This window comes from Raphanus sativus, chromosome 4 (assembly GCF_000801105.2).
Source record: "Raphanus sativus cultivar WK10039 chromosome 4, ASM80110v3, whole genome shotgun sequence".
Classification (NCBI taxonomy): domain Eukaryota; kingdom Viridiplantae; phylum Streptophyta; class Magnoliopsida; order Brassicales; family Brassicaceae; genus Raphanus; species Raphanus sativus.
The window spans coordinates 13986810-14057456 of record NC_079514.1 but is presented as its reverse complement, the minus strand read 5'-3'; the positions used below and the strand labels follow the sequence as shown (position 1 = coordinate 14057456).

Here is a 70647-nt window from a genome sequence, read left to right as displayed (position 1 = left end):
TTGGCATAAAACTATATAGTTCATATAAATTTGAATTATATATAATTTATTATATGATAAAATTATATATATATACTTTATTATGTGTAATAAATAATATCTTATGGTTGACATAAAACTATGTAGTTTCTATAAATCTGAAGTCTATAAAATATACACTTCATAATATGATAAAATTGTATAAAATCATATTTTAGTACAAAATTGTTTGTTAATAATGTTATAAAAGTAGAAATAAAAGTATATAATAATAGTCTAGTAATTTGACTAATTTATAGTATTTGATTAATATATTGGGTTGTCTATGAAAGTGAGTTAAATTTAGTGGAATTTTATTTATTTAACTTTAAATCAAAAAATTTGTCTTTCACATGTATGTCAACAAATTTAAAGAGTGTTAATGATTAATGTCATGTTACCATTTTTTTTAAAAAGAGTGTTTGAATCCCGCTGGCCACAGGGGGTAAAAATTTAAAATCTGGGTTCCTCCAGCATTCGGTGACCGAGGCATACTCCGACCGATAATGTAGACTGATACAGACACTCGCCGCTAGTCTGAATCCACCTCGGTGGATGCCAGGATACACCGAATTATTCAAAAAAAATGTCATGTTACCATTATGAAATAGTGAGTTAAACAAATGAAAATGTTTTCATTTAAATGTGTTCTTAAATAATAATATGTATGTTCTTTCATTTATGGAGGTCATAGGTCATGGCTAAGGCTAAGACATGGTTTCTTCCCTTGTTTTCTGGAAATTGTGAGTGGGACTAACGTGTTGGTTTATTCTTGTTTCATGGGGATCGTAGGTTGATAATAAGGTATCGTAGCGCCATTCTTCATGTATAAAAGAACATATTATTCAAATCGATGTATCACTTTGTCCATCGCATAAATATTCGTAAAAAGAATGTGCAGTAATGTTCTGTAGGACTCACAATTTCTACGATATGCAAGTCTTCGAAACATTTTCAACTCAAACTTGTTACATACGCTGGCTATATAATATAACCAACATAACTAAATCTATACTATTAAAGTACAAGCATGTTTTGGATTTTTACTCTTTTTACCCTTACCAAAGAATCTTTCTTTTGTATTCATTAAGGGTATTCTGGACATTCTGCGTCAGTTTCTTCTTAATTATTTTTTGGTTTGTCATTAATCATCGGTTTCCTAATTTAATTTCGGCCTGCGATTATTTCTTTGTTTGATACTGCATCGATTATTTCCATGTTTGATACTATTATTAACCACCGGTTTTCTAATTCTAAAATTATTAATTTTGACAACAATCATTAACATTTAGAACGATTTTGAAAAATATAAATATATTTTAAACAAATTTCCAACTTATGATCACCGAATTTGTCTTATCATTAGAAAAAATCACAATATTAAAAATACCGGGTTACAAACCGGTAATTCGTTCAACCGCAGGTCCGAGTCGGGTTTCAAAACACCGATCAAAACTATAAAACTGTTATATTGATTTATATTTAAAAATATCTAATTCAAAATTAAAAACCTAAAAATACATGTACAATATAGTTTTAACCGAACATAAACCCGGATATAAAACACATATATGAGACGGGTTATATAAATGCATATACAAGACGGATTATATAAATGTGATTATATAAAATTTTCACCAAACATAAACCCGCGCTTTGAAAGCGCGGGTCAAAATCTAGTCAAACTTTATAGCACAAGTACGATTATCATGTTCAAAGCCTTTGTAGTAGTTGTTTTCTCCAAACCCTCCTAAATCGCACAAAACAATTTTATTATTAGACTCGTCAAATCATCTCCGAATTTCTTCAAATAGTATGATTACGAAGAAGTTAAGATATATTCAGTAGCGGATCTAGAAAATATAATGAATGGGGGCAAAAACAGTGAAAGAGGAACTAAGAATTATTTGATCATTGGTTCAGTGGGTGCAAATAATAGTTTTTCACCAACTAAACTATAACAAACATATAAATTTTGGTGCATTTCTTGTATTTTTTTACTGGGGGCAGTTGCACTCTTCCTATTCTATGTAGGTTCGCCAATGGATATATTCTCTCCAAAATACTTGAAGTTTTAGAGTAGTGCACATTTAATCATAGACTTGTCTTTTTATCTAAAAGGTACGATTAAAATATAAATTTTAAACTATTTAACCAATTACAAAAGAGACTATTAAATATCATTGGTTACACAGTTTTTGATAAAGATAAAAATTACATTTAAATATGAAAACATCTTCTATTTTAAAACATCAAAAACTTCATTAAGCATCATCTATTTAGAAACGAAGAGAGTATATGTTTATGGAATTAATACTATTACAATTGTAAACACAACTATACTCAACTTGTTTTTAGGTGGGATATTAAAAAAAACTATATACACTATAAGTTAACTTCTAAAACATATCTTACATGTTATTTTCTTATATTTAAAGAAAATGAATTGACAATACTTAGTATATTCCATTTTGAACACCTTAATCATACATAACAACAACTATGGTTGGACAAAACATCTGAATTTGAAAAATCGAACTGAATCCGATTCAAAAAAGTTATACTAAATCTAAACAAAAACTTGTAAGCTATTTGAATGAATCCAAAATTTTTGTATCTAAAAAACGAACCTGGCTCGAACCTTAACCTGGCTCTAACCAGAATATTTCAGATACCCAAAAATATTTTAATTCGAAATACTTCAATATATTAATTATGTTAAAATTTAATATTCAAAATACTTAAAAGTACTTGAAATAATCTAAAATACATGAAAATAGCTAAAAGTAAATATATGAAAATATCCATAAGTACTCAAAACAATAGAAATACCTATTGGTTTTCCTTCCAAATATATAAAGCAAATCAATTGTTATGCTAGATTTACATGTTTAGCATACATTATTCAAATTTATATTATTTTGAAATTTAAAGATTTTAAGATATATTGAGATTTTTTATTTTTTTACTTAGTTAAATGAATATCCAAACTTGAACCAAACCTGCAAATAATCAAAGATTTAAATTTTTAAATATTTGAATGGAGCTTAAATATTTAGTCTCTAAAATCTGAAATCCTAATAGACCGAAACCGAATCCGAATGTCTACCCTTAAAAAAAATTATTAATACTGCCAGTCATTAACTTTCTAAAAATACTCCTCCCATATCTAACACAAAATATTTTTGAAAATTATGACTAAAATAAAATTTACAAAATACTTCAGAAATATATTCCATATCCATAATTTGTTCAACTCAAAATTGCTTCATCAAATATCAACAAAATAATTTATCTTTTCACAATCTTTACCAGACCTTAAAATATCAAACATTAATATTTCACTGAAGTTAGTTTTATCATATTAAACTTATTCATAAAATAAAAAATATTTAAAATTTTCACAAAATAATTAAAATATACCCTTTATATTCTTATGAGTTTAAATTTCAATAAAAATTTCATACTTTTTATTTTAAATATAAATATAAATACGTTTTCATCATTATTTACTTTTAACTAACTACATAATTTGTAACTTTTACTAAAATCATATCTTAAATTAATATCAATTAAAATTTGATTTAATTAATAATAAAATGGAAATATTATATATATATATATACAATAAGTTATATGAATATATAAGAGTATCTCTATCATTATACTAGATAATAAATATAACTGAATCACTTAAAATATAATAACTACTTTATATATGGCTATACAAATTTACCTTTAAATGATTATCATTATTATAAATATGTTAATTTTATTATGAAAAGAACAAAATTAACTCTTCAAAATCATTATAAATGTTTAAGAACTATTTATAGAAGTTTATAAACTCAACTCCACCTCCTAAATACTAAACCCTAAACATATCATTAAACTCTAAACTCAAATTTAAAATATTTTTATTGAGTGTATTTTTTACAAATTTGTATTCAACTTACTATATTTCAAATAAATTCTTATTATAATATTAAATAATTATGCATAAAATTCAATGTTTTAAAGAAAAAGATCAATTTAATATAATTGATATATTTTTACTTGATAAAAATATTAAAATTATCTAGTAAAAATATATATACTGGGTCAGATACAGTTGATGTTTATAATCTTAGTGTTTTTGCGATTTTACTCATCAAACATACAAAAAATCTAGCAACACAGAAAATGTTGAACAAATCCACATTTTAATCTTTATTATATAATCTTAAAACAGATGTTAACCAACAAAATAGGGTTCAAAAATATAATATCTCTCGGCATCGTCAGGGATAGGGTACAAACAAATGAATCAAAAAAATTAGTTGTTAACATATGATTATTTTGGACTCAACTCGGTGGAGAACATGATATCCTTGTATAATTCAAAAAATAATATATTATCTCATTTCAATTTAATCAAAATAAAACTAAAATCAATATAAGATGGTTAAATACACAGACTACTGTTCGCATTTTGACTTTCATGTGTACTTATATTTATATACAATTTTAATCTAACTTTATAATATTAGGAACAAAACTAATATTTTATTCAGAATTGACAATATTGGGCTTAAAGATGTAAAGTATTATCTGGCCCATTGATACAAACAAGTAGCTTAGCCCATTGATACCAGCTCTTATAGGTTGACTACTCGTAAGATCAGGCTAAGGCTATTAGCTTACGAGATATATATAGAGATTGTACACTACTGACGCTGGTCTATGGACCATTTACTTTGAAGATTGAAGTTCAAATTTCTTTTCCTTTTTTGTTTAAAGTTCAAATTTCTTGGTAACATCAAGTCTGAATCCACTATTTTATCAAAACTTTAATGATATAATATTTGTAGAACCCAAGTTATATAAACAGAGTAATATTTTTATTTTTATTCATTATTTATTTTTCACTTTATTTTACAATAAAATACGAAGTGGGGTTAAAAATAATATACCGCATTGCGTAAGAAGTTAAAACATGTCAATGATGTCACATAATATTTTTACCTAAAAAGAAGAAGTTAAAACATGTAGGTCCATTTGAGTTACGCCCATATACTTATTTGATTAATATGTATACACCTACTATTTGCGTTCAAAATAGAAAATGTATACACCTACTATTTATAGAGCTCGTTGACTTAGTTGACCTGGAAGTTTCCTTTTCTTTTGTGGTGACGCCACTGCGTTCGTCATTGTTTATTGATAGAATATAAATAGATAAAAATTTATGTCGCTGCAATTATTTATGATTTTGACATTTTTGTATAATGGGAGCACGAGTTTTCGCTGAGCTCCTTTACAACAGAAATTCGGTAAATAAATATTTAAAGGAAGAGTAATTATATGCATTGCAAGTTGCTAAGAATTATTAAATAAAAACAATAACAAAAAGATTGCTAAGCATTTTCCTCTTGGCAGAAGATTTCAGAAGTATCGTGTCGGTTAGGGATAGGCGTTCTCGTATTCAAAATAAGTTTAGATCTATTCAGATTTTATGATTAATAATTTTAACTTCAATCAGATATTTATAAATTTCAGTTCAGGTTCAGTTCAGTTTCAGTTCAGTTTGGATAATCCATTTAAATTATTTTAAAAATGTATATATACTTTAAATTTCTTAAAAATAAAATAAAAATAATATAGAATAATGTAAACCAAAAGACTTAAATTTATGTATTGTTTTGGCTTGAATATTGAATGGAGAATAAAGATATATTTTAAATATTTTTGGTGTTTTAAGTATTATTTAGCTATTTCAAATATATTTACTTTTGAATATCTCTAGACAATTTCAAAATAACTTATACATTTTGAATATTTTGGATATTAAATCTTAAAAATAGTTAATACATTTAAGTATATAAATCTGATTCGAATATATACGGATACACTAAATATTTTGATTCGGATTGGGTTTAGTTCAGGTTTTTAGCTACCAAATTGTTAAACTCCTTCAATTATTTTAACGATTTTAATTCGGATTTGATATTACTTTTTAGATCAGATTTGGTTAGTTTTGGATTAGGATTTTTTTTCGTAGGCGTAATGCGGCATCGTGATTTACTTTTTAATGTCAAATACTAGTGAAATAATTTTTTATATTAGTATGTACTAACAAACATTATTTTATTTTTGCCAGCATCGATAGATCCGCCACTGGAAGTAGTTATGATTTTAAAAATGGTGATCAGCAACAAAAGAGTTATATCGACAATGAATGGTGATGTTATTGATCATCAATGAACTAAAATGAATAAAAAGCATTGCAGAAAAATGTTTACATGTCCATGAATTAAAATTCACATTTGGTTTCTGTGTTTCATGATTTGGGTTACATGTTAATTGGGGAAATCTCAGACTTGGGTGTTTTTGTTTTCACAAACAATGCCTTGCGTTATGTTTCTACGTTCGATAGCAACATAATTAAACCGTAAAAAAGGAATAACAGAAACAGTACAACTTGCACTTAAAGATGTAATATGACTTAGAAACATTTTATGTGCCTTAACAGAAAGAATTGTAATATATGATGTTAATTTGGTTTTGTCGTATACTCTAGTTGTTTTGAGTTCGAAATTAATAATTCCATGTTCATAAACTCTTATTATTTGATTTATAGAAAATTTTAGTATATAATTAAAGCAGGACCGATAAAGTTTGTGGAAATTTTTGGCCAAAAATTGTATAGTGTATATTTTATGTTAAAGTTTGGCAAAAATGTATAATGTATAGTTAAAAAAAAAATTAACCTACATTTAAGTTGGGTCTAAAGTTATGCTTCTGTTTTAATAGTATTGATTTTTTTTCTATTTATATTGAAATAAATAGTAATCTTTTATATTTTACTAAAGCGAAAATAGCATAAAAAATCTTAAACATAACATCTATTAACACTTTAAACCAAGAGTCACTGGTCGTGTTATATGGCGTTCTAGGATCTCTAAGAAACTTGAGTTTGAATCTGTTGTCACTTAGATTATAATGACTTGTGGCCATGCGGATATGGAATCATGTTTTCGGCCTATTAGAAAACCTAGAGAGATAGTCAATATGTGGGCTGAACCTTCTTTTGGGGACTAATCTGGATCTCGGTCTGAGATATCCCATAGATAGCTCATGTTAAACAAAAAAAAAGACTGTTAACACTTTAAACACTTAACTTTTTTGACTATCATTTTAAACCTTTAAAATGACATTTGTATCACAAAAACCCTTCAACCTGGCTTACTTATTCATAAAAAACTGACATGATGTACATGTAAATGTGAAGATACATCGATTTTCTGGAAAAAAATATTTATTTAATTAAATTAAATATAAAGAAAAATTAAATAAAAAATCAGAAAACTAAATAAAAATTCATAAAATTAAATAAAATTCAGAAAATAAGACATAAACTTAGAAAATTAATTTAAATTTCAAAGTAAACTAGAGTTAATTAAATACATAAAATTAAATAAAATTCATAAATAAATAAGATTAAATCAAAATACATAAAATTAAATAAAATTAATAAAATTAAACAGAAAATAAAGAAAAATCACTTTTTGAAAATAGATAAATTTAGTACAGTTTTCTTTTAAATTAAAAGATTATTTTTCTAAAGAAAACAAACATACCATCGTTAAATATAACCATTTCTAACATACCACTGATGACGATGGTGATTTTTCTCATAACTATTAACAATGACATTTTTAACATATCTTTAACGACAGTTTCCACATCATTGTTTAATTTTCTGAATTTTTATTCAATTTTCTGTATTTTAATTTAATCATCTTTATGTTTTAAATTTTTATTTAATTTTATGTATTTTAGTTAACTCTAATTTAGTTTTGAAATTTTAATTAATTTTCTGAATTGTTCAATTTCTGATTTTTTTATTAAATTTTCTGAATTACTTTAGTTTTCTGGTTTTTATTTAATTGTCTGACTTTTATTTATTTTTTAATTAAATAATTGTCTATTCGAATAAAAATTGACACATCATCTGATTTACCTTTATGACAAATCATTTTTTTACTTTATGAATAAGTAAAACATGTTGAAGGTTTTGTGTGATACAAATATCACTTTAATGGTTTAAAATGCTAAAGTATCAGTATGGTGTTGTTTTCAAGGTTTTTAATGTGATTTTCTTTTTATTACATATTTGGATTATTATTTTTTTAAACTACGCAAAATTCATCTATATTTTAAAATTTCTCTATTTAAAATAAAAAATAATAAAATACATCGGAGATAGTCTAAATAAATCTGCTTGATTGCACAAACTTACTAAAACATATCGTAAAAACTAATGAGTTTTAGTCTGACAATAATGTGCATTTAGCTTCTCAACCAATGGCAAGAAGCAGAGATATGTAAATTTATGTCTGGGTGGTTGGTCCCATTGTCTCGACCAATAACAAAAGCAACTTGGAGTGAAAGAAACACGAGGAATATAACGAGCTCTTGGACTTAATTAGTTATCAAATAGCTGAATATCTTATTCTCTAAACACTTTTTTTATGTGACTTGATTTTTTTTATTTTGTATGTTATCTGGTCCACAAGTAGCCCATACTTTTCTGAATTGATAATCCGTGACTTGATAATTTTAAATATGAAAATTTTAAGTTAATAATTACCTAATTAGCTGATGCCGAATTCGACAACATAGCTTGGTTATGCACTTTAAGGTTTATCGCGTATCAATGAATTGAACGATAACGTGTTCTTAGAGCATCTCCAACCCCACTTTATTTTTTACTCTAAAATAGAGTTTAGAGTAAAAAATACTCTAATAGTACTCTATTTCTCACTCTATAATAGAGTGAAAAATAAGTTTACTCCAAATATAGAGTAAGTTGTTTTTTCTTTGTTCATCACTCTATTTTCTACTCTATTTTAGAGTACCATTGAAGCAAACTCCTTCTCTATTATAGAGTCACTCTATTTTAAAGTAAAAAATAGAGTGAACCCTTGGAGATGCTCTTATATCTTAACTAGCTCCTGCTATACTTCTCTATATTTTTCTAACAAGCAGCTAGTACGAATATTCCAACCGGCCGTTTACATTACTCTCACAAAAATACACGAAAATCTATTTGCTCGCGACGGATTTGACTGTAACTCTAAATATTTTCTCCGTTTTATGTTAAATGTTGTTAAGAAAAAATTTCGTTGCTAAATAAATAATGTTTTAGTATTTTATTCCAGAATTTATTAATTTTGTTATTCAGTTTATTTTTATATTTGGTTAAAATATGAATAAGTGTATTAATAATAATATTTTTATTTAGAAATATGCAAAATTAAATGATATTTTAATCTGCATATATAAATTTAAAGTGATGCTTACAGCGAATAATAATTGTTAAGCAGGCGTACAAATTTTTTATTATATCGACTTAATCCTCACGTGTGAACACTGAACAACTTGAAGATACAAGTTGGCTAATCAAAACCGTATAAATGGGAAGCAAATGCGTGAGATTGACGTGGCATAATTTTCCATTTCTCCACGTCTATCCCTTTCCCTCCTTTTCTTATAAAAATAAATACGAAATTAACTGGCTCGTGAACAACGAATAAACGATAAGATTTTTTTTTTTTGCCATCTTTATAATATTATTAGAGGCTTTAAAACCCAAGAAAGTATAAAATACAAACATAAAGCCCAAACCAGGCTAAGCAAACTAGAACCAATGGGCCCAAAGCCCATCCATCAACCCCGGGGCACCCCTCTTTTCCATGCGTACAGAAGACGCTAGACCGCCCACGTGTTGGAATCTCCCCTACCACCGAGACACGCGTCTCACGTTCATCCCATCTCGCCCACCGCACGAGTTTGACATCGGAGAAACCGAGAACAACCATTTGCTTTGTCGGAAACCTCCGGAGTCAAAACCGCCGTACCCTGCATCGACACCGGAACTCTTAGAACACGGAGAGCGTCGTCAGGCCTATCCTGAGATCTCATCCAGAGCCACCGGAGTCACTAACTTCCGCACCTTGGCTTGCTTCACCGGGATCTCATCCCGAAGTAAGCCCTTCCACGAACAGAGTCACCCACCTAAACATAAGAACTAAGCAGAAAACGCTGTCGCCTACGAAGAACTAGACGCCGCGTATCAAAAGCCGACCGTTCACCATAAACGAACAGGTGCCACGCCGGAGTCAAAAGCCAGCCGCCCACCGTGAGAATAGTGCGACGCCGGAAGCCGAGAAGAAAACATATAAACGATATAACCAAACAGAAAAGAAGCGAAAAGAAGAAAATCCGGGCCGGCGGTGGCTGTGGGAGCCCACGCCGCCGGCCGGAAAACACTATTCCTGGTAGTTGTCTAGAGAGAAGTCAGAGCAAGGGTTCTAGAGAGAGAGACAGGTTGTGAAAGCAGAACTCAATCGAATAAACGATAAGATATCTCCCATAAAAGATAAAATTTAAAATTATTTCTTTAGCTGCTTGAAATTTAAAAGAGAAGTCATAACTTCACTTGATGTGTGATATTTTTTAAATGGATATTTTCTGGAAATCATGTGTCATTTTTATTGGGAAAATAGGCTTTTAATTCCCCAATTATTTGTAATCAACACTTTTAATACCTAATTATAAATTGCGCAAAATTAATTCTCAAGTTAATGTTGACTTTGCAAAATCATACTTTAAAAAGTCAAATCGTCAACTCTTAACGGGAACGTTAGTTTTAATACAAAAGGGGATTAGGTTTTGTCTTTATACCCAAAAATCTCAAAATCGATTTCTGAGGTGACTAAAAACCCATCTAATTCTGATATCAAGATGGTGAAACCGAAGACGTGGAGAAAGATAAAAGAGCATTGCCATTCAAAGGACACCTAGAAATAGTCAAACGAATAACAACCAGCGTTACGCTTCTTTATCGAGTTCAAACCAAGAACTTAGACAAATCATATCGTGTGTTTGTACAACAATTTGTTTATGCTAATCTTAGTTTGTGCAGACCTCAAATCGAGTTATGTCTAGAAAATATACAAATATATAAAACAATTTTGCAGCTAAAAGCTATGGAGGTCGAGCTTGTTAGGAGAAATGTAAACAGAGATGTCGTACAGTGAAGGTCAATCGTGATCTACTGCAGGAGATTTGACTCAAGGCAAACTCAAATTGGCTGTAGATAGTGTTAAGAGAACATTGCATCTATGTTATGTCAGTTTTGGCAATTATAATGTCTTACATATAATCATGGACGTAAAATTTTGAATGAATATTTATGCATCTGCGGTTACATCTTCTCCTCTTGGACAAGCACTTAAATTGATCCACATTGATCCACCCATTGACTGGCTTGGTCTCGTTGGCATCTTGCTTTTAAATGTGTCTTTCACTTATTTTACTCTCTCTGCCCTTGCAGAAAAATCATCAAGGCTTTCGTAATGCTTGTCGTTGCTTCCTCTTTTTGCTGGAATTCATCTTTTCTCACCGTAATTTACCTCATTTCCTCTAAAATTACCTGAAAATCAAAGTGCCAGATTTCTGGGTTTAAATGATAAAACCAGATCTTTTGTATTAAAACCAACGTTTCTGTCAACAGTTAACGGTTTGACTTTTCTAAGTTCGATTCTGCACAGTCAACTCTAACTTGGGGATTAATTTTGAGCAACCTATAATTGGGTATTAAAAGTGTTGATTGCAAATAGTTGGGGAATTAAAAACTCATTTTTCCCATTTTTATCTTAATAACATTTCTCAATCATTAATGAATCAATTAATAAATATCAGTTGAACATCATAACAACTCTATCCTATAAATCAGTTTGTTTTGTGAAAACATATTGACATCGTAATTATCACCTAATATATATATATAAATATATATATATATATAGAAATTAAATGATACAAATATCACATTAAATCAAACCGATTATGATCATCATTTCTAAAAGATAGTTAGATTGACTAATACTCCTCTGTTTTTAAAAGATATTCTTTTAGTGTTTTCACACATATTAAGAAAACACATTAAATCACTATAATAAATTTATTGTTTTCTGTAATTTTCAATTTTCAACAATTTTTTACCAATAATAATCCAATAAAACCAATTAATTTTCTTAAAGTTTGTAATTTTTTCATAGAAAACATAAAACAAACATCTTTTAAAAACAATTTTTTTTCCAGAACAATCTTCATTTAGGAACGGAAGGAGTATAATATATTGGTAGATTGGTTTAACATTAATAAAATATATAATACATATGCAAAAATTAACTTATCTTAAAATTTTATATCAATTAATAATTTATAATAAAGAAGATCTAAGGTTTTGAATTACCGGTCAGGATTATAATAAATTAAATACAAAATAGTTTTAAACTAGATCTCGACCCGCACAACCGTGCGGGTGTTTGTTTTGATTTATTTTTATATAAACATTTTGTTTTCAATTTTATACTGGTATATATTATTATATATGAGGTGTGTTTATCAATTTTTAAAATATAATAATTTTACGTTATATTTGTTTTTCATTAAATAGATTGTTTATATCTTTTACATGTATGTGTATCTTCTTCTATATATATTTTGGATTATTATTTTATTATTGAAATCGTAAATATATATAAAGGTTGGTAAAATACTTTTTTTTATTTTCATCTTCAAAGATATTTGTAACATTTCACAAAATTAGAAAGTTTTTAAAAAATAAATTTTTAGTTTCATAGATTTATATTATCGAGAAAATAATTAAACATTTAGTTTTTGTTTAATTTTTAAAATAAACTATATAGTTGTAAATTTGTTTTCGTTGGTTAAAGGTAGTATATAGATAATGTTGATTTTTCTATTTTTTTTTTAAGAAGTTAACATCGAGAAATATGTAAATAATTAACATATGGAGGTATAATATTATAACATTAAATTATTAATATACTTGATAGCATATTTAAATTGAATATATATCAATTTCGAAAATATAGGAAACTATTTGAGAAGATCAAGGTAACAATATATATGTGAGTTTTATTTGTGTATTTAATAATGTATTTTATTTAATATCAAGATTATTAGTGAATGAAAATGTAATGTGACCAACTCTAGTAGATAGTCCATTTTTTTAAAAAATCACACATAAATGAGAAGTCATGACTTCTCTTTTAATATATAAGATATGTTTTTTTGTGCATTAAAATTTTGTTTTATAATCAAATACAAATTCAATAGGACAAATATATAATAAAAGCAATATATATATGATGATTTGAAATAATTAATTACTTTACAGCATGAAAATATAAATTATTGTATTTGAAAAAATTATATACACATTTAAATATATAGGTAACTTTAAAATATATACTAATTATATAAAAAATGTGTGTGTGTGTATATATATATATACTTGAAAGTAAATACCCGCACAGTTGTGCGGGTCCAGATCTAGTATATTATTAAAATTAAAGTATCTTTGGGAACCGTCTGAAAACATAAATAACAGTGTAAAACGAAATATAATGTTAATTGGAAAATGAATAGCAATATATTAAAAAAATAGTAAATTTATGTTATTAAAAAAATTAGAAGTTCATTATATTATGATAAACTATATATCTGGGTCATCTATAAAATATATAAAAATGATCAAATCTAATTACCTAAAAACCTAGGTTGTACAGAAGCTTCATCGGATATCCGCTTCCCGCTTTGGAACCGAATCGGAATCGGAACCTCGTGGAAACTTACGGAAACTCGCTTCCAAAGCGTTTCCAAATATTCTCTTTAAAATCACGTTGAAAGCTTACGATTCTTTTTTGGAATCACGTTTCCGTTTTTTTAACCCATTGTCATAGTTCATAAAAATATGAAATCATAGTTTTTAGTTTATCTAAAATCTAAATTTTGATAGTAATTAATTAAAGAGAATAGAAATATATAAATATTAAAACTAATACTATAAATTATCTTTATGCATTGAAGTTTTTATTAAAGATATAACACATATTCAAATATATTATGTCAATAAATTTATCAAGTTTTAAAAATAATAAATATAATAATTTATTTTAAACTTAATTTATGCGGATTTTTATAGTTTTAATATGAAATAATTTCAAAATTATTATAGATTAATAAATTCTTTGTTTTAAACTTAAATCATATGATATTTAGTCCTAAATTATTTAAAATTCTTATATTTGAATACATATATATATATATATATATATATATATATATATATATATTAAAATCATATATATATGTATATATGGATATACGCTTCCAACACGTACACGCTTCCGATTTTTTTTTAAATTTCGCTTTTACGTTTCCATACGCTTCGTGCAAATCAAAATCGGGCAAATTTTTCCTTTTCCACGTACCCGCTTCCGCTTCCGACATTTGTCTAAAATAATCATAAAAAAATAAACTTTATATGCATATTTCAAATCAAAATAATAATTTAAAAATAATCTATATCAAAAATTGATTCAAAATAGAAAAACTATATATATATATATATATATATCAAAAATTGATTTTTACTAAAATATTTTTCAATAACCATTATAAAAAATATTTTCAGAATACATAAGAAAAATACAATACAAAGTCCAATATCAAACATTAACTTAAATTATGGTTTTATATTTCTCGTTAAAATTTAAAATATAATATATACAATTATTTATATGATGGTATATATAAAATATTATTAATTATATGATTACTTATATGATGGTACGTATAAAAACGGGTTAATTGTATGATGGCACATAGTATATGATATATAATAGTGACATAAAAAATAAATAGTAACGTATCTTTGAAAAAATATTCGCATAGACGGCAAATCAAAATCTAGTTATTATTATACACCTAACCCTGTCACACATTTTATAAGTTGTATTTTCTTGACAAAAATAAAAACAAGTGTGCTTTTTTATACTGTACTCAGTGTAAACCATTTCCTGTATAGTATCAATTATGTCATTGGTATCAAATTCATAACATTCGGAACCATTTTCATTATGCTATATTTTGGAGCTTTTATATCATATAGGAACCTAATAAGACATATATATGGAAATATGTTGTAAACTTAAAGAATTATAGTATAACATGCATGTTTTCGTTTAGGTACATTGCAGTTCTAGCTCTTTCTTTAGTTGCTGGAGATATACCTTTAAAATATAAAAATAGTAATGTTCAAAACATAAACCAAATTCTCTTTTTAAATTAAAATAAATTATATTTAAAGTTATTAGTTATGTGTATGGCCCAGAAAAACTACCAGTTCTATTTAAAACTCAGAAATAAACATTGCCATAATCTGTCGAGCAAAATTTAAAATCTAGTATATTAAAAATATTTTAAATATTAGATTAGAGAACTTTTTAGTGATTAAGGGAATCTCTAATCCCACTCCGTTTTCCCTTCAAAATTGACTAAAATGAAGTATGTAATAAAAATATTACAATTATATTCTATTTTTACTTCATAATAAAATTTACTTCATAAATAGAATAGTCTATTTTTGTTTGTTCATTACTTCATCATTGAGTGAAAATGGAGTAGAAATGTTGTATTTTTATTTCACATTCCATTTTACTCTATTTTGGAGATAAAAATGGAGTTTTACATTGAAAATTCTCTAGCATGTTATAATGAAATTTCTAGTTAAATTAAAATCTCTACCTTTAGAAAATACCAATAATTTTGATAGCATTCTTAACAACGTACCTAAGTCATCTAAAATAGCTTAAAACTCATTAAGATATAAATAAAAATTTAAATAGTATTTTAATACATAAAAATTATCAGTTGAAAAAACAAATTATTACGTTTGATGAAAAATACATAAATTTTATCTATCTATAAATAAATTTAGATAAAATACATAACAATTCTTTCAAATTTACAAAAAGGGAAAGACAACTAATTATAAATGAGAAATACTACCCGCTTGAAAAGTCAGAGTTCTGACTGGTTTAAATGTAGAGATTGCATGGGCGGTTGAAGGAGTTTGCGGATACATATAATTTTGATCTTAATCGTTGTTAAAAGATATGTGTAATTGGTTTAACTGCTAGAAATTAATATGTTTAATATTTATTACTTGTTGACTATTTTATGCAACAAAAAATTAATAATAAATTAATAATATTAACACATTATATAACAATAAAATATTTAAATAAAATAAAATATCTATTTTATGGAGATTAGTATTATATTCTTTCAAATGATTTGTACATATAGTATTCAAAAACAGTTATAGCAAATATTTTTGGTTTGACGTTCTTATAATGTAAATTGAAGTATAATACATATGTAGTTATAATATCTTAACTAGATTTTGATCCACGTTTGGGAAGCGCGGGTTTGTTTTCAAAATTAAATAATTTATTTTTAATTAAATATTTTTATAAGTTTGTGTATAGGTTTGACACATTTATCTGAAATCGCGACATGAATCGTACGAAAATTTAAAAAAAAAAGACGAAAAGTAAAATAGAACTGAACATTATAATTCATAAATAACTGAAAATATCATATATCTCTCACACAAAAAAAATTTACACCGAACCGAAAATCAAATGAGTACCTAAATTTAAAATTATTTGAATGATTAAATATTTTAATCTGAACACCGATTTAAACTGAAAACCCCAAATTATCATATAAAAGTTATAAAATGAGGTAAAGCTATTGTTATTGAAAATATTATTGGCAAATTTATATATATGTATATTAACTATCAAGCTATACAAATACAAAACCAAGTATATAATTTTTTCTTATATGTCATTAGTTAAGAATCTATACTAATAAAAACATATCATTGTTTCTAAAAAAATATATTATATATCCAAAATAAAATTAAGTTTGAGACATATGATTCATTATTAAAATATATTATAAAGACACATAAAACCAAGGCATATTAAAAAACAGAAGTCTGATCAATGGCAAGATGGAGTTGGAGCTAGGTTCGCGGGTCAACCCGCCTCGCCAACCCGTGGGTCATTTATTTTTTTGACTCAAAATTTTTGACCCGAATGATCCGCTAAAAAAGATTTAAAAACCCGCACCCATCCCGTCTAGATTTGTGGATAACCTATGGGACCCGCATGTTATATAAATTTTAATAAAATAATTATTTAAATTTTATTTTTGTAATAAAATAATTAAAACTATATATTTATAATTAAAAATAGATATTTATAATAACATTATATAGTTTTCCAATATTTTATATATTTTTACGAAATTTTTATTTATTTTTTTGGAAAAAATTACAGATTAGCGGGTACTCGCAATTCAAATTTGTTCGACCGATACCCGCACCGCTTAAAATCGACTCAATCCGCACCCGGATACGCATGTTCAATTTTTCAAACCGACTGATCCGCATCCACCCCGCAGCGGGTCAAACGCGGTGAGACCTGTTGGTAAATACTCAAATTCCCAGCTCTAGATAGAGTGTAATGTTTCATAGTTTGTAGGTCAGTAAAATGATATAATTTTTGTATATTGGGATATATCAGCCACGTTATAATCTTTTGATTAATGGGACATGTTTAGACGTCGTTGGTGGCCATTAGGATTGATATAAGTTTTGATATAATGTTTTAATAATTTGTAAATATACGGTGTAATGTAATTGTTTTATAGTTAGAGTAAAAACCGGGTATAATATATACTAGATTTTGACCCGCGCTTCGAAAGCGCGGGTATTATTTTTCACTTTTATGAAATATATTATTTGTTTGTAATTATTAAATTTATTTATTTTAATAAAATTTTTTTTATAATAAATTCGACACATAGAGTGTCTCTGGTAAACTATGTATTTCTCTAGTTTTATTTTATTCGCTCTTCAATCGATATATTTATTTGACTTGTTGTTAAAATAAATGATTATAGACTTTGATCTCTGCACCTCCTCGGACGTATATTTTAAAAAATATGATGATATTTGTTTTTCATGTAATTATTAGGGTTTGGAAAAATGAATCCGAGGAACAGAACTGATACCAATCCGTAAATATAGTACCAAACCTGAACATAAATTGATTAAATATTCAAATTATTCAAAATTTTGTTAGTTAGGGAACCGAATTGGATCCGAACCGAAGTATTCGTGTACCTGAAATTATCTAAAAATAGATTTATATACTTATATATTAATTATTTTTATATTTAACGTATATAAAACATAAAGAATGATACTTTTAAATTGGTTTAAAATACTTGAAAATGTATATAGATAGTCATAAACAAATATCTGAAATAGTTAAAGTATACTCAAATCACCAAAAATACTTAAAATAATTATTGATTTCGTATCCAAAATTTTAAATCAAACCAATTGATATGTTAAACTTAGGTATTCTGACATATGTTATTTAAATTTATAGGTAATATATTACTTTATTTATAGATTTTGAAAAATTTAAAATATATAGTGATTTAAAACTTTAAAAATAATTTAAATAGGTTATCCAAACTCAAACCCGCAAAGATCCGAATCAAACTCAAACAAAAATTTAGAAACATCCTAATAGGACTGAAATCTTTGACCTCGAAAACCCGAAACACAAACCGATCAGAACCAAACCCGTATGGATGTCTGAAAACTCATCCTTAGTCATTATTATATATCGTATAATTTCATCATATAATTAATCGTATTTTATATGTACCATCATATAAGTAATCATATAATTAATAGTATTTAATACATATCATCATATAAATAATTACATATATTATATTTTAAAAACTTAATATGAAATATAAAAACCATAATTTGAGTTGGTATTTTAAATTGGGCTTTGTATTATATTTTTTATATATATATTGACAACATTCTTTTATAGTGGACTTAATAACTTAAGCCCATTATTTTTTCTATTTAATATTACTATCTTTGTTTCCAAACAAAATTTTTTTTTAAAAAAGATTACAATCCATGTTTCCAAACACACCAAATTTTTTTAATACTCTTATCCAAGTAACTAAACAAAATGATTTTGTACTTGAGTTTTAATAAGATAGATGGTATAATGTAGTTAACGTAATGTTACAAAATATATGGTAAGACTAAAAAATGGTTGTGTTTCAAAAAAAAAAAAAAAGACTAAAAAATGGTAAGTCTAATGAAAAGGTGCAATAACCTTATGTAAACTTATGTAAATAGATTTTTTAAGACTCTTTCTCTTTAAATAGTATAGATAAGTTATTATTTAAAAATTTAAAGTATAAAAATTATTTGATTTTTTTAACTGTGATGGGTTGAGTAAATAAAACACAAATTTAAATTTGAAGTAGTATTAATTCATTGGACTAACTAGTGTATATTATATATAACTATAAGTAAACATATGTCGGTGATAAAAGTTGTGAGGATCCCATATGAATGTGTAGTAGAATTAAAACTGAGCGACTCAGATACATTTTTAATTTTATTACGAACAATAAATTTCAGTGTAACCGTATTTGGTAACAATAAATTTCAGTGTAATACTCACATCAAACACCCGTATATCAATTCGAGAGTGTGGGCCCTGCACGTTCTGTTTTATTCTGTAGAAGCACATAATCAATATAGAATATTGGTTCATTAGAATTATATGCAAAACTAACCATTAACTAAATTACTATTATACCATTAATAAGGGTGCAGTAACTTTTCATAAGTAGATTTTTTTCAGAATAATTCTCTTTTAATAGTATAGATTCAAACAATATTTATCCAGCCGTGATCTTCTGCAACCGTAGTTTTACGTAATCTTAAACACCAACTGAAACAAGATTTTAATTTATAATGGAATTAAGCGATATGAATCTATTTACAATGTTTCTTGTAATTGTTTGTTATGCTAACAACTGTATGGGCAAAACCAACTAAACCTTGGATCAAATCGCTGGTTAAATAAGCACCTTAAATTTTATAAGTTGACAATTGCGAACAACTCATTTCATATGAACTAATCATCTCATTATTCATACATGACTAGTGGCCAGTATCATAAAATATATGAACTATTAACATCTATGTACTTTTGTATATATATCTTACGGACACAAATCAGGTTATAGCTTAAAAAAATCAGAAACCCTTAATGTCATTGTATTCATGTTTAACGACAAACTAGATTTTGACCCGCGCTTCGAAAGCGCGGGTATTATTTTTTACTTTTATGAAATATATTATTTGTTTGTAATTATTGAACATATTTATTTTAGTAAAATTTTCTTTATAATAAATTTGACACACATAGTGTCTCTGGTAAACTATGTGTTTCTCTGACTTTGTTTTATTCCCTCTCCAATCAACATATCGAAGCGCGGATATTATTTTTTACTTTTATGAAATATATTATTTGTTTGTAATTATTGAATGTATTTATCTTAGTAAAAATTTCTTTATAATAAATTTGACATATAGAGTGTCTCTGGTAAACTATGTATTTATCTGGCTTTATTTTATTCCTTCTCCAATCAACATATTTATTTGGCTTGTTGTTAAAATAAATGATTTTAGAACGCAACTGTTTACTTTGATATTTTGTTTAAACAATGTGACATATTTTTGTATTAATTGTGTTCAATTAAATATTTACATTGTAATTTAAATTTGTATACAAATCAACATATTTGTGTAGTTTGTTATTAAAAAAATGATTTGAATCCAAATGTAAGTACTCTTATAGTGATTTTTCAGTTCATATAATTTTTTAAAATATATTTATTTCAACTGAACCAATTAATATTTTGTTAAATTGGCCCGTGAAATATATTTTTATACATCGATATTCAAAAGATCTGGTAACTAACGATACTCAAAAGATCTGGACCGAATCAGGTTATATGGTTATTTTTGTTACAAATATCCGAACCCGTTTTAGATACATTGGTTATTTAGATATTTTTAGGTTCCTATACATCAGAACCGAATTCATCCAGATCTAGAATGATCCAACTCAAAATCCACACATAAGTTTATAATATTCAAGCGGGACTTGGTTATCAAAAAAAAAAGGATACCCGAAAAGAACAACATGTACCTAAATAGACAGATAATGTTCATGTCTAAATGATTATATAAATTAATAAAAAACTGTTTTATGTGTTTTGCTAAATTAAGTGAAATAGAAAGAGTTTTTTTTATCAAGTAAAATAATTATATGGAGTGGAAAATTAAGTGACAATAAATGTAGGACATTTTAAGTATTTTGATTTAAGTTATTATTTTATTCACAAAACATATTTTTGAACTATGTTTTTGGGTACGTAATTTTCCACCGATTGTAACTAAAATAAAAATATTTTAGTAAAATAAAATAAACCAAATGTTTAATCATATGTAAAACCTAATTATTTAGCATTTTTGATTTTATAATTGGCACAAAGTTAATATTGATTAACTAATAAATAAAAATATGCACTATATATTATTATTATGGTAATATAATTAATGATGTAATTTATTATTAAGGTAATATAATTAATTAAATTGTTAAACTAAGTGAAATATGGAAACACAATTAATAGATACTACTATTCAAGTTTCCAAACACTCCATTTTTTTATAGCTATAACCAAACACACCAATTTTTTTTATTAATCTTATCCAAGTATCCAAACGCACCGAATTTGTACTTCACCTTTAATAAGATAGACTAGATTTAACCCGCGCTTTGAAAGCGCGGATCGTTTTCTTTTTAAAATTTTATTGAAAAGTATAAATATTTGCAGAGTATGAATATTTTGCAAGATTTCATGATTTTATCATACATTTAAAAATGTGCTGATTGTTTATGTTTTCTTTTTTTATTCTGCTTAAAATGATTGTTTATGTGTACAAAATAGGAATACAATTGAGAATGGATTCAAAAAGTGTTATGTTTCTAATCAATAATATAAGTTATCCAGTGTTTATATGTTTTAAAGTTTATTGTCAATTTTTTTGTTACACAAAAAGTTTCATTTTAAAAAATTTAACAATTCTTTTTATTACACAAAAAGTGTCAATTTACAATTCTACTTACAATTCCAATGCAAATTATACTTATTTTCAGTTGACAATTAATTTCAAACTGCATTGATTTTATAAATAATTTTATTTATATACAATACTATTGGTCAAAGAAGTGTAACTAATAACAATCTTCATATATTTCCGTAACTTTCTTAATATGTGTGAAAAATGTCAAAGTGACATTTACCTAGAAATGGATGGAGTATATTTTTAATTATTATAAGCGAATCTATTTTTTAAATTTATTAAATGATAATGTTTTTAAATTTTGAACAAAAAGATAATGTTTTTAACTATACATATTTAATGTTTATTCAAGCAAAAACTTATTAAAATTTAATCTAATAATGAAATTAAATACAAAAATGCAGTAGGTTTATATCCGAGAAGACAAATTATATAATTGGCTTCGATTATGTTGAATATCATGGCCCAAATGGCCCATTAGTTGAAAATTCTTAAACAGAATTTTAAAACTATAGTTTGGGCTATTTTTGTTTTTGGGATGGGGTCGAACTGTTTGGACTTTAATGTTGTTGTGATTGGACTTTAAAAAGTTTTCTGATTGGTCAATTAATATGTTAATTACACGAGATTCATTAAAGGAAAAAGACAGTGGCATTTGGTTGTAATTAAATTGAAAAAGCAATGGCAGAATCCTAGGAGAGATTCTGCTTTAATAGTATAGACTAAATTTTGATCCGCGCTTTAAAAGCGCGGGAGTATTTTTAGTTTAATTACATTTTGTTATTTTTTTGTTTGGTTTTGGTTTAATTTTTTTTTTTTGGTTTTTCAATCCAAGATATAGGAACTGTTCGGTTATTTATGAATTTGGTTTTGGTTTCAATTTGACTATTTTGGTTAGGACCGGGCAAAAAACTCGAATCCGAAGAACTGAATCTGATCAGAAAAATTAATTAGTACTCACCAAAATTAGTTAAACATCTGAATGGGTTCAAAAATTTGTATCTAGAGAACCAAAACCGAACTCTTATCCGAACATAAATATTTTAGATACCCGAATGTATCAGAAATATATTTAAATAATTAAATATACTAATTATTTTTAGATTTAATACATAAAAAAGGATCCAAAATATATATGATATTTTGAAATTTTCTAAAAGTTAATGTTTAAAATAGCGAAACAAATATTCAAAACACCAAAAAAAAACTTGAAAAATCTATTGATTTTCTATCAAAATATTGATATCAAACCAATTTATATGTTGACTTATGTATTTTGGCATACATTATTCAAACTTATATATAATATTTATTTTATTTATAGATTTTGAGAAGTTTAAAGTAGATATATATTTTTTTAATTTTTTAAAAATAATTTCAACGGGTTATCCGAACCCGTAAAGATCCGAACCGAATCCGAACCAAACATTTTTTGTCAACGGTTACATATTGTTGTTTAAATTATGTTTAACATTTTTTGTCAACAGTTTTTAATATCTATAAAGTGAGAATATCTTGTGTGTTACCAAATAATTGTTGGTCTCTTCTAGTTCTAAACAAAAAGAGTTAAAAGTAAACTGTTTTTTTTATTAGTTTTGCAGTTAACTATACTATTAACACGATTTTAAACATATCTCCTATTGAAATGTTAAGTAAATGTTATATAAATGTTATGGCAACCTCTATATTTTATATGAGGATATATTATAGCTACTATATAATTGAATATAATTGAATAACTATACCTATATCAAGGAATGCCAACCGTATAGCAATCATATTGTCAAAACTCATATCAATAATAGGTCACAGGTTTTGTTTTTAGAAAAAGTATATAAATTGAAACATGTGTTCCATTTTAAACAAAGGAAATATATATAAACGCATTCATGTTGTAAAAGGTAAATAGTTTTATAGATTAATAAGTTTATATTAATAGGCATTCATTTTTGAAAGGTCGTAGAGTTTATATTAATGAGTTTATAAAAGCAGTGGTATATTAATATTTAATCATTTTTGAGAAATACTAAGGTAAAAGGTACATCGTATTAATAACATTCCTATAATTAGTTATTATGTCTATAAAACTAAGCAAGGATATATAGTAAGAAAATTATCAATTACTTCGAAATAGGAAAGTACTATTTATGGCACGAAAAATACGGTAAAAGCAAGATATACTAATTTAATTTGTTAAATTATTTGATTTTATTGCATTAAATATAGGAGTGGCATTTTCTTGTAAATTATTTCAAAAGCTAGGGGCAGAATTTAATAGTATAGATATAAGTATTCACAACTCACAAGTAAAAATCTCTCTTCGTTCACTTAAATACTCTACCATTATTTTTATATTACGATCCCATCCATATACACATCATACGCAGGCTCCCATACTAGTAGAAGAAAATAAAACGGAATAAAGATAAGGTATATTATCACAAAAGCATTGCCCATTGCATTTATATACCATGGATGATTCATGCTTGCAAAAGATTCTTCATGCATGCAACACTCAGTGAGATTTGTAACAGATACATATATTTTTTTTTTTAACAGATACATATTTAAGTATCAGTAAGGAATAAAACCGTAACAGTGAATTCTCCAGCCTCATACTTTCGTTGTTTTTAATCCTACTATATTGGTGATATGATTATAATAACTGATTTCTTTTGAACACCGAACTTGTTAATAAGCATACCTAGTGCCGGACTAATCTTTTATAATGCCCTAATCTAAAAGTTAAAATTATGCTCTTGGACAAATTTTATCAAAATCGTAAAACAGTATTAAAACAACTTAAATTTTTATTAAAAAAAAAAATCAAAATTCATAGTCTATTTTATTAAAAAAATGGTGATATTAAAAACACTATCGTTGAAATATAGATCTTTCTACATTTTTTTTACAAAACTATCCATTAAACTTATATAATCAAAGTCTTTCAACCATTTTCATTTCAATTAATATCATAACCAACATATTTATCTTTCTTGTGGCATGATAGACAACAAATATTTGTTTACCAACTCCAACTTCGAAATATTTTATTCAGCTGTGGTTATCATTACCGAAATGTTCAACAATATGCATTAAGAAATTTCTATATTTTAATAGCAATCCTACTTTTTCAGAAAAAAATCGAACTCTTCAATAAAAAAATCGAACACTTCAATAGGTTTTCGAAGTTTTTTTGGTATTAATTTTCGAAGAATTTTTACTTCCATAAAAAATCATCACATCTATGTTTGAATGCGTATCACTCCTTAAAAAAAGTTCTAAATTCAAGCATAATACCATCAATATGTCATCACTTGCATTAGTTATCTTTTTAAAGAAAAAAAAATCCAAAAGCTTTTTCATATCTTTGGAACTATTCAAAATCTGGATTCAATGGAACTAAAACTTGATTCATGAGTGTATTGAGGTAATTGATCTCGAAGATCTTTCTATAAAAATTTATTCGTTTATAAATACTTATAAAAAGAAATTCAAAAATATGCTCTATTAATTTGGATATCTTTTCCTCAGAACCGGAATGGCCGTGCAGATGCATTAGCGAAAGAAGCAAGGACCAGAGGTCATATATTCTCCTATATAGATCAGATCCGGACAGATAGAGAGGTTCCTCGGAGAATCGAATCGTCTGCTCTCCACTTGATCTAGCCTAGATGGGTAGTCGACAAAAAAAAAAAATTGGATATCTTTTATTCGTTTGAATGCCCTGAGCATACCAATATCACCATGGGAAATGAGCTTTTACTAACGCAATATTCAATTTCTCATGTGAACCTCTTTTATTTTTATCCATCCGAACCCACTTGTAGGTCCCATTTCCCATGCAGCCCATAACATGTTCAAGTAACTTTTTTGGTCATGGATATAAATTAACACTAACAACGTATTTCCTTTAATTCAATCATAATTTTTCATGTTATAAATTATCCACCTAACTTTGGGGATTAGCTTAATTGCAAGATTGAAAAAGCAAATCTGACGTAGCAAACGCCAAAGTAAATATGGAATGCAAAATAAGAGCATCTACGACTCTATGGAATGCCAAAGTAAATATAGTACTTTATAATATACTATAAAATAAATTTTGAAGTAAAAAATTATTCCAACACGACTCTATTATCTAATCTATAATAAGATAAACATGAATTTAATTATTTATTTTTGTTCACTATTCTAAAATAGAGTAGGTTTGTAGAAAATTCAATTCCATTATGGAGTTATTTCATTTCTGAGAAAAAAATAGAATTTTACATTGAGAATACTCTAACATAAACCATAAAAATATTGAAACATTTTTATTGGTAACAAAGTTATGCTGAATAATTATATACACAAAAATATATATTTTTAAACTAATAAATTATTAAGTTATGTTTGTGATTCATGCATCATATAGCAAAACAAGTTTTGAAAATGTGAATTCTTTAGACTTGATTTGTTGTGGTAAGAAGAAATAGTGGCCTTATTTATAGAGTTATTAATTTGCATATATATAGTTATTAATTTGCATATATATATTAACACTTTTTGTTATATTCTATATCATTTGCAGAACCTTCTTGTGAATTTAAATTGACCCACAATATCTACACACATAAACCTATATAATTCCCATACACCTGCACATACAGTGGCGGATGGATGCAGTAAAGGAGTAGGGGGTTCAACTGACCCCTACCAATTTTTAAATTTTGGTTAATATAAGCCTATAACTTTAGAAGATATTGAATAATTAGGTCATTTTTGAGGGTTTGACCCCCTTATTTTTCATGAAATCCCTAATAAATTTATGCATATATGATTTTGACTCCAATAAATTTTGATTCTACCTCCGCCACTGTGCACATATATATACTTATCTAGTTAAAACATACTACAAATAATAAAAGGAAAGAAAATAAACTTTTGAAAACTAATACATACATGCACTTGATGTTTTCTTATTTACATCTTGTCTCTCTATATATACACGTTATATCCACACTCGTTCACACATACATTTCAATTTCATACACGTTATCAATCTCTCTCCATTCTCAGATTCACAATATTCTTGTGGATTCTTCCAAATTCTAATCAAATTTTAAAGAAAAAGAAAACAAATGGACGCAGCGAGTAGTGTTGACGAGAGCTCGACAAGTACGAATTCGGTTCATACTCCTGCGAAGACTCCTCCGGCGCCGGCAAGAAAGTCGTCATCCCGGGCGAGTCTATACCGAATGGGAAGCGGGTCAAGCGTGCTTTTGGATTCCGAGAACGGCGTCGAAGCCGAATCAAGAAAGCTCCCGTCGTCAAGATTCAAAGGCGTCGTCCCTCAGCCAAACGGGAGATGGGGAGCTCAGATATACGAGAAGCACCAGCGAGTCTGGCTCGGCACGTTCAACCAAGAAGACGAAGCTGCACGTGCCTACGACGTCGCAGCTCACCGTTTCCGCGGCCGCGACGCCGTTACAAACTTTAAAGCTGTAACGACGTTAGATAACAACGGAGACGAAGTCGACTTCTTGAACGCACATTCCAAGTCCGAGATCGTTGACATGTTGAGGAAACACACTTACAAGGAGGAGCTAGAGCAGAGGAAACGTAACCTTCACGGTAAGGGAAAAAACACGAAAGAGACGGCGTTTGCTGCCGTTAGGGTACCGACGGGGTTTAAAACGGCGGAGACTCTGTTTGAGAAAGCGGTAACGCCGAGTGACGTCGGGAAGCTAAACCGTTTGGTGATACCGAAACACCAAGCGGAGAAACATTTTCCGTTACCGTCAGCTGGAGACGTTTCCGTTATTAGAGGGACGCTGTTAAGTTTCGAGGACGTTAACGGAAAAGTGTGGAGGTTCCGTTACTCGTATTGGAATAGTAGTCAAAGCTATGTGTTGACTAAAGGCTGGAGCAGGTTCGTTAGAGAGAAGAGACTCTGTGCCGGTGATTTGATCAGTTTTAAAAGATCCAACGGTCAGGATCAACAGTTGTATATAGGGTGGAAGGCGAAATCCGGGTCGGATCAGGATACGGGTCGGGTCGTCGTGAGATTGTTCGGCGTTGACATTACTTCTTTGAAGTCTGAAAACGGTGGCGTAGTGAAGGAAGAAACGGAGATGCTGTCTTTAAGGTCTAATAAAAAGCAACGCCTTGTAACTACAATTTAACAACTCATTTCTCCTCTTTGGTTTGTTTGTTTTTTTTTTGATCAAACAGTTTGTTTTTCTGTAATTTCCTGGTAAAACAACGTTTTTTTAATTTTTTTTTCTTAACTACGTGTTGCCGACATGATTTATCTTGAAAAAGTTAAAGTTGGTAGAATCTTTTCCAGCTAAAAAGATTATACACGTGAAAATCATTTTTTTGGAAAACAAAATTTTATAGAAATAGATATATATATCTTATAAAAAAGTGAACTAATACGCAATGCCTTTTATAGATAAATTTTATTTTTAATGGATCATTATACAATTCATTATTTCATTACGTGGATAGCATTTTTGTAGACATTTCAAATAAATCGCAAAACCGATGCTTCCAAGTCCAACAACAGTTCTAAAATGTTTGACGTTTTGATACCAATCATGTAGTCATTTTGAAAAAATTAATGTGTATTAAGTTATTAACAAACTGTTTTTTGTAGTAAATGTGGAATTATACGGACAAGCTAATTAGTTACTGTAGTGACTCCTGTGTGTGGGTCTAGCTCGTGTACAAACTGGGCCTTAAGGTCTAAGGCCCATTAAAGTCGTCTTCTCCAAGTTAGATATACATTATGTTTTTTAGAATATCGCCAGCGAAAATGTCGTTCGGAATATCTCAATCCAATTATTTATTTAACGGCGGCCAGTTAACGCCGTCGATATACTTCGCCGGAGCTCCGACCAACTTGTCCTCTCTCCTAGTCTCAGGTTTTCGGTTACTGTTCAACTCTCCACTTCCTTTGTTTGTTTCGTCATGTTTTAGGTTTCGAGAAAGTGATGATGAAGAATAAATAAGATTCTCATTGTGTAAAGTGTTCAAAGACTTTGTTGTTCATATAAATTGATAATTGTGGAATCGCTGAATCATAATTTGAATTCTGTGTGTGTTTTCGTTGAAGCGTAATGTTTCTTCTTCTTTTGTTGCAGGCAAGAAGAAGAAGTCATTATTCTCTACTAGAATAAGAAGGTATTTATTAATTAGTTAATTCATTATTATTATTATTATTATTATTATTATTATTATTATTATTATTATTATGTATGAAAAAATTGGTTTATAAACTTACAATACTATATTTTTTTCTCCACATTTATATGCAATTTGATGTGTGTGTTTCAAGAATTCAAGAACTTCAAAACACATTACAAGTCAAAAGAACTCCACCTCTAGTCTGTGGAAGAGTCTCCCCTCGTCTTCCTGTTCCTGATCACATACCAAAGCCTCCCTACCTTGAATCTACCGAACCACCAAAGATATCAAGTGAACATCAGTTTCCTGACTCCAAAGGCATCGTTAAAATGAAAGCAGCCTGCGAGCTCGCTGCTCGTGTGTTAGACTACGCAGGAACTTTAGTTAAAGTAAGTATATATTAGCCTTTTTTCTCTTGTGGGTCTCTCTGGCTATTTGTGTATACTGCTTATAAAATCATGATGCTTGCAGCCATTTGTTACCACAGATGAAATCGACAAAGCAGTGCACAAGATGGTTATCGAGTCTGGTGCTTACCCTTCACCTCTTGGATATGGAGGGTTTCCGAAGAGTGTTTGTACATCAGTCAATGAATGCATGTTTCATGGCGTCCCGGACTCTCGTCAGCTACAGGTTTGGTGTATGAAACTGCTTCTGTAAAGATTGAATATCACTAATTAAAACCCTTGTTTTTTTTTTTAATTCTATAGGATGGGGATATTATAAACATAGATGTCGCAGTCTACTTGGATGTAAGTCTTCATGCTTCTTTTTTTAGGCTAATTTTCATTCAAACTTATTCTTGTTTTTTTTTAATCAGGGATATCATGGAGATACGTCTAGGACTTTCCTCTGTGGAGATGTCGATGAAAGTCTTATACAACTTGTGAAAGTCACAGAAGAATGCTTGGAGAAAGGTATGTCGGTTTGTAGAGATGGAGCAAGCTTCAACGAGGTTGGGAAGATCATCAGGTAGTAACATTTAGTACAATCCAGTTTTCAATAAAGCAACAGTTTCAGTGACTTGCAATTTTCAATAGTGACTATGCTGCAAGGTATGGCTATAACATGGAGCGCTTTATAGGGCATGGTGTAGGAACGGTATTACATTCAGAGCCTCTTATATATCTTGACAAAAACTGTAAGTAACACAAAAGAGCTTCTGCAACAAGTCTTCTTAACGGTGGTGGAGTTTCACTGAAGAAACTGTACTTTTTTTTCTTTTTTTTTTTTTGCAGATGATTTTGAAATTGGCTATATGATTGAAGGTCAAACGTTTACGCTTGGTGAGGCGACCGTTCTTTTATGAACTTGAACGAATGCATTTTACATAATGTTTTATAAGGTGATTGTTTCCTTTGCTTGCAGAACCAATTCTCACCATTGGAACCACTGAGTTTGTAACATGGCCGGACAAATGGACAATTTTGACAGCAGATGGTGGTCCGGCCGCACAGTTTGAACATACGATTTTAATTACCAAGTCTGGTGCAGAGACTCTCACCACATTATGAACTGTAGATAGTGTTCTAGAATTAAATTATTGACGATTCATATCTCTGCGACGGAAAATGTAGCGTTGGTTAAATTAACCATTCAAGACTTTCTTAGATTGGTTTTTGGCATACGACTTCATCTTCTAAAATCATATAACCACGAACAACGGGGTGTTAAGGAAGTTTGATACATCAGTGTCACACTCATTGTCAATATTTGTGTCTAAACCAGTTCGAGTAACATTCTCAAACACCAACGTCAAGTTGCTCCAATGGTAAAAAGAGTGCTAATAGCTTCGGGTTCCATTCACATTATTAAGAAGAGTTATTTAACAAATGCAAAAGTTTTCAGCAAAGAGGTGAAAACACTTTTTTATTCTTAAAAAAAAAAAAGAGAATAACATTCTCAAACTATTCCTCTGTATTTTGAAAACAACTATTCCTCTGTATATTTTTCATTTATATTACTATTTCCTCTGTAAATTATTCATTGACCATAATAAATCCACTGTATAACAATAGTGGAGTAGTAGTTTTTTGTTGAAACATGTAAAAAAGAGGTTATACATTTTCATTCTCTCTGAAAGAGGAATAAGTATGTTGCGGAGGGGCTGAACCATATGTTCCACATGTGCGGTATGTTTTTTTCCTCGTCTCATGTTTCAGGAGGCGGACCTATGTGCACGGTAGGGGTGTCACTTGCACCAGATTAAATTATAGAAGTTAGATTTTTAACCTTAAGAAAATAGATATTTTGGTTAAATTATTGTTAGTTGACACCCCTTAATTTAAGCTCAAACTCATACGTTTCATATTTTTAAGTGATTATATCTTTTTCTTTTTAGTATAAATAATTTATTTTAACTCTAATAATATTATGACACAGGTTAAAATGCATGCTAGGTCCGCCTTCACGAGCAATAATATTTGACCCAAAGTATCAGGGTTCAAGTGCAATCCTTTAAAAATATGAAATTCTCATTTACTTAAATTTTAGTATCAATTAGATAATAAGTCAACGTTTTATAGTTATTATACGTGTAGAGTGATGTATCACAAGTTCCATTCATTTATTTTGTTTTGTTACTGTAAAATTTGTCCAATCCTTTTCGTCTGCACTGCATGATCCGTCCAATCCATTTGTTCCATTATCCGTCCAAACCTAAACTATTTATGATAAACAGTTGAGCTACTTCTCTAAAAGCATTTAAATCAATTGTCTTATTTTATTTTCTTTTATATCAAAGCCTTACAGATGGCACGTTTTTGTGTGTTTTCTTTATGTAGTTCAGGGACCGACCATAATAAGTCATCCAAGTTCAAAAAACTTGAACCAACCATTTCCCACGTTTCCACGTGCCGACCATAGAAACCAAATCCAATTTCCTCAATATCATGTTTGGTTATAGAGACTTACGGAATTTACGCACGTGAAGCTTCATCAACAAAACCACCCTTGTTCATCGAAACATGTATATATATACACACACAGTGACATTCTTAGAACTCAACTCACTCACACATAAACCAAAGCGTTTTAACCCAAATCACAAAGTCTTAAAGTCTCTTTGATTAAATGGACTCTTATGCGATGTCTCTCCAATCCATCTCCATGACAACTCTCAACAATCTCTCCTATAACCACCAATCTCATCGTACCTCTCTTCTCGGTTTCTCTAAACACTTCAAGAATCTTGGGATCTTATCCAACGGTCCAGGTTTCTCCTCTCGTTCAACTTTCACTCCCAAGAACCTCACTCTGTCTCGTGCTCTCTCCCAGAACGGAAATATCGAAAACTCCAGACCAAGTCAGTTCGTTGATCCTTTTTTTTTGTCTTGAGGACATTTCATATATTTTTAAGCATGATCTCAGTTTTTCACAAATTGAGTTTTAATTATTTATTTTCTCTGTTCTTGAAAATTCAGGTAGAATTCAAGAACTGAGCGTGTACGAGCTCAACGAACTAGACCGACACAGCCCAAAGATCCTGAAAAATGCCATGAGCCTAACGTTCGCTCTGGGCGATCTCGTCCCATTCACCAACAAACTCTACACCGGCGACCTCAAGAAGCGCGTGGGAATCACCGCGGGACTCTGCGTCGTCATCGAACACGTCCCGGAGAAGAACGGTGACCGGTTCGAAGCCACTTACAGCTTCTACTTTGGCGACTACGGTCACTTGTCCGTACAAGGACCGTACCTGACGTATGAGGACTCGTTCCTCGCCATCACTGGTGGCACTGGAATATTCGAAGGTGCTTACGGACAGGTCAAGCTTCAACAGCTTGTGTATCCGACAAAACTGTTCTACACTTTTTACCTTAAGGGTCTTGCTGGTGATTTGCCGAGTGAGCTCACCGGAACTCCGGTTCCTCCGTCCAAGGACGTGAGGCCTGCGCCGGAAGCTAAGGCATTGGAGCCTAGCGGAGTTATTAGTAACTATACTTATTAAATTCAGTATGCTTCTTGTGTCTTTGTATACTGAAATACTATTCTTTTTAATAAAGAACAATAGCAAGTTACAACTTACAAGCTATAACTTTTCTTGCAAGAAAAAAAAGTTACAAATCATAACTTCACTTTTATACTCGTACAAATCCAGTTAACTTTCTCACCAAACTAACTGAAAGTATATTGATCTACTAGTCAACAACTAGTGATATGTGCCAGTGTGTTGATAATAGTATTGATAAAAACAGAACGAATTGCGATAGATATGTTTGGAAATATAGTGAAACTCGAACGCACAGATAGATAATCTACAAAGTGGAAGGTAAAGGATATGGGAAACGAGGAAGAGGAGTAAAGTTAAGAGGATGAGCCAAAGACAAGAAAGCTTTTCGAGAAGCCTCTTCCATGTTGACTTTCTCTCCTTCGATTTCCCAATCAAAACATTGCACCATCATTCCAATTGCAGTTCCTACTAAGACATAACTATTGTAATTGCCATTAGAAGTAGTATACTTAGTATTCTTTATATATATGAAAATTATTTACTATATCTTCTAAATGATTCAGAAACTTTCATAAAAGATTTTTAAAATTTTATTAAATTTTATAATATAATTTAGTAAGTCAAAATAAATGACTTTATAAATCTTTGTTGTGATTTTATAAGTTTTAATATATGATTTTAAGTGACTTTATAAATTATTTACGGAATTGTATAGATTCACACATAACTGGCGATGTTTTATTTATATAACTGAAATTTTTTCGAAAATCAAGATCTGAAATTCGAAAGCCTATTGCAGTGCTTAAAGTCTTGAAAAAATCGGGAGAATGTTATCAAAACACATACATTACTTATCATATATTATTAACCATTCTGGTATTAGTCACCACAACTGAAAGAAGTTTTTCGAAGTAAAAGCTGATAAAAAATGTGTTCTACCATATCACAAAAGATGTTAAATGGATTTTCTATGTTTTCTATGAAACAACTATGATTTAAAGACTTAACTATATAGATATAGTGGATGATTTTACGAAAAAATGTAAAAAATCATATTTCAACAATAAAAGTTTTTATAAGCTATTTCTGAAATTTGATTTTTTTGATTGTTTGATATTATTTTGTGATCTTGATAAATATGTATAGAGGTATAGATTTTAAATTTGGTTTAGGGCATTATAAACCGTTAGACCGGCACTGTCCGCGTATACCCCGTTTAATTTCCGACTTTTTGGTAACTTGCTAGGCTCGAGACTACCGCCCGCCTAGCGTAGGGGTTTTTAGTACTATTATTGTTTTGTTTATAATCTAATCTTTGAATGAATTGTGCGAGTTTGGAATAAGATAAATCTACTTCGATACGACTTCTGTTGTTTATGACAAGTCTTCTCCGACGTGGAACGTTAACAGGTAAACATTTTCTAAACGTTTTTATCATATACTTATTTTCATCCAACTGAACGTGATTAACTAGAAAACATATGAAGCAATCCTGGAAACACAAAGACTCTGGACCATAGTCTTTGCGACCTGAAAAACCAGTTGATGGAAGGTGCAAAGGATTACGTTACACAAAAAACAGCTAATGTTGATGCTAACGGTCTTGCTAAGTCTACTCTCTTTCTCCTCTGTTCCACAGAGTGATTGTATGGACTCTTTTACTCAAGTAATGAATTTGATGATGTTGCACAAAAAAGAAAACATTAGAGAAATGTGGAAGGAAATTTGATGTCTTTTCAAATAAATAAAGCTAAGTTAAGGCCCATAGAAACTGGGCCTTATGGGTTTCACAATTACATCATGGTGTCATGTCGTTTGCTTGCGGCCGATTAGGGTCTTGACGATCAATACGGCTTTTTGAGACTCCGAAGGGACGAACTATAATCCAATGCTCATAATACACATATCTGGACTGTATTTGTCAGCTAATTTATTAATTAAGCAGACATTTCAATCTAATCAAAACAGATAAGTTCATGAAACACAAATAATCGTTTCCAGAGACGACCATTTCTTCGACACAGCTAGTTGAGCCCTTGATTTTAGGATCACATCTAACTTCATATAAATTTGAAAATAAGATGGACAACAGCATAGAATATATATATATATATATCTGTTTACCACATTATTATATTTCTTAACTGGAAAGGTATTGGCTCGCCATTATACTGGAAAGAAACATTCGCATATTTGGTTTACTTGGTAATAGATGAAAAGTTAGCGGTCAAACCACAAGGTATAGGCACTCTGGACTCACATCACAGAGTTGCAGTTTATCTCATTATCTGGATATACACACAAACACTAAAGTATTTGTATTTATGGATAAGGTTACAACGAATTCAACAAAGTGTCAAGGTCTACTTAGCAAAAAAAAAGTGTCAAGGTCTTATTGACATTTTATTTTTTTTCTCTTATATAAACACTGAGGTTTATCATCTCGGCTTTTTCTTCTACTATGTTTCGGCCATCTACGAAGAGACATTTGGCTTTTCATTCTGGGATATTACAAAATATATTTTCAACGTCTTATATAGATTTTGTATGAGTGATATTAGTGCTTATAAAAACAAAGTAGCTCATGCACGTTACTTGGGTGAGGGTCGCCGGCTGATTTAGGATTTGCATTTCAATTTTATTGACCATGTAATCAACTTAGAAAGACATAATACCTAGCTAAAACATCAAACTAAAAAGATTCGAGCTTGTATGTGAAAATAATATACGAGAATATATACACTATAATATAAATATCAAGTAACATTTATTCGGTTTAGTTTAAAAGAAAACATTTATTCGGTTTATATCAAACCAAATATCACTACTGAAACACACATCACTTATCCGTATATAAAAACATATTTATATCAAATCAAATAGTTTAACACCATCTTAAAATTCAGCGGTTACAATTAAAATCCGTTAGCGCAATATGAAGTTTCTAACATAACAAACCAATCACCTAATATCCACATATATAGCTAGAAAGACATTTTACTATATATAAAAGAATACACACTTTAAAAAAAAAAAGAATACACACTTGCTTGGATATACCCAAATGATTTTTAAACAATTCTACAAAAATAAAACTTGGAATCATAACGGCGAATATTCACTACTCCATATCCACACTACTACAAGACAAATCCTTCATATTATAATTTGTGAATTGTATATTATACTATTAAATTGGGGGATCAAGGCATATACATATTTTATAAACAAAAGCTAAGATTCGACTTGCAATGCGACGACTCGACTTCTCTTTCAAGATAATGATCCTTGAGAAACCCTATAGAGCCATATATTTGTTCTCTTTATAAAGAGACACAACCCCAACCTCTTGTTTAAATAGTACTGCACAGCTAGCAAAAGGTGGATTAATCTGTAAATCACCATGATTAAGTGCTTAATCAATATGAAACGTGAAAAATGCTGTGAGTACATCGAAGCTCTTGAAGAAGAACGTCGCAAGATCAATGTCTTTCAACGCGAGCTTCCTCTTTGCTTAGAGCTTGTCACTCAAGGTATAATACTAACAGAAAATTCCGATTATGAATATTGATATCTACTTTCATTATAAGTATGTATTAGATATTAAGAGGGAGTTGTGTGTAGATCTGTGGATCGATTTTAGATCTAAATATTCAAATTATTTATTCATTTTGGGACTTTAGCGATCGAGGCATATAAAAAGGAGATATCAGGGACTACAACGGATACCTTGTACGGACAACCAGAGTGCTCGGAGCAGACCACCGGAGAATGTGGACCCGTCTTGGATCTATTCCTACCTATCAAACAATCTTCAACCTCCACAGATGAGGAAGAGGAAGAAGAAGAGGTTAATGAAGATGATGATGTTGAACACGAATCTCATGACACAGACATAGATTTCGATGACAACAACATGAAATCTGAATGGCTCAAGTCTGTTCAGCTTTGGAACCAACCTGAGGCAGTTCCCGTTAATAAATCGGTAAGATATTAATAAAGGGACAAAGTTGAGTTTTTTTTTTTAAAGATACTAATAAAGGGCTTTGCATCTTAATATATTTTGTTTGTTTACAAATAGATGTTTGATATATAAAATTTAAGATAGATCATTTCAGAAATGTCAACATAATGTGTTTTGTTATCAACATAATATTTGCGTTTGAAACAATCATGAAATTTCATTTTAATTTGTTTTGAGGATAAACAATTAAATATGTATAAAAATGGAGAGACTATGGCCTCTATTGTTTCAACTTTCAACTGCAATTCAGGCGTTCATTTTAATATGAGTCAAACTTTTTTTTTTGTAATGTAAGATATTGTTCACTATAAAATAAAGTTTGCAAAATAACAAAGTAAACGCAAAACGCAGATATGGAGTTCTCCGTTTGGCTTTTAGGTTAAAGATAAAAAAAATATAGTCTCAAGCTTATATTTGTCTTGCGTTTTCAGGAACGCTCACAACAAGAGACACAAACAGTGGCAGAACCGATCAAAGAAAATAACAATGGAACATGGTCTCATCAGCCGCCATGCTATGAAACGAGCAACGAAAAAAATGACTACGTTATATCTCTGGCGACTACTAGCGGCGGAAGCGGTCGAAAAAAGACGGAGGCTGAGAGAGGTGGAAGCGGTGGCAGCGGTGGTAGCAGTGGGAGAGGGCAAAGAAAGCAGAGGCGTTGTTGGTCGCATGAGTTGCACAGACGCTTCTTGAAAACTCTTAAACAGCTTGGTGGTCCTCATGGTGCGTTTCTTGATTTCATTCGACATTTTTAACATCCATATTCTGATTAGGGTTTCATGAATTTCAATTAATTCGTACCGTAATGAGATTTTGCAGTAGCTACGCCGAAACAGATTAGAGAGCTAATGAAGGTTGACGGATTAACAAACGATGAAGTCAAGAGTCATTTACAGGTTAGTAAAAGTAAAATTAAAAATAGATTTTCCATAATTGGTAGAAAATTTAAATATGTCTCTATGCCAAATTAAGACACCTGCGCACGTGGATTTTGAATACCACAGTTAAAGTTGTCGGTTTATATATCCTTTTTTAAAGCAAATGATTGAATTTATTTTCTTAAAAAAGTTTGCCTACATTTTTTCACTAATTTTTTTTTTCTTGGATAACAAATAGAAATACAGGCTGCATACAAGACAACCTAGCCAAACAATACCTAACAACAGAGACTCTCAAACTCAACATTTCGTGGTCGTTGGTGGAATTTGGGTCCCACAGGCTAGCCACCCCAAGGCTAACGCAGTCGCATCACGTGAGACAACCACCGGGATTTATGGGCCTATGGTCAGCCAGTTACCGTCGGAGTGGCCGAGCCATTCAAATTTTGGTCGGGAGGTTTCGGAAAAAAGGTCAAGATGCTCTAACAAAGGAATTGTTCGGTGTAGCTCACCAGCAATGTCATCTTCCACTCGTACAAAGACTAAAGATGCAAAAATGTCATAATTTTTGTAAAAAGTCATTTTGAGAATTATTTGATAAAAGGATATAGGGCATTGAAATGGAAGAGTTTAATATATAGATGTTTGGAGCAACACTCTGTATACTATTATATTACATAGGATAAATGTAACTTTGATTGAACTTTTTATATATTGTTACTACTTTTTGCAAAAAATGCCATTCTGACACTTTACATAAAAATTAAAAATACGTATAGTACAATTATATATTTATAATTAATCATATTTAACCAATAATATTAAGATAAATAAAATTATTTACAAGAACGATACATTTTATAATTAATATTAAACTTAAGCTAGATATTAAAAAATTTACAATTTTAAATGATATTTTTTAACAAGAAAAAATGTTAAAATGATATTTTTGGTGAAAAGAGAGAGATTAATTAACCAAAAAGATGCATCCAACTATTGAATTTACAGCTGTTGACAAAAAAAAAAAGAATTTACAGCTGATATGTAAAACTCTAAATAATTAAGTTGATTAATTGGTACGACGCATATTTATTTTGACCACGTTGTTTTGGACTAGTCTACACATTTACGATGGAATCCATTAAAACCGGTACCTGAAAACTACTAATATATAAAACGTCTTCTTCCATTTCGTTTTTAATCTTTTTAATTCTCCACAAAAAAAAAAAGAAAAAGAAATTCTCTACAAAGTCATGCATACAGAAGCGAGAGAACTGATATTAATTAACGTATTTATAGAAATTTAGCCATCACAAATATAATATTTCTTTGCCCAAATTATATATTGTCGGCCACGTTTTATATATACACTAATAATATAGTAATAACATACTATATCTTTGGAGAAAATAAGAAAATCTAAAATATTTGTATTCTATACAAAAAGACCAGGAACTTGGAAGTCGGAAGACATCATATGGGTTCATTCATGGGAAGAATATGCCGGAATCTGAAGAGCATAATCTAAATTTTCCTGTATATATAATATAACTATAACTTTCCAGTTAAGATTATTCTCTTATTGCTTGATTATTAACCCTATACAAATGTGCAGGTTGGCTCCTTTTTCGTTGAGTGTACCATTCTTTATTTGTTGGCTCTTCGCCGCATCCATGAAACCGAAGAGCAGAAGATCTATTCCCTAGGGTCTGCATTATTAGGACCATAAACAACGCAGCAATTCACAGAATAAGCCCAACACGCGAGTCCGCTAAAAAATTCTCTGCGCTTCGTTTAAGTGATCTGACGTGTCGGACAGAGAAGGCATCAGTTTCCAACGTGAATGCTGAGGTGTCTCAACCTGGAGTGAACAAACTATATTATATATAAATAGATTATATAAAAATAATAGACTTTTATCATAATCAGGTTTTGATCTTGGGACCTGTGGGTTATGAACCCACCATGCTTCCGCTGCGCCACTCTGATTTGTTTCAGGTTGGGAACTTTATACATTACCTGTCGACGTTCTTGGCGGGGCTAGTGGTTGGGTTTGTGTCAGCATGGAGATTAGCTTTGTTGAGTGTGGCGGTGATTCCCGGAATCAAACATCAAATTATAGAAAAGTTTTTTTGATGAATAAAATTTAACATTCATTCAAAAAATAAAATAAAATATAGTATTATATATAGTAATACAGATTTTGTAACTACGCAAAGCTTAATTCGAATCAAAATCAAGATTAAATCGTAAAACGAATTTATACACTTTAAACACTTCAAAATTTTGAAACCCACTATTATAAAATATGGAATGGTTGCTAAGTTTACATTAACATCGAAGCTCAAATATATGGCTATATATTAATATTATTTAATATTTCATCAGTTTGGTGGTATTTTAAAAAGTTGGCAGATCTTTTCATTTTTTGGGAGAAAAACAGATCATTTCATCTGTAAAACTGATTAGAAAGAAAATGTTAAATAAAAATGTTACAGTTGAATGGTACAATTAATATATTAAGATAAAATTAAATGACGTGGATTGGTTGGAAAATTAGATGAAAATGTGATGTTGAATTTTAATAGGAAAATCATGGGGAATCTGAATATAGAGAAGAGTCATTGACGTTTTCGATATGACGGTTTGGAATGCTTTCAAATCTTAATATTTTAACAATATCTATGATTCTATAGATATGTGTATACATTAATAAATGCAGCATTTTGATGATAGATCAAAAAGTACAGGATTCTGATTAGGGTTTCCTTAAGAAGGGATATGATTATTAATTAATAGGTCAGGGATGGGTTAAGCTAATCAAAGCAGGTTTTTATGCGACCTTTCGCAGTCACTAAAAGCCTAAACAGCTCTTGAGACTAACTTTAGGACGGATTTCAAAACATGAAAAAAGCAACCAATGCTTTACTTGGTCTACTTCTCGAAATATACTAATGTTAAATCCATATGGAATATTCGAGTAGACCTAATTAGTAATTATATAATGTTAGTTTATTCTAGGTTTGTCACATTCACGTATAAACATAATTGCTGATGTGAACATTATTTAAAGTTTGTGCTAATCTTGTTTTAAGCTGCTCTAAAATGATTTTATGATCTATCAAACCAAGTTTGACAATAATATAGTCTTTTATGAGTAAATTAATAAATCAGTCTCAAAAATTATTTCTTCTTCTATCTACGATGATGAGGTCCACAGTCCAAACCAGTTGAAATGGGAACATCTGAGTTCTCCATGAACGGAGTTTGGTTTATAACCTTCTACAAATAATTTTTAGATACTAACAAATAATTTAAAAGGGTTAATTTTATTTTTTCATAATAAACTTAATAAGTTTATGAAAATGATTATCATTTAAAAATAATTTTTAAAATAATATCAAATTTAAAAAAAATAAAATTCCTCCTATATTTATTTACTGTTTATCTATTTTTAAATGATGCATATTTTTGAGTTTATTATTAAAATATATATTAAAATTAATAATAAATATATATTTTTAATGGGTTTATCTATTTTCATAAATTTAATTCAATAATTTTTGAATAAGTTTATTTTTTTGAAATTTGTAATTTATCATTATTAACTAATAAAATTTACATAAAAATAAATTACTGTCGAGTAAAATTTTAATTTAGAGTATGTATCTCTTAGAAACAAATAAAATATTTTCTAATCCTAATGCATATTTTCACATAGAATAAAAATATACTCTTTCCATTTCAAATTCAAAATATGCATGTTTTAGAACCTTCACATATATTAAAAAAATTATATAATTTTGATTATTAATTTATTATTTTTTTGTATTTAACTAAGATAACTTATGGCCAATAAATTTTCAATAGATATAATTTTTTTTTGAAGTTTACCGTGATGGGAAGAAAGGTATGACATCCCAGACATTCTATGTTGTATGCAACTGTCTGTGTCCAAAAGCCGGTTGCACTTCTTACCACTGATGTTAAGCCGGTACCGTGATGGAACTCAATTGGATTAAATTAGTGTCACTAAGAATACAGAATAAAGGTAACCGGTCTTATACTATAAAGATAATAGCATATGGTAAATACGAGTTTATAAAGGCTATGACTTAGGACTGGGCAAAAAATCCAAACCCGAAAAACCGAACCGAACCCGATCCGAAAAAGTAGCACCGAACCCGAACCGAAATTGATTAAATATCCGAACGGATTCAAAATTTCGGTATTTAAAGAACCGAAACCGAATCCGACCCGAACCGAAATATTTTGGGTACCCGAATATATCCGAAATAAATTTATATACTTAAATATATACATTATTTTTATATATAATGTATATTAAAAATATATAAGATACCTTTAAGTTTTTCAAAATACTCGGAAAATATATGCAAATAGTCAAAAATAAATGTTTAAAATAGCTAAAGTATACTGAAAACACCAAAATAGTTAAATATCTATTGATTCTTTATCCAAATATTCAAAGAAAACCAATTTATATGTTAAATTAAGGTATTTTGACATATATGTTATGAAAATTTATATGTAATATATTATCTTTCTTATAGATTTTGAAAATTTAAAGTATATAATGAATTTTGAAAATTTAAAAACATTTTAAATGGGTTATCCGAACCCGAACCGAACCCGCAAAAATCCGAACCGAATCCGAACCAAAATTTAGAAATATCCGAATGGGCGTAAAAGGTAATGTATTGGAGTAAAAGTGTTTTCTGCTGAATTACGCTGACATTTAGCCAATCAAGTGGAAAAAGTTTTTCACCCACTAACGCTAAAAAAGAGAAAACTAGAGTAATATGTTACTCTATAATAATCAAGTGGAAAGTTTTACTTCTGATTTCACTTTTTTATTTTTTCCTCTTTCAATCTTTTTTTATCCCACCATTTTACTCCACTATTATGATATTATCTAATCAAAGCAAAAATAGATTTCTGCAGAAGAAAAAGACTAGAGGAATGAAAGAGATGATGAAGAGAAGTCATAAGCTGGATATCTATTGGATTTTTCCTCACAGAATTTCTATGGCGGAAAGTAGGGCTGAGCATTTTATCCGTTAAATTTAATTTGATTCGTTATTTGTTGTTATTCGATCCGAAAATTCCGGATATCCGTAAGCTTTCGAAGCAAAACAAATACTAAAATTAAATATCCGTTAAAATCGAAGCAAATCATAAATATTAAAATTTTGAGAAGCGAATATCCGATCCGATCTGTCAATATATAAATACAAGTATATTTTGATTATATTTAAAGTTTTAAATGTATAAAATTATATAATTATTATTTTAACATATGATTTGACAGATTTTATTCACATTATTACTTATATAAAATATTACATAAAAGGAAGAAAAATCATTTATAACAATTATAATTTTTTTCTTGTGTTATTATAATTGTTAACTAAGTTTACAAATTTACAAAATATGTAGATTCACTATATCTTTTAATTTTTATCTTTTATATCATGCAAAAAAAAAATATTTGACAAAACAAATTGTATCGAATTTTTATGATTATTTGTATTAATCAAACAAATGAGATATCCGTAAATATCCGTATTATTAATGGTTACACTACATTTAAGTTATTATGGTTAAATTAAGGTTTGGTTCACTCTAACTTATTCAAAATAAATTATTTGGCATGAAACTCAAGTAAAACTCTGCTAAAAACGTAACACTTTATTAATTTATAAATCTAACTTATAAAAATATTTTCAAACAGCATGAGAAAAATTCCCAAAAGTAATTTGTTATAAAAATTCAATAAAACCTAAAATTATCTCCAAACATAGTTACTAAAAGACTAATTTAAAAAAAATCATTGTAAATTGAAAAACTAATATAAATCAAAACAAAGATATATTATGAAACATCATTTTTAAAATGAAAAATATCATTATTTATCTATGAAATTATTTAATATTTATATAGTACTTTAAAATAAAACTTTATATAATTTTGTCACATTATATTTCAATTTATTTAACTTGGAAGTGGATTAATTATAAAACTAATTAGTGTACTAATATTATAATTTGAATCTCTAAAAATGTTTCAATTATTCTTACTTTAAGATTTGTTCAACCATATCTAAGTGAAATAAAAATCAAAAAAATAAACCATTTCATTTTCTTAATTCTTATTTAAAATTCATGCATTAATTATTGTGAATGAGTAATTTATTTTCATAAAAAAAAATCTCAATGCACACTTGGTCAGAAAATTATTTCTTTACTATTTGAATAAGAAAACAGGCGTCAAAAGAAAATAAACCGTATAAACGTAAGGGATTTAGCTTGGTTTCTTACAAGCTCTCAAAAGTTAAGTTCTTTAATCTATTTGGTCAACCGTCAACGTAAGGGATTAGCTTTACAATCTTATCACCTTGAAGAGTAGGTAAGTCAGCTTCTACAGGGATACGCTGAAGCATCATGGTTTTGTTTAAACACTCGTACTTATTCATCATTGTAGTCACCTGCTCTCTCTCCTTCTTGAAAATCGATTTCCACGTGTCATCCCGGCACTGAGTCGTCATTTTTGCTCTGGCCAACGTACGGCGCAAGACTCCGATGGCTTCTCCTAATTCCCCTTCCGATTCCAAGCTTTCAGCTAAGAGCATCCTCATTAGTGAACCCCATCTTGGGGTTCATAAATTTTTTTTAATATATTTTGATGGGACCATGAATAGTGATGAACCTCTATCTATTATGCTTTTTGCATTGGTGAACCTGAATAAAAAGTTCTTAGGAATAAAAGTAACAACAAACTAATCAACAATGTTTTTACAAGCACCACAACCTAGAACTAATCCCATACGTAACAAAACCTGAATTTCTGTTTCAAAGAAATAACAAAGGCGAGCTAGAGCTTAGTGTACAAAATAGGAAAAAGCATTGAACAACAACACATGAAATGAGTACAATTTTGATCACTTTCGAAGAGGTTTAAGGCAGAGCATCACCAGAATAATCACAAAACTCTGTTTTTACTACAGACAAACAAGCCAGCTATTATATGACGTAAAGAAGAATAAGGAATGCTTTGACCTTGAGCTTCAGCTACAATGGCCCTCCAATTCTCAGACCAAAGTCTACATATATTATTATGCTACTTGCTGCTATTTTCTTGTCTGCTGCTATATTCCTTCTCCAAGAATCCAAAACCATCTTTAGCCGATCCTGCAGATTCACCAGGATGTCCATATTATGCTTTCCTGCAGATTCACCAGGATGTTTTTTGCCTGCATAAAACGTAAAATCAATTGCAATACTCTCTCGCACTGAAGAACGAGAACCCCACTAACAACAAACTCTCCAACTGAATCCGGCAAATCAAGGCCACTAAACTCGAGCCCTTGGATTGCACTAGTTAAGGAAAGCATAATATGGACAAATACATACACACCAATCAATAAAATTAAAAACACAGTGAAATTGGCGTAATAAAACCAATCTCAAGCACACAAACTCACAACTCCTAAGAAGACATGAAACGTTTACCTCGTCAAACTCACAAACTGAGATTGGCCGACCACGAAACTGTGATGATGCATTAATTTTAATCAAACAAAAAGAAGTTTCAATCTTTCTAAATAAGAATCGGTTGTAAGGTAACCTTGATGACGCTCTTGAGGTGCTTGACGAGCTCCGAGTCTGGTGTGGGTTCATGAGAGTGGACTAAGTTCGATTCCAAACAACAACAAATCAGACTCTCTCTCCAAAAGCAGTCAAATTGAACTCACTATAAAGTGTGGAGGTGGGATGAATTACCGGGAGGATTGAAGAGAGCGGAACGGTTGACGGATATTGTTGTTCCGGCGGCGGTGGCGGCGGGATCTGACTCATCGACGGTGCTACTACTCGCCGAGGAAGGTGGATCTGGAGAGAGGGTTTTGAGAAGAAGGGAGGAGTCTTGGAAGAGAGAAGACGGTTAGGAGATGATGTTTGTGACGGAAGGAGAAGGCAGTGAATGATTGACACGTGGTTTGAACCCGTTTCATAAGTTCATCCATAAGGATCGGTTCAACGAATTAAAGCCATTTTTTATTTTTTTAAATCAATTCGGGCTTATGAACTTGAGCCCATGAACCCCATTACATCCTCTAATGGGGATGCTCTAAGTGTTTTCCACTCTTTAGCTCGTGCAAAGCTCCCAATGTTCTCACATAATCCTGGTTTTATAAAAATCACGAGAAACTTTACGTCAAGAACCTACTCAAGCTCTTCAAGATTTTGTGAGATTATGCGACAAATAAGAACTTACCAAAAAACGGGATGAGAGATGTTTAACTTGTGTGTTAGTTTTGGATAAGAGAGAAGCATTGGCTTCAGCAACAAATTGTGTAACACCGTAATGAAGCTTTGCCACTAGACTTGCACTTGTCCCCTTCTCTTCGGCCTTATTTGCCGTCGCAGCCTGTTTTGAACATGTTCATCTGATTATTTAAAGGATAAATCCCTAATAAACCTTATCAAAATCCGTGTGTGAACAAGTGCTAATTTGTTCATGTAACAATCGCAATAATACTTGGTTATATAGCCAAAACTGAAAATGTTGGTTATAGCCTTTAGTCACAATCTAGTGGAAGCAAAATGACAAAACAAAGCCTTTGTTCAAAAAAAATAAAAAATGACAAAACACTGACCTGTCCTTCAGCTAAACAAATGAGCGTCAAAGAAGAGCAAACGGGAGATGTTAACTCTGGGAACTTCTCAATATATGACCAATCACGATGATCAATCTTATTAGATACATAGTTAAAAACACCAGCTGCTTCTCTATAAGCCTTTGTAGATTCCACCATATCTGCTTTTAATCCAAATAAACTAAGTTATCACCCAGTTATAGAGAAAAAACATCGACAAGCTCATGCCTAAAAAAAATTCTTTAGTATGAGAAAGAAAGATAACCTTTGGAGACTAACACCATTGCTTTCTCCCTGAGCTTTAAAGCGTAGATAAATAATATCATATGAAGCTCAAACAACATATCTTTAGATTGGAAGAATGGTGCACTAGATTTAAATATACTCGCAAGGCTTAGACCATTTGATGACTTGCAAGCCAAGGTCAAACCACTGCTCCATCGTATCTTGAGATCTTTAATGAAACGATTGCTGATTTCTTGATTACATGGCTTATTCATGTGGTCTATCACAGATCGGAGAAGAATAATGTACGCTTTAATTCTAACAAGATCCTGGAAAAAAAAAAACAAGAATAACAAAATTAAATACCTCTAACTTTGACTAAGAAAAAACGAAACCCTAAATAGATGTTCATATGCCCTTTCAAAAAGATTTTACCTCTCTAACAATAGCCTCAACTCCATGGGAGCTTCTATCAATGGAATCCTCCACTTGTTTACGGCTCAAGCTTATGTTAAGTTCAGTTTTCGTTCCCTTTTTCTTATCCGTTTGCGTAAACTTGAACACATTCCCGAGAACAATCTGTTCAAAACCAGAGAGGGCTCTACTGTTAATTTTCTCGGACACTAATCAAAATCTAATACTACTAACAATGAAACGTTCGATGACAAGGTAACCGCTAAACAAAATGTACTAATAGTAAGTAGTAACGAAGGATAAAGGGAGAATTTTGAAAGTTTACCTTTTTTGTTTTAGGTATGGGAATAAAGTAACGCAGCATTGTATTTGTCTCGTTACAGACACTTAATAATGTAACTCGTAGACGAGAACAACACGCTAAAGGACACAAGAAGAGACAAGGAGGAAGTTTAGGATTTGTTGTATTTATATATAGCCAGAAAAATAATTAACTCATCCTATTCCACAGAGGAGTGGGAAATCATGATATTAATTAAATTAGCGAGTTTTAGGAAATTGTTTTCAGGAGGGTTTTCAGAAAATTCGTATAATTCGATTGTAATTATCTGTGAAAAAAAAATATAATAAAACTGGAATTCAAACAGGCATATGTTTTTTTCAGACCTTTAAAATCAAAACTACTTGTACAACTAAACCTAAATTATACTCTTCTAAGGAAATAGATTTGGTAACGTATAAGTGTAATGTAAGTAGTTTATTTGATGTATTTAAACTAATTAACGATATGATATTTCCGGGGTAATAGCTTAACAGAGAAGTCGAGTGAGTAGAGTCAACGAAAAAAGTTCAAAATTTACTGTTTTCACAATCGCATTGAGTCTCCTTTTTATTTTTTGAACAATGAACAATTTACTTGCCAGGGGCCCAGGGCCTAGTTCGTACATTCATACGATATATATAACAATATTTTTCAGTTATAACGATTAGTTGGATTTTATAACGAACACGTATGCGAACATGTTGGTCCGATTAGTTCTAACTGGAGGAGACTGAACAACCATACAAAGCCGCCAGGAAGACTGACGGTTGTAATGGAGTGTAGGGAAACATACATGTTCTGCGAAAAATGTTCAATAACTAAAAGGATAAACTTACAAAAAAGAACCACACTAGTTGCAAGACAGTAGACAAATTCCGAGTGCATGAAATGAAAAACAGAACACAAGAGTTCACACTTACTTACGTTACAAAGTCTTGAGAGTTCATAATATTGCATCAAATAGAAAACCAGGGAGAGAGAGATAGACAAGGATTTAAAATTTGTTTTTTTTAGCTGGACATCATCACGTTATCAATAGACTGAAGAGCTTGGTTTGCAAAAAACCTGACATCAACATCTGGATCCTCGCTTAGCTCCACAAGCCCTGGACGAATCGTCTTCTCTACAACCTTTTCACCACGATACCAGAAATTAAAACCAAACCATATTTTGATGTTCTGACTGATTAGATATACACACTTACCGATTGATCGACAATTGGAATGAGGGACTGAAGCACTTTAGCCACATTGAATTTGATGTTTGGAACTCTGTAGTTTGTGAAAACAAAAGTTGTTTATTTATACACTTAAAAGATGTTTGAAGAAAATTGAATAACTAGTTTACAAATGAGAACTTGCCTGTCTTTAGCCGCAGTCATTACTACAGGTAAGAGCTTAGAGCATGTGATCTCTGAGCCCATCACTGGTGCAAGAAGAGAAACCGCACGCAAAATGGTCATACGGTATAGATAATGAGGGTTGTTGATCATCTCAAGAACCTGCATAGCAGATTAATTAAAAAAGCATTGGTTGACTCACTGTAATAAGAAGGTAAATACTGATTTTAGACAAACCTGAGGAACTATATGTTGCATTGCCCATTCAGGACCAAATTCCTCAGCAAGACGCTTCACATTGTTTGCAGCAGCCTCGCGGATTGAGTGGACCTGAAGAGACCGACCATTACTTCAATTATTTATTAAGAGAAAACGGATTTGTTATTTAGACCTATCTTAGGTTTGAGAGAGAAAGTAAAACAAAACCTTGTCTTGTAACCATTGCATGCAAAGAGCGCCAAGCTTATCGTCAAAGAAGCCAACACCTAACTGACTTGCCAACAAAGGGATGTACTCAATGATAGCAAGTCTTACTCTCCAGTGTCTATCTTCCGCAAGTTCTACAATTGCTGGCAATAACGATTGCGATAGTAGATCAATTCCAATAACCTGCCAAATATAAAATATATATTGGATCATCAACTGAAAACCCATAACCAAAAAACCAAAAAAAAAAACAAAAAAGCTGAAGTCAAGTGAGAAGAGTAACACAATATCTGTGAAATCAATGGCATTAGACAACTTTTTTTTGGGTAACTTGGTTATAAGAAACCTGGTTCACTTGGTCGAGTTTGCTGATAATGTTCAAGCGGACATCCGGAAACTCATCTTTCAACAGAGAAAGGAAGATTGGAAGGAGATGCTCAAATGTTGCATCCTGCAATGAAAAATCAACGTAATAAGTTCAAATCTACAACATACACAATCCACTAAACTCCACTTTGATTTACTACAAACGATAACGGTTATGACTTATGAGCACTTTCCAGGCACAATTATTGAACGAAAGGATAAACTAAACTCTAATTTACATCTCTCCCATCACTGTGGAGTCAACAGCACACATCTATATTGGCTAACTCTCTTACCTTACCCAAGACCGGAGCCATTCCCATTATAACTGAGGCCAATGCAGATCTGACGTGTTGAGATGAGTCTGTTGATAGCTCCTACAGGTAGGATCGCAAAGTAACTATGAGTGATACGTAACAGCTTCTTTTCGTTGAGTCATTGATTATTTGAATAAAAAACACTGAGATTCTCACACGGGTCTCTTAAGAATTACCTTTACGCAAGGGAGAATGTGCTGAATAGCAAGTTCGGGGTTTAGGATCCGACAAAACTTAGTAACTTTTCCAGCAGCTGCTATGCGTACTTCAGCCTCATTGTCACGAAGTAGACGCACATATGCCGGCACCAGTTCCGTCCTTAATATAGAAAGCACAGTAAATAGTATCAGGAAGAAGGGGGATCATCAAACAGATCAATAATATCATACCTATGAAGAGGCATCCAATGTTTGATAAAGAAATGCATATTATCCAGACCTAAAAACTTTAGAAAAACATACACTACATCATGCTAATTCAAAACTCTTTACCTAGTAGGCTCAGGTCCCACGGCTTCACAAAGCTCATAGAGCTGATTTGCTACCATATAACGCACACGCCAAGACTTATCCTGCTCAGTGACAAAGTACAAAGATTAAACATCTCATAAGTGTAGCTTATCCAAGGATCATCAGTATAAAGACTATGCAATTAGCACACATAATCACCTGCGAGAAATTAACAATCACGGGAAGGATGTGCGCGACACAGTCCTGAGGTTCCAACAGTTTCCCAAGAGCAGCACAACCCTCAACCGCCAATAATCTAACGGAATCTTGTTCTGATATGAAAGACAATGAACCGTAAGATGAAATAATGTTAGATAACTAAATAGACATATGGACAGTCATATTCATCTTTAATGCTCAGCGTGTGATGATAACAAATACATGCTTAAACAAGGAGTAAAGCCAGAGTGTGAACCATATCAGATAAGAAATTACCATCTTGAGTAAGATCATCAAACATAGACATAACATCAGTCTTCAAATGAGCTGATTCAATAGTAGCAGCAAATTTCCCCAGATTGGTTGCTGCGGCTCTCCGCACCATTGGCATATCATCTTGACAGAGCTGGGTATATATTGATCTCAACTCAGTCTTCACCGTATCTGGGGCGCTAGGGTATGCAATATGGAAAACCCCACAAGCTGATACTCTTGCAGTGAACCACTCACCAGCTGCAAGTCTCTGTAACACATGGAGTAACTCTTCAGTAAATTCCTTATTTCAATGCAAAGTTTTTAACGGAAAAAACATGTACTTGGGTTCCTTAAAAGATGGCTAGTCACATAAACATCCAGAAAAACAAGACAGCTAGTTATGCACTTATATGTCAGACAACCTAGAAACCAGTATGGTCGTATTGTCTTCAACCTAGCAGTTGCCTATTCAAAAACTTTAAGAGTCTAACATAACTTCAATCTATGTATGCATATTGTAAATCAAGTCTATATAACCTCAAACTCTATATAAACATATGCATATTGTAACGTATTTCTCACGAGAGTCTAATATAACTTTAATTCTTTATATAAACATATACAAACTGTAACCAATATCTTATATGAGTCTAATATTATCTTGATCTTACAAAATACTTCTAGATCTTTTTCTTATCTTCGTACTTTCTTTCCATAATCTTGATCTTGATCTCCCAATTACAAACAAGTCTAACTAAGCCACTCCAATAACATGAGAAACGAAACGAAACCATGAGGTTGGGGGGTGTTATCCTCCTCTCTCTTAGTCTAACCTTAACCAAGGGTATGAAATGCTCAACCAAGTCACTCTCCTTCATCTGCGACCCGACTCTACAAAGCGACTCAACAGCTTTCTCCCTCACACAAGTCTCCTCAACCGTGGAGAGCGTCTCCAAGGGAGGAAGCAGAACGTGCGCGTGCTCAACGCCACCAACGTAAGGAATAAACACTCCCAGCTCCTCAGCCATCGCGAGCAGCACCTCGTCGTCATCGTCGTTGTTCTCGCTCAGGAAAGGAATCAGCTCTTTCCTCGTCCTCTCCTCGCCGAGAGCGCGAGCGATCGTGGAGAGCCTCCTGATCGAATTCAACCGTAGCTGAATGTCGTCGTTCTTGAGCTCGTCGATGAGGACGGCGATTGGGTAGAGCGGCTCGTCGGTCATCGACATCTTTTTCGATTTTTGACCTATACACATCGAAATCAATCAATTGGAGACGAACCTAACACAGATCTCTAAACAATTGTGAACGTTTGGAGAATGGAATGGTGAGAGATATTTTACCAGTTCGTTGCGCCTTCACAGAGGCTTGATGCAAATATTCTCCGATCGAAACTGGGACTGGGAGAGAGAGAGAGAGAGAGAGAGAGAGAGTTTTCTCGAAGCTTTTTTTTTTTTTGTAGCATCTTCAAGCGTTCACTGGATGGGCCTGAAATAAAGAATCGGCCTTTTTAAATGGCCCATTATATATACCCACTTGACGTGCGGGAATGTGTTTTTTTTTTCTTTTCTCCTGAGAATCCCATACTAACTTAGAATAAGAGCATGAAAGATAGATATGGTCCCTAGTTTTATCGGCTACACCGCAGAGAAAGCAAGTAGAACTAGAAGGGACACTCGTTCCTCAACTTAGAAGCATGTCTCGTGTTGGAAGCATATCTCTAACCGAGACCCAAGCTTCGGGATTCCAAATTTGAACCGAGGAGCTATACCATGGCACTCTTAGGGCTGAAGAATGTAAAGCTTCCCAAGTTTTAGAAGCTGAGAACTGACCAGAAGCTGTATTGACAGAAGTACTCCATAAAAAGTAATCATCTCATTCAGGGAGAAGCATTGGATGATGGGGGAGGAAGGCACGCACACAACAATTGAATGATTCGAAGATAACCTCTTGTTAAAATCCATGCCCATCACAAATAACCTGAGAAAACCGTACATAGAGAAGAGATATCAGAAATTCTAGGACCATTTGCACCAGTTAGCTCGAGCAGTGGACCCAATCCGGTCAAGTTATCGTGCCAGAACAATGCAGCCTCTCCCTACTGTATAATACATGACAGTAAAGGACGAGATACATGTAACAACTTCATTAGTCTTCTCTAAATCCAAGAATCCGAAGCAGAAAATTAGCATCCCAAAACAGATGATCAGCAATGATATTTTGCTTTGCCCAAACCACCCATTAGACCATCTACAATGGAGGTGTTGAACTTGAAACTGAGTTTCAACTGTTGAATATCCTGCAATAAGAGTGTTGAAATATTGTGTATATCTACGTGGATTCAACAAGTGTCGTAAAGTTTCAACATGTTGATAAAAATTGATATGGACCAGTTTTGACATATGGCACAAATTGATTAAGTAGAAATGTTGTTCAGATCTGTTTTATTTCTATTTTCACCTATAAATTCAAACTTATTTATTATACAATATCTTTATTTTTAATAATAAAAATTATATCAAAATTCATAACTTTTTATGATCTATAAATAGATACTACATTCGTTTCATTTGGATACAGAAAAAACATCATTTTTTCCTATAATCAATTATTTTAATGTTTTAAATCTTTTTTGTTAATTGGATCCCAGTAATAATCTTTTTAATAACTCAAAATTCTTCTTGTTAATATTTATGTTATTTTAGTTTTTAAGCTAATTAAATTCAAAAATATTATTAATATATAATTATTATATTATAAAGATAAAATAATATAAATTGCAAATTGTGGGACAGGGTGTTGAAGTTTTTTACACAAACCATTGTAGAGGTTAAAACTTAAAAGGTGTTGAAGAAATTAGGTGGATGAAATAGAAGATCATTGTAGAGGTTAAAACTTAAAAGCTGTTGAAGAAATTAGGTGGATGAAAGAGAAGATGATGTAGAATGTTAAAAAGAAAAAAAAAATAGGGTGTTGAAGATAAAATGGGTGTTGAAACCATTGTACATGGTCTAAGGATCTTGTTGCTGCAAAAAGCAGCCAAATGCATATTTGCATTGAAACAATCATTGAGAGCTAGATACAAATTGCATGATATATTTTATGTCAAATGAAATAAAAAACATTGCCAGCCCAGCAACCATAATCACGAATTCACGATTATGTGTGGCGAATTGACTAATCAGTGAGAATGTTGTTTTTGGTGAAAAGCAAACGGATAATCAGTCTTGGCTCATGGTTTATAGGGACCGTTGCGCAAACCAAAATTTTAGTTCCTTTGATAATTAAAACATAATTTTAGCTAAAATTTTATTTAAAATTGTACTTTAGAATGTTATTAAATTTGTGTTACAAAAAAAAAGAATGTTATTAGATTTAGATATGAAAAATATAAATTAAGAATTTTTGTAATACATGTATATTTATTTTTGTTCCTAAATTTAAAAGATAAAAAAGAAATTAAAAAGTAGAAAATTTGGACTCTAATATTATGGATCCGAAGCCTTCGCATTGCTCACTCGGATAACTGAGCCGGCGCTGCGGATAATATGGGAATTTCGCTTGTAGATTACCGAAAATGATATGAATATTATTTCCCATGCCACTAGGCGGGCGACGTTTTATTTCCTAAAGTGGCCCAATTGTGACATATTGACACGAACCGATACCACGAGGATCATAATGTTGGCTAACATTACCCAAAATGATATGATGTTAATTAATTAATATGTAGGTGGCAATTAGGTTTAGTTGGATTTCGCGTTTGTTTTTATACCTTTAAAGAGGAAAGAAAAAATAGATTTCATTTTATTTTCCTTTAAAGAGGAAAGAACAAAATCATCACCTAAAGTGGCAAATAATTCATAATTTCGGTCTTTTTTATAAGACCATCTCCAATGTATTTTGCTATTTTCACTTCTAAAATAGAGGAACTCTATAATAGAGATGAGATATACTCAAATGTATTTCTCTAAAATAGCAATCTTTATTTTATATAGTAAAAAATAGAGGAATGCTATTTCTTCCTCTATAAATAGAGAAAAAAATAAAAATCTCTATTATAGAGGAAAAAATAGAGATGGGTTGGAGCATTTTCACCTCTAAATACTATTATAGAGGTGAAAATAGCAATGGGTTGAAGATGCTCTAAGAAAGGATTCCGAACCGAAATCTAGACTAATTTTTTGGGGTTTCACTATTATTATTACATGCAAAACGTAAACGCTTTTGTGAATATAGTATGCAAATGATTTAATAATACGGATTCATAAATTCGGAAATCTAGTGTGGGCTCCGTGATTTATCTTACGATCCCAAAGTTGAAAAAAAAAATTGTTTATAATTTACTCTTGTTTATATAAACGTGAATGTGAGTCGTATGTCTCACCAACGAATTAATACTCTGAAGTGTAAACAAATGGCTAGTTTGTATATGGCGTCTGCTCTTATTTACCGAAATGCTATTACCCATAATAATAACTTTCGTCTTCAACGCTACATATGCCGATCCATGACAAAAACGACGCCCGATGATGTTTCTGTTGATGTCCTCCGTCGACGCTCCGGCAACTATCAGCCTTCTCCTTGGGACCATCGCTATCTCCTCTCTATCAATAATGAATATGCGGTAAAATTGTATTTACGTCTACGACGATATCGTATTAAACATCGCTTTCTACTAGTTTTTAATAACATGTCTTTTAATACTAGTTTTTAAGATTTATCAATAATACGATGCATACAGAAAGAAGAGAAAGTGAAAGCTAGAGATTTGTTGAAGGAAAAGGTGAGGAAGATGCTTGATGCCGAGACTAAGAGTCGTCTCGAGCAATTAGAGCTCATCGACGATTTGCAGAAACTTGGGGTTTCATATCATTTTGAGATAGAAATAGATAATATTCTAATGGATTTTCATCATCAAAATGGAAGAAGCGTCTGGACATGTGATCATGAAGAAGATTTACAAGCAACCGCACTCGAATTCCGACTTCTTAGACAACATGGTTTTGATGTATCAGAAGGTAAGTACCTTCATATTCAATAGAAACGAAATGAAAACATATGTATATATAAATATGAAGCTAAAAGAACCGTTTTACACCATCGATTTCAGATATATTTGATGTGATAGTCGACAAAATTGAAAGTGATACGTTCAAGAGTGACAATATAAATAGTATCATCTCTTTGTACGAAGCGTCATATCTCTCCACAAAATCGGATTCTAAAATGCATGATATTATAAGACCATTTGCAACAGAACAAATAAGAAAAACTGTTGGTGATGAAACTTGCAACCTTGAGGTGCGTGAGAAGGCGATTCATGCGCTAGAAATGCCGTACCATTGGAGAGTGAGAAGGCTAGAAACGAGATGGTACATAGATGCGTATAAGAAGAAACATGTCACGAATCTTGTCTTGATCGAATTTGCCAAAATCGATTTCAATATCGTACAAATTGCTCATCAAGAAGATCTTAAATATGTCTCAAGGTATTATTATAGAATAATAAAACAATATATTTTAGCTGATTCATATAGAAGCTTCTAATGATTCAATATATTAATCATCTCTTTAAATGACATGTAGGTGGTGGAAGGAAACATGTTTCGCTGACCAACTTCCTTTTGTAAGAGACAGAATAGTCGAGAATTATTTTTGGACCGTTGGATTAATTTATGAACCTCAATTTGGAAATATACGACGGATCATGACTATAGTTAATGCACTTGTTACAACGATTGACGACATTTACGATATATATGGTACTCTTGAAGAGCTTGAACTTTTCACTGCCATGGTTGATAAGTAAGGACTCTACTACTCAAATTTCGTCTTTGTTTTCTTGCTACATTGTAAAAGAAATTAAGGAGCATTGAAAATTAAGGATATTTAAATAATATTCGGTTTTTGTTTGAAAAAAAACTATCTATCAAAATGAAACCTGTTCACAAAGAGATTTTCATGAATACCATGTTTTAAGCTCCGATTTTTCATTAAAAATAACGATATATTGCTGAAATTATAAGGATTGTGCGTTTATTTTTTTTTATTTTTTTGTTCAAAAGTGTTATTTGGTAAACAATCGTATATATGGTGCAGTTGGGATGTAAATCGTCTCGAAGATCTCCCCGAGTACATGAGGTTGTGTTTTCTTACTCTGTTCAATGAAATCAACAGCATTGGATGTGACATTCTCAAATATAAAAATATTGACGTCATCCCTTTTCTTAGAAAATCGGTAAGTTTAATTGATTACTGAAAACTATTATTACTGAAATAATAAATTATAACTGAAAATGTTATTAGGGTTTTTAAATTTTTTTGGTGAAAATTAGTGGGCAGATTTATGTAATGCATATTTAGTTGAAGCAAAGTGGTACAAAAAAGGATACAAACCAAGCGTGGAAGAATACATCCAAAATGCTTGGATTTCAATTTCTGCTCCAACAATATTGATTCACTTTTACTGCATTTTCTCTGACCAAATATCGGTTCAAATCTTGGAGAGTCTGTCACAACACAGTCAAGAAATTGTCCGATGCTCGGCCACCATCCTTCGTCTGGCTAATGACCTTGGAACCTCGCCGGTAAACAATATATCTTCTTAAACATAGTCGTTATGTGTTCCAAAATACATTTTGCTATTAGCAAAACATCACAGGATAAGTCTTCAAACGCTTTCCATTTTGAGCAGAACAGAGAAGAGTTGGGTAAAAAAAAACAATTGCTTTTGTTTGATCTTAGGCAGCTGGTTAAGTTTATCATTCAGCTTTTTTTTATTTGAGCACCAAATTTATCTTTCAGCTATTCTCTAAATTTAAAACGAGACCCTTATAAAAAAAGTTGTAGAAAATTAAAATCTATACTATTAAAGCAGGATCCTATTGTGTTTTTTACCTAAACCTGCCCTTTCTTTAACTAACATTGTTTATTTAATTAAGGGCAATCAAGTAATATTAATAACAATTTTTATTGGGTCATTTTTTTAGATCCAGCCCACTGTCCACATCATCTCTCTTGGGCCATTTGAGCCGATTAAGAAATTAGATCTAATTCTTATTTTTTTCTCCAAATTCAAATAATTTATTTTCAACCATTCTTAATATTTTGTGTAGTGAACAAAAATTAATAACTTAATTATTATGTTTTTTCTTTTTAATATAATTTAAGTATTCATAAAAAAATTTGAATTTTTTCATTGAAAAGTATAAATCCTTATTAAAAGTATATAATTTTTTTATTAAAAATTAACCACATAATAAAATTAATATATCAGAGTTATACTAACTTAATTCATTAAAAATAAAGTTTAATTTTCTAAACATAAATACTCATTAGACCTGGACGTTCGGATACCTATTCGGGTACGGATCAGTTCTTTCGGATATCGAGTTTTTTGGGTTTTGAAATTAAACCCCATTCGGGTATTATAAAATTTCGGGTCGGGTTCGAGTCGGGTCTTTCCGGGTGGGTTCGGTTCTCATGCATAAGAACCTGCAAAATAACCAAATAACCAAAGTATCTAACGGGTTCAGTTATTTGTACTCAAAGTAACCAAAGTATCTGATTCGGTTAAAATTTTTGTATCCAAATTATTCAAAAGTAACCAAAAATATACATTTTATACAGTTTTTTGGGTAAACTTTTATCCAAACTATCATATTTTATCCAAAAATACTCAAAAGTACCGAAAATAACTACTATGGTTAACTTATAATATTAATTTAAAAATTAAAATAATTATAAATATAATTATAACATATATTTTTAGATATATTTCGGATTCGGGTACTCATTTGGTTCTCGGTTCGGGTCGGATTCGGGACCGGTTCTTCGGATATAGCAATTTAGAACTCATTCGGATATTTACCCCGGGTCTGATCGGGTTCGGGACCCTGATTTTCGGGTCGGTTTCGGGTTGGTTCTTCGGGTCCGAATATTGTGCTCTGGCCTATACTCTTTTAAAATGAAAAACGATAAAGAAAAATAAAAAAGCTTAAGTTTTTTATAAAAAAACAAATATATAAAAATATGACATTTACTAAATATTTGTCAATTTTTTAAGAAAATAAAGGAAAATAAACCCGCGCTTTGAAAGCGCGGATCAAAATCTAGTATAGATATTAATATACGTGGTCTTTCTGACTCTCTAGGCATGCACATTTTAGGCTATGGTTTTATATCCGTGTATGCTAGCGAATGAGTGTGACAGTGTGTTTGTTTGTGATGGAAGGATGAATTGGCGAGAGGAGACGTTCTCAAATCGGCCCAATGTTACATGCACGAGACGGGAGCATCGGAGGAAGAGGCACACGCACACGTGCAGCAGATGATCTGTGAGACGTGGGATGAAATGAACTACGAAACAAAAACGGCACGGACTTCTTCGTTACTGTCTCGAGGTTTTATGGAAGCCGCAGTGAACCTGGCACGCATGTCGCAGTGCATGTATCAATACGGCGATGGTCATGGTTGTCCCAACAAAGCGAAAACCGTTGAGCGTGTCAGGGCCTTGCTTGTTAATCCAGTCCCGTTAGATGGACTTGAATAAAACTAACTTTCATTTTCAAGCCAGTCTTACTTTATGCAATGGTTTAACTAAGCTTCGGGGATTATACTGTCAATACACTGAATCATACCATGGAAACGATGCATATATCTCTTTTCGGCTACAACGAAGGCATGCAAAATAACACAAAACAAAGAAACATAGCTAATCATAAGAAACATGCATTTAAATCACAAGATTCTGCAGATTCAGCTACTATATGAATCATTAGAAGCTTCAACTTTTAACTATGCACTGACAACTTCTACGTTCCAAAGCAGAAATCAAGAATGAAGATATGTGCAATGAATTTAAAAAATGCTCATAAAATCCAATGAGAAGGTTAACTAAATAACTATTTCCCTTGCAGTCTGACCTTTAGTCACAATGAATACGTAAACCTAAAGACCTCTACCCCAAAAAGGTAAAATATCCACAGCAACTAAAGTTGTAGCCATATCATTGAGAAGAGAAGCACAGTTAGTGAACTAAACCCTAACTTGCAGGAGGAGAGAGGGAACAGCCCTACAACAGATAAAAGTCACAGTTAGTGAACTAAACCACAAGGAGATCGAGTAAAAAGAGAGGCCTATTCAATTGGACAAAGAAATGCAATTTAATCTCAATATCTAAAATAGGGCTGGGCAAAAAATCCGAACCCGAAAAACCAAACCGAACCCGATCCGAAAAAGTACCACCGAACCCGAACCGAAATTGATTAAATATCCGAACGGGTTCAAAATTTCGGTATTTAAAGAACCGAAACCGAACCCGATCCGAACCGAAATATTTTGGGTACCCGAATGTATCCAAAATAAATTTATATACTTAAATATATACATTATTTTTATATATAATGTATATTAAAAATATTAAAAATATATAAGATACCTTTAAGTTTTCCAGAATACTCGGAAAATATATGCAAATAGTCAAAAATAAATGTTTAAAATAGCTAAAGTATACTGAAAACACCAAAATAGTTAAATATCTATTGATTTTTTTATCCAAATATTCAAAGAAAACCAATTTATATGTTAAATTAAGGTATCCCTTTCTTATTAATAGAGAAACATTTTAGGAGAGTAACCTTTAATTTGTAACTTATTTACAACCATGTCATTTTGCTTATGTGTCAAGCTCACAATCTTTCTCAACCAAGCTATTTAAAAACCCTTTCATTACTAGAAGATTTACAGCTAATACCACTGGTCTAAATAGTTTTGTCCGACATAATTTACTTCAATATAATGATTGTTCTATCTATTAATAACCGACAGTTTATTAGAACATACCAAACTGGTTTTCACTTTGTTTGATCAGACCTAACATCATTGTCAACCGTGCATCCCTTATTACATTTGTACCAACAATACGACAATTTGATTTATTATTCTGCTCAAAGCCACTTTACATGATAGAGCTGTTTAATAATAGCAACCATGTTAGAAAGCTTTACCGATTTTTTTTTGCAAAACACAATCCAATAGTGAAAAGAGTCTTATGTACCAGAGCTCCACCATCTCTCACATACTGTTTCAGCCATTTATATTTGGTGTACAAGATTAAATTAATTGATGCATTACAATGGTGAAACTTGGGGTAATTTCAGGCATCATACATTTCCAGGCAGCACCAATGGTGTAACTATATATATCACCATCTGTTTCAACCATTAAGATTTGTGGTTAAATAAAGATTTAGGATTTAAGAAAATTATTGATGCGTTGTGTTTGATCAATAACCATTTTAATATCATTGATTTAGTGTACTATTGTATTGCATGGTTTACTTAAAAGTTAAAACCAATTTGACCCGATGTTTGATTTTGTTTTCAAAAAAAGGCATCAAAGGTAACTTGAATCATGTAATTTATTTGCTCAATGTTTGAATTCTTCGAAATACTGAAAAAAATATTAATAATAATAATTAAACTTGGTTCCCAAGCTCATCAGTTTTACGTATGCAAGTAAATAGAGATAACGTTTTCTCAAAAAAAAAAGAGTAAATAAAAAAAATAATGATGCAATTTTATTGTCTGTTCATTAGATATTATTGTCTTAGGTGAAAGTTTCCTATATTGCTATTGCTAATTATGAATCATTTAAGCAAAATTTACTCATTAATATAATAACACATAGCTTTCTCATCAAGGCCTACGAATACTATATATACACTCTGTTTACAGGTGAAAATTAAATTTCTATACTCAAATAAGGCTAATATTGATGCGTAATTTGATTATGTCAATATTCTAATTTAATGTAATTGATAATCTATGTTTACAGATTGATTCCATATTATTTTGCAATTAATTCTAGATTCACTTTCTACATTCTATATAATAGAAAGAGGAACGACCGGATTAATCATATATTCATTTCAAACAGAAAATAAACTATTTCTCTAACACATGTAATTGGCGATGGCTGCGATTAATTTAATTTGTTATTTGAAGCCTTTCAAATCCATGTGAAAGATAGTGAAATTATTGTCTCTAGAAACAATATTCTGTTTCTGGAGGTGAGAATATTTAAATGGTTTTAGTCGATAGTAGAGTAAGTTTTATATTGTCTTATTTTCCTGAACTTTAGTTTTATGTGTTGCTATACATGCCATGGTTTCTTACTATTATGTTTGTTTTTTGTTTGACACAGCATGACAAGATTCATGCAACCGTGAAAAAGACTAGGTGGGACAAACTTTAGTATCCTTGAATCAGTACCAAAACTATTACACAACTACTTAGAAAGTATGAATCTAACCTTTGGATCGGCAGCCATATATTTCTTTGAAACAGAAGAAGGCATGGCCACATATTTATGAGAAGCTCTTTATTCTAAATTCATGTCCAAATAGAATACATCTGAAAAGAATCTTAGTAAATATCTTGCTTATTATATAAAAACAGAAAACAATGATGGTTACAATAACTTACTGATCCCTATAAGAGAAATTATTATAATCACTGGTTTGTTTTTGTCACAAAGGATTTTTGTATATTATTAAGTATACTTGGAGAAAATTTGTTTAAAAAATTGTTTGTTACCTTCACTAATAGCGAGTATTGTTTGGTGAAACTATTAGTTCTGCTATGCATGTCGTACTCTTACTTTTTCTCCTCTTATGTGTTTCACCGAAAGCAATATGTCATTGTTCAATATTAGAGACTGCCGGTTTGAAATCATCAGTGATTATAAAATATCTGTCCACCACCTGGATAAAAACAGAGATGAAAGGCAATTGAGTAACAATAATTTAAGAAAGATCAGTAAGTATTGAATCGCAAATTACTTTTTGTTTATTGAAATATAAAAGTTCTTTTACCCTTTCTGGTTATGAAATAAGTAAGGAGCAATGGAAAAAGGACATGCACCCACTGTAACACATAAATCCAGCAAATTTACATGAACTTCAATGACTGTCGGAAACACATGATGTAGTGAAACGAGAAAGAAACAGAAACTGAAGGTGAGAGTACGAGCTTGAAGAAGAATCATGTGTGCAAGAATCTCAGACGATTGTGTGTAAAGCGATTGTGTTGATTTCGTCAAAGAAGCTAATCCCCTCTTTAGTAGATTTTTCGGAAATGTGCGATTGATTTGTTCGACAAATTAGTTGTCGGTAGATTAGGTTCACTAACTGTTTTTTCATTATAAATAGTATAGGGCCAATAATTTGTTGTCCAATATAATAGCCCATCAATTATTCTTAGCCCATGTAATTTTTCACGGTCCTGATTCATAACAAATAAATCAGGTCCAACCGTTTGCAATGAAAATATTAGGCAAAAAATCGTAAATACCATAACTTAATGTTGTTAAACTTTTTAATAACCAAACTTTTTTACTATCCAATTTAATACATCATGATCATTTTAATACACAAACACTTAAAACTGTATCTACTATAATACATAAACTTAATTTATTTTAATAAAAATACTAATAAGTTTCAAATGATTTTTTTAAAAAATCTTTAAAATTTACAAATCAAATCTTAGAAAATTCTAAATTTATTTTGTACTTGAGAAATAAAAGTAAATTGTATGTAATCTTAATCTTAAATTTTGTTGTTTTTGAACTTAAAAAAAATTATTTAACTTCAAAATTAAACTTTCAAAAATTTAAAGACTCTCCATAGATTATTTACATTATTTTCTAAATCTTAAAGTAAAAATATAGTTTTTTATATTTTAAAGATTTTCTAAATTTGTTCAATTTTCTTTTGAAAAATATATTAAACTGGGTAGCAAAAATATGTAAGTATTAAAATATAACAAAAATTAATTGATGTATCTTTATGAAATTTTTCTGAAACTATTATACATATCAACCTCTTTTTCTTACGCCTTACATAATATGATTGTTTTTTTGAAACACATATGCGTTTGATTGTTTTATATTACATATTAACCATTTTTCTACTAGGTGTTTTGTCCGCACATGCGGACATAAATTTCTTATAAATACTTATTAGTTTATGTCTTATTAATCTAAAACCAGCATAATAAATTATTATTTATGTTTTTAAATAGTTAAATCAAACATCAAAATATTTATATATGTCAAATACTTTTAATCAAAATATATAATCTTAATATTTTTTTTTAACTTTTATAATAAAATATTGTTTTCAGATAGGCACAAAAAAGAATATATATAGACGAATTATCTTTTTTTTGATAATTCTAAAATATTATTTTGTAATCAATTATTTAATATAGCATATAACATATAAACTTTATATCATTAAAATAAATTAGTGAATAGTTAGAAACTAATAATAAATTAATAACATATCTAAAAGTCTAAAACCTAATAAAAATATGACAAATAAGAAAAGCTAATATAACATATAAATTTAATATTAATAAAATAAAATTTGTTTTTATTTATATAGAATATTCATCAAGGCTATTATTTTAAATTAATGATTTAGTGACTCAGTTCAAAACAAATAATACATCAATGATAATTTAGCTTAAACTTAATAAAAATATGATAAATAAGCAAAATTAGCTAAAATCATGGAGAACATGACAAGTAAGCAAAATCACTTCACCTATCTAAAAGTCTAAAACCTAATAAAAATATGACAAATAAGAAAAGCTAATATAATATATAAATTTAATACTAATAAAATAAAATTCGTTTTTATTTATATAGAATATTCATCAAAGCTATTATTTTAAATTAATGATTTAGTAACTCAGCTCAAAACAAATAATATATCAATGATAATTTAGCTTAAACTTAATAAAAATATGACAAATAAGCAAAATTAGCTAAAATCATGGAGAACATGACAAGTAAGCAAAATCACTTCATAAATAATAGTATAAATATAGATAATGAAGTTTGTAAACTATGCACAAAATATAAATTATATTATTATATTATTTTCACGACTCTCTTACCCCGCGCAAGGCGCGGGTCTCTATCTAGTTTTGACATATATGTTATGAAAATTTATATGTAATATATTATCTTTCTTATAGATTTTGAAAATTTAAAGTATATAATGAATTTTGAAAATTTGAAAACATTTTAAATGGGTTATCCGAACTCGAACCGAACCCGCAAAGATCCGAACCGAACACGAACCGAAATTTAGAAATATCCGAATGGGGCTGGAATTTTTTACCCCGAAAACCCGAAACCCGAATGGACTGAACCGAAACCCGAATGGGTACCCGAACGCCCAGCCCTAATCTTAAATACTTCTTTTTTCTTGTGCGGCTCTCTCCTCCAAGCGAAACCTCCGTCATGACAATAATACGATTTATCAGATAATATGAAAACACACTAAAACAGACCAATGCAAATCCAAAAGGTCCATTTTATGATAATGCAACCTTTTAATTTCAAATATTTTTAATGATATTCAAAGGAAGCTTATAGTTGTTACAATGCGCCTAGGTGACGCATGTGCTCTTTTCAAATGTGAAAGCTTTTATTATGCGATTTTTCTATATTTATTGAATAACAGAACAAGTATCATAAGAATATAATGTATCATCAATGATACTAGTAGGAGGAAGAAAAGCGGCTTTGCAATTGCGCGGTGACTTGGGAACCAAGAAAGGTGGTGTTGTCCTTGAGAAAAGCAGAGTACCAATGAGCAGAGAGCTTCGGAGTTCTCTTGCGGCGAGGATCGCTGAAATTTACATAGTACAATCCAAAACTATACTCGTATCCGCTTAGTAATTCATATAGATCCATAAAGGACCATACGAAGTAGCCTCTCGTGTCTGATCCTTTCCTACATGTAATAATGTATTTTCTTCCTTTATTACAAATTTACATTAACAAGAGAAGACAAGAAGCAACTAGGAAACTTCAGTTACCTAATGGACTTGAGAACAGCACCAATGTAGGCGTGCAAGAACTCAATCCTTGGTGTGTCCTGCAAATTCTGCTTCATAGGTGTACCTACATTCGTTTGAATTGGCAATGGAATTGAGGAAATTAAGAGAAAAGAATAGTTAGGCCATATATACATATATATAATACAGGGCCGTCTCTAGGCATGTGTCCTTGGTGCATTTGCACAGGATCTATTTTTTTTTTTGCAATATTTTAGCTAAAATTTAAGGTCCTTTACTAAATAACTAGGGTCCATTTTTACAAATTCTATATACTGTTCTTCTAATTGCACAGAGTCCAGTAAAAAATTGAGACGGGCCTGTGTATATATATATATATATATAGAGAGAGAGAGAGACCATTCTCTAGAATGTAGACAGGAGGATTGCCATAGCTCTCCTTTATATACTCCAGGACAGCTTCCATAGCCCATGGAACAATAGCATACTTGTCCAGACAAAACAAGAAACAAATAAGATGATGGATTGAGAACACTTTGAGTATTTAAAACTTAGCCTCTTACGTCGAAAGATGTATAGTTCCCAATGACTGTCCTCCAGAGCAGCAAAACAAAGAAGAAATGGTTTAGCCAAAAAAAAATATAACGAGGTAAAGAGCAAACAATTTGTAAATTGTTTCTTTAAAGACAGTTTCCTACATTTCATAGATATGCCCATGTCTGTGTAGAAATTAGGCTCTCTTTGGGATTCGACGTGTGTGACAGAAGTCACAGAAGTTGCAAGATAGTGAATGACTCCTAAGAAGTCAGAAGAGCCTTTAACCAATGCTGATTCTTCCTCTGTGAAAAGTGGTAGTCTCGATCCAACGATTCTTTTCATTTCATCGGGATAGTCTCCGTATGTAAGAGGCCCAAGCATCCTAGAATTTAAATATACTATTTCTGGTTTTTTTTCTTAAATAAAATTTCCGGTGTTTTACATAATGTTAACAAACACACATTAAACATATACTATAAGCGTTTTCTTTTTGTTATCAGTTATATTAATTTTAATTCAATACTTTCTTCCGTTTTCACAAAACAAATGTCACTTAAACACTTGTCGCACATATTAAAAATGATTAAATTGTATTCATATTCTATTAGTTACATCTATTTAACCAATAGTATTTGAAATAAACAAAGTTACAAAGTTATTTATAGGATAAATGCATGTTGCAATTAGTATTAAAATGAATATAAATATGAATCATACTGTAGTTCCAGGGGCGGACGCAAAGCCAACGTAACGGGGTCACGTGCCCCATCTAAGTTTTGATTTTCCTATAGTAATATGTATGAAATCTAAAAAGTGCCACCATTTAGAAAGTTGGATGTAATGTAAAAAATTATGTGCCCCCATCTGAATTTATTCCTGCATCCGCCACTGTGTAGTTCTAAATATAATATACAAAAGGTGTCAAAATGATACATTTATAAAACAGAGAGAGTAATAGTTTAGTAAACTCAATAATTTTTTTGAAGTCTCTAATTTTTATTTTCAATTTATAAAAAATATATATAATCATTTTTGTGATGTAATTTTTCTAAAACATCTAATATTAACGAAATAGAGGAAGCATGCTTTATCATCATTTTTTTTTGAACTATGCTTTATCATCTTTTTAGCTTAAATAAAACTTTGGATCTATATGTTTTCGGTTTCAAAAAGAAAAACTTTTTGGTACCGTTTGTGCCTGACTCACCATCCGAAGTAGAAAGCTTTAGCTCTTTGAACTGCGATCTCATCATTCTTGGAGCTTGTTGGAGCAAACCCTATCGTAAATACGCTAAAGCCTACGGAACCTCCTTGTATATCCTGAGAAATATATAATGGTATGTTACCAATTTTCATCAAATCAACCCACACGTTTAACAGAGGGTTATACAAAATACATATAATGAATTAATATACCTTGTACTTTTGCTTATATAGTCTTGAAGCAGAGGCGTGCGCAAGAAGCAAGTTATGGCCTACGATATATGGTTCAGTCGAAGAGTTCCCTGACGAGCATCTACTTCGTGAGGAGCAGTGACCAGGCGGTAACAACCCATCATTGTAGCTTCCAAGAGTGTATATGTTTGCCTCGTTGATCGTGGTCCAGAATTTGACATGGTTCCCAAACTCTCTGAAGCAAACATCTGCGTAAGCAGTAAAGTCTTCGCTGCAATGATAGCAAATAACAACGCAGTAAAAAAGAAGAACATGCGCAAGCACGCGCCCCTAATTTTCAAACTAAGAAGCGAAAACCCTAACAACCCCACATCAAAGAAGCCAATATCAAAGAAAGAGACATCGCTTCTCTGTCTCAGGCTTCAGTCATCAATCAAGAAAACTCAGTGGTTCCTGAAGGTGATAATCCGACATCTCCAGTCATGAATCTTGGCTCTATCACTCACGTTGGATGCAGTGTCTCGGGGTGTACCTTCTAACAGCAACGTCTCATCACCTGACCTGAATGTGTTTCAACTGCCTGCTCAGGCTCAGAACACATCCCCTTTTATGGTCGGCAATACATTGCTGCCTATCTTGACGGTTCCTCCTCAATCTGATCAGCTTCAGAAAATAACTCCTGAGGTTAGCAAATCACCAATAGTTCCTTCAGATAATGCTCTTCAAGGAACATAAAAATTTGTTCCTTCTTTGGGTTCATGGGCAAAACCGCTTTTCTTCAAACCTCCGGCTACACCTCCCGAACCGTGTAGATCCTGCGATAGCTGGGAATCAGTTAGCCGCTCTTTGGCCATCTTTAGATGACGAGATTTTAAACAAGTTACCAAAGAGTAAGGACCCTACTGGAACTCTCCAACCTCCTATCGAGAAGCTTCCACCACCGGAATTAAAAGCTGATGGGAATCTTTGTTTTCTGTGGGCTGCGAACTCTCAGTCAAAGAATCTTTACCAGGCAGCCACTCCAACTACCAACTTAATAGTAGACCATAGGTAATATTCCTTTGAAAGTGCTTTAGTTAGGTCCTGAGAATAAGGACGAATATATCGTGCTCTCTACCTCCTGGTGATTTGGTGCATGCTATGGTCAATAAGATTTGGGGAAGAAGTTGTAAGAAGCTTGGTGATTCATCGTTCATGTTTCATATCCCGCACCAATCTATTCGCCATTGGGTTATTCAGTGAGGAATATGACATATTGATGATTACTTACTTTTCGTACTGCCAAAGACTCTATAACTCTTTTAAAATCCTTGAAATCTCTACGCTTCTGGTTTGGGCCAATTTGAAGAATGTTCCTGATTGTTGCTACTCAAGATTAGGAATAAATCATGTTGTTTCAGGATTTGGAGAACCTATTCTTACGCATAAACCTCGACTTGATCCTGCCACTATGATGAAGCAAAGGTTTTAGTTGAAATGGAGCTAGATAGAAACTTTCCGAAGGTTATTGCACTTGATGATAAACAAAGTAATATTTTCCTTATTAATGCTGAGTACACATGGATTCCAACTATGTGTGAGAGGTGTGAAAACCTCAGACACAAAGTGAAGAGGTTTCTTCTTCCTTCTACAACTACCCATGTTCCAGTCTCCCTGTCACTTACATCAGAAAACACTTCTGAGGTCCATGTACTGGATATTGATATTGTCCTACTGCAAACGGATAAAGCTCATCATATCGAGATAGGTCCCCACTCCTCTCTTGAACCCATTCCTGTACTGTCACCTACGTTGGTTCATTCGGATCATCATCCATCGGTTCCTTCAGATACTACAGTGCTTGCACAGTCACCCTCTTCTACTCCTCAACGGGAGAACTTTGCTGCTACGCTTAGCTCATCCAACAGCACTTTACCCAAATTAGTAGATCCACAGTCTATTCCCATTGCAACACCTATTATGGAGTTTCTCCATCAAGTATTATCAATGCTGAGGTTCAAGAAACTTTTGTTGTTGATCCCTTAACCATGAAACCTAACTTTTGTGTTTTTGAAAGTCATTCTCGATTTACATTGTTAGGAAAGATGGATGAAGTTGATACAGAGGTTTATCTCGCTCAGCTTGACAAGAGGTGGGAGAGAAACAAAGCCTTCTATCATACACCAAGACATGGAATTAAAGACAGTTTGAGAAAGAGGAAAGCGTGGTCTTCGTGGTCGTGGTTCCTATCACTAGCTATTGTCTTTTATTGCATTGTTGGTTTATCTAGTCTCTTCCTTGGTTCTTTCATAGGTTGAGATTCCATAATTCAGGAAACTTGTTTCATGCAAACTTTATTCAACTATAAGACTTATCGTCTTATCTTGTAATTGTTGTTTATGTTTAAAATTGAAAGCTTTTAATCAAAAAAATGATAGAAAATAACATCCATATTTTCTTTATAGAAATATGTCTAAAAAAAGTTATGATTTTTGTTAAAGCTTACATGCTTCTTCTGTTGAGCCATCCTCCATATTCATCCTCGAGATCCTGAGGATGATCGTAGTGGTAGAGTGTAACATGTGGTTGAATCCCTGTAATAACTTTATTTAAGTCCAATTCCAAAGAACAAAAATAATACTAATTGAGTTTCCAAATATGGTCTTCAAGTCTCACCATTGCTTACAAGTAGGTCGATGAAGTTCTTGTAAAACTGCAGACCCTTTGGGTTCACGGGACCTCTTCCATCTAAATTGAGTGAAATCATAACAATTCAAGAAACTTCATCCGTTCAACGTAAAAAAAAATTACATACTTA

General features: G+C 30.8%; 9 protein-coding genes and 2 long non-coding RNA genes across 17 annotated transcripts in view; 6 read left to right on the top strand and 5 right to left on the bottom strand.

Moving 5' to 3' along the window:
* Positions 1-26967: 26967 nt before the first annotated feature.
* On the top strand, positions 26968-28265 carry LOC108854046 (AP2/ERF and B3 domain-containing transcription factor ARF14). The gene has a single exon (XM_018627532.2). The coding sequence runs from the start codon at positions 27127-27129 to the stop codon at positions 28168-28170; it is 1044 nt and encodes a 347-aa protein (XP_018483034.1). The 5' UTR covers positions 26968-27126; the 3' UTR covers positions 28171-28265.
* Positions 28266-28761: 496 nt separating this feature from the next.
* LOC108851517 (methionine aminopeptidase 1C, chloroplastic/mitochondrial) lies at positions 28762-30732 on the top strand. Of its 2 annotated transcripts, XM_018624956.2 has the most exons (9): positions 28762-28914; positions 29134-29173; positions 29328-29565; positions 29648-29809; positions 29887-29928; positions 29997-30148; positions 30217-30317; positions 30415-30462; positions 30545-30732. In XM_018624956.2, the coding sequence occupies exons 1-9, from the start codon at positions 28779-28781 to the stop codon at positions 30688-30690; spliced, it is 1065 nt and encodes a 354-aa protein (XP_018480458.2). In that variant the 5' UTR covers positions 28762-28778; the 3' UTR covers positions 30691-30732. The 2 variants fall into 2 exon arrangements, with proteins under 2 accessions (XP_018480458.2, XP_018480459.2); XM_018624957.2 differs by lacking the exon at positions 29887-29928.
* A 1436-nt stretch (positions 30733-32168) lies between these two features.
* On the top strand, positions 32169-33205 carry LOC108853876 (allene oxide cyclase 2, chloroplastic). The gene is made up of 2 exons (XM_018627333.2): positions 32169-32480; positions 32599-33205. The coding sequence occupies exons 1-2, from the start codon at positions 32249-32251 to the stop codon at positions 33123-33125; spliced, it is 759 nt and encodes a 252-aa protein (XP_018482835.2). The 5' UTR covers positions 32169-32248; the 3' UTR covers positions 33126-33205.
* A 3037-nt stretch (positions 33206-36242) lies between these two features.
* On the top strand, positions 36243-38754 carry LOC108852623 (transcription factor HHO1). The gene is made up of 5 exons (XM_018626122.2): positions 36243-36661; positions 36812-37113; positions 37584-37878; positions 37975-38051; positions 38272-38754. The coding sequence occupies exons 1-5, from the start codon at positions 36532-36534 to the stop codon at positions 38596-38598; spliced, it is 1131 nt and encodes a 376-aa protein (XP_018481624.1). The 5' UTR covers positions 36243-36531; the 3' UTR covers positions 38599-38754.
* A 2994-nt stretch (positions 38755-41748) lies between these two features.
* LOC130510948 (uncharacterized) lies at positions 41749-43209 on the top strand. The gene is made up of 2 exons (XR_008944729.1): positions 41749-42084; positions 42989-43209. It is a non-coding gene; the product is annotated as an uncharacterized LOC130510948 (long non-coding RNA).
* A 1114-nt stretch (positions 43210-44323) lies between these two features.
* LOC108837295 (uncharacterized) lies at positions 44324-47958 on the bottom strand. 2 transcript variants are annotated; one of them, XM_057008629.1, is made up of 7 exons: positions 47675-47958; positions 47371-47514; positions 46976-47264; positions 46711-46874; positions 46329-46481; positions 46187-46236; positions 44324-44680 (listed from the first exon to the last, which is right to left on the bottom strand). In XM_057008629.1, the coding sequence occupies exons 1-7, from the start codon at positions 47711-47713 to the stop codon at positions 44410-44412; spliced, it is 1110 nt and encodes a 369-aa protein (XP_056864609.1). In that variant the 5' UTR covers positions 47714-47958; the 3' UTR covers positions 44324-44409. The 2 variants fall into 2 exon arrangements, with proteins under 2 accessions (XP_056864609.1, XP_056864610.1); XM_057008630.1 differs by having other exon boundaries at positions 46711-46871; positions 47675-47946.
* Positions 44941-46180, bottom strand: LOC130511536 (uncharacterized). Of its 2 annotated transcripts, none has more exons than XR_008945013.1 (4): positions 45836-46180; positions 45681-45742; positions 45566-45604; positions 44941-45306 (listed from the first exon to the last, which is right to left on the bottom strand). XR_008945013.1 is itself a non-coding variant. In XM_057008631.1 (4 exons), exons 1-4 carry the CDS (start codon positions 45908-45910, stop codon positions 45253-45255), a joined length of 354 nt encoding a protein of 117 aa, XP_056864611.1. In that variant the 5' UTR covers positions 45911-46180; the 3' UTR covers positions 44941-45252. The 2 variants fall into 2 exon arrangements, 1 of the variants encoding a protein (XP_056864611.1); XM_057008631.1 differs by having other exon boundaries at positions 44941-45430.
* A 509-nt stretch (positions 47959-48467) lies between the features above and the next one.
* On the bottom strand, positions 48468-52537 carry LOC108855300 (serine/threonine-protein phosphatase 2A 65 kDa regulatory subunit A beta isoform). The gene is made up of 13 exons (XM_018629084.2): positions 52383-52537; positions 51876-52285; positions 51064-51310; positions 50788-50900; positions 50611-50690; positions 50296-50437; positions 50099-50179; positions 49783-49887; positions 49437-49619; positions 49248-49340; positions 49033-49172; positions 48876-48942; positions 48468-48801 (listed from the first exon to the last, which is right to left on the bottom strand). Exons 2-13 carry the CDS (start codon positions 52266-52268, stop codon positions 48682-48684), a joined length of 1764 nt encoding a protein of 587 aa, XP_018484586.1. The 5' UTR covers positions 52269-52285; positions 52383-52537; the 3' UTR covers positions 48468-48681.
* A 2874-nt stretch (positions 52538-55411) lies between these two features.
* On the top strand, positions 55412-59657 carry LOC108851939 (1,8-cineole synthase 1, chloroplastic-like). The gene is made up of 7 exons (XM_018625417.2): positions 55412-55666; positions 55784-56060; positions 56153-56531; positions 56629-56847; positions 57142-57280; positions 57378-57629; positions 59276-59657. The coding sequence occupies exons 1-7, from the start codon at positions 55418-55420 to the stop codon at positions 59591-59593; spliced, it is 1833 nt and encodes a 610-aa protein (XP_018480919.2). The 5' UTR covers positions 55412-55417; the 3' UTR covers positions 59594-59657.
* A 5-nt stretch (positions 59658-59662) lies between these two features.
* LOC130511678 (uncharacterized) lies at positions 59663-63193 on the bottom strand. 3 transcript variants are annotated; one of them, XR_008945165.1, is made up of 4 exons: positions 62918-63193; positions 62640-62806; positions 62356-62456; positions 59663-61253 (listed from the first exon to the last, which is right to left on the bottom strand). It is a non-coding gene; the product is annotated as an uncharacterized LOC130511678 (long non-coding RNA). The 3 variants fall into 3 exon arrangements; XR_008945166.1 differs by having other exon boundaries at positions 59663-60115; XR_008945164.1 differs by having other exon boundaries at positions 59663-62456.
* Positions 63194-65526: 2333 nt separating this feature from the next.
* The window catches only part of LOC108849270 (beta-glucosidase 3), a 6834-nt gene continuing 1713 nt past the window's right edge, over positions 65527-70647 (bottom strand). The window contains exons 5-13 of one of the 2 annotated variants that reach the window (XM_057009053.1): positions 70506-70577; positions 70336-70423; positions 67872-68121; positions 67663-67775; positions 66617-66837; positions 66482-66507; positions 66318-66405; positions 65940-66024; positions 65527-65854 (exon numbers count right to left, since the gene is read on the bottom strand). In XM_057009053.1, the coding sequence (XP_056865033.1) occupies positions 65620-65854; positions 65940-66024; positions 66318-66405; positions 66482-66507; positions 66617-66837; positions 67663-67775; positions 67872-68121; positions 70336-70423; positions 70506-70577 (1178 nt within the window). In that variant the 3' untranslated portion in view covers positions 65527-65619. Of the gene's footprint in view, positions 65855-65939; positions 66025-66317; positions 66406-66481; positions 66508-66616; positions 66838-67662; positions 67776-67871; positions 68122-70335; positions 70424-70505; positions 70578-70647 lie in introns of those variants that run through there. The other variant, XM_057009054.1, reaches the window with a different exon arrangement.

Bases quoted from the DNA above. Each gene is read 5' to 3' on its own strand.
- LOC108854046 (XM_018627532.2), top strand. From the start codon at position 27,127: ATGGACGCAGCGAGTAGTGTTGACGAGAGCTCGACAAGTACGAATTCG.
- LOC108851517 (XM_018624956.2), top strand. From the start codon at position 28,779: ATGTTTTTTAGAATATCGCCAGCGAAAATGTCGTTCGGAATATCTCAA. The intron at 28,915-29,133 runs GTTTTCGGTTAC...CTTTTGTTGCAG, and splicing joins GTCCTCTCTCCTAGTCTCAG to GCAAGAAGAAGAAGTCATTA. The intron at 30,318-30,414 runs GTAAGTAACACA...TTTTTTTTGCAG, and splicing joins TATATATCTTGACAAAAACT to ATGATTTTGAAATTGGCTAT.
- LOC108853876 (XM_018627333.2), top strand. From the start codon at position 32,249: ATGGACTCTTATGCGATGTCTCTCCAATCCATCTCCATGACAACTCTC. The intron at 32,481-32,598 runs GTCAGTTCGTTG...TTGAAAATTCAG, and splicing joins TATCGAAAACTCCAGACCAA to GTAGAATTCAAGAACTGAGC.
- LOC108852623 (XM_018626122.2), top strand. From the start codon at position 36,532: ATGATTAAGTGCTTAATCAATATGAAACGTGAAAAATGCTGTGAGTAC. The intron at 36,662-36,811 runs GTATAATACTAA...TTGGGACTTTAG, and splicing joins CTTAGAGCTTGTCACTCAAG to CGATCGAGGCATATAAAAAG. The intron at 38,052-38,271 runs GTTAGTAAAAGT...GATAACAAATAG, and splicing joins AAGTCAAGAGTCATTTACAG to AAATACAGGCTGCATACAAG.
- LOC130511536 (XM_057008631.1), bottom strand. From the start codon at position 45,910: ATGAGTCAGATCCCGCCGCCACCGCCGCCGGAACAACAATATCCGTCA. The intron at 45,743-45,835 runs GTAATTCATCCC...AATCGAACTTAG, and splicing joins CGCTCTCTTCAATCCTCCCG to TCCACTCTCATGAACCCACA. The intron at 45,605-45,680 runs GTTACCTTACAA...GCATCATCACAG, and splicing joins ACCTCAAGAGCGTCATCAAG to TTTCGTGGTCGGCCAATCTC.
- LOC108837295 (XM_057008629.1), bottom strand. From the start codon at position 47,713: ATGCTGCGTTACTTTATTCCCATACCTAAAACAAAAAAG. The intron at 47,515-47,674 runs GTAAACTTTCAA...GGTTTTGAACAG, and splicing joins CCATACCTAAAACAAAAAAG to ATTGTTCTCGGGAATGTGTT. The intron at 47,265-47,370 runs GTAAAATCTTTT...TTTTTTTTCCAG, and splicing joins TTGAGGCTATTGTTAGAGAG to GATCTTGTTAGAATTAAAGC.
- LOC108855300 (XM_018629084.2), bottom strand. From the start codon at position 52,268: ATGTCGATGACCGACGAGCCGCTCTACCCAATCGCCGTCCTCATCGAC. The intron at 50,180-50,295 runs GTAATTCTTAAG...TCCTACCTGTAG, and splicing joins ACATTCTCCCTTGCGTAAAG to GAGCTATCAACAGACTCATC. The intron at 49,888-50,098 runs GTAAGAGAGTTA...TTTTCATTGCAG, and splicing joins TGGCTCCGGTCTTGGGTAAG to GATGCAACATTTGAGCATCT.
- LOC108851939 (XM_018625417.2), top strand. From the start codon at position 55,418: ATGTCTCACCAACGAATTAATACTCTGAAGTGTAAACAAATGGCTAGT. The intron at 56,532-56,628 runs GTATTATTATAG...AATGACATGTAG, and splicing joins GATCTTAAATATGTCTCAAG to GTGGTGGAAGGAAACATGTT. The intron at 57,281-57,377 runs GTAAGTTTAATT...GGTGAAAATTAG, and splicing joins TCCCTTTTCTTAGAAAATCG to TGGGCAGATTTATGTAATGC.